The following is a 72,089-nucleotide window of genomic DNA, read 5'->3' as shown; positions in this document are numbered from 1 at the left end:
GTGCAGGTTCTCCAATTCAAAGGATGTCTGTTACAAAAAAATCTTACCTCTTTGTTCTTTCTTTTACACAAGTTTCCTTTCAAGTGGCTGGAGAGACCTTGATTTCTCTAAGTGCCAGAACCCTTTGTCAGGTTGGATCTCTGATCAGGCTCCTCGGTGGAGCTAAATCCCTTGCCAAGCTTTCCCACATTTAGCCAACAGCCCCTTTGAGTTGAGTCTTGAAAAACTGGCTTCTCCTCAGCAGCAGCTATCTCTTTGTCCAACAGAGCTCCATTTGAATGGGTAATCATCAAAGTTTAACGAGCCTCTTTTGTGAGCCTTATTCCAGGTGGAAGGATTTTTAGATTTTTTTTTTCTTGTGGGTTTTGGCTCAAAAATATGTAGGCAAGAAGGGAAAGCAAAGAGCTCCATACCCAAAGAGGAGTTTGCTGCTTAATACCTGCCTAAGCCTTTCCAGAAATACTGCACCAATAATTCAGACAAGGTGCAAGGAAAGACAGGGAGGACAGGTTAGCACCCTGCCCTCTGGTAGCTGCTTGGTGCTTCAACAGGACATGGAGAGAGACAGCAACAAACCATTGAACAAGAGTTTGAGAAAGTCCTTGGCTTGTTTGGAGCCTGAAAGTTTCCAGCTACAGCTTCACCTTTGCTCACTTCCCCTCCAGCCCAGCTCCCAGGTGTTGTGTTTGTGCCCGATTTCTGACCCTTCCAGGAGAAAAAGAGTCTTAATTATGAGTCCATGGCCAGAGAGAAGGAGTTTTTCAACTCCGTGTTTACCTACCTTGGAATAAGCTCAACCAACCCTCTCCCAGAGGTCCACAAATCTAAGAAAAAATGACATCAAACACTGCCTGCCTTTTTGGCTAGCCGGTGGCTCTGCTATGTCTGCTCTGATAATTAGAGGAGGGGAAGAAAAAAGGATAGTTACAGGAGAGGAAGCCACAGCACTTCCCATCCCTGGCTGCACAACTTCTCAACTGCTTCAGGGTTGACCTCTGCAGGTGGAGCCCAGGCAGCTTCTCCAGTTGAGCCTCTAGCAGGAGCATTGGGGAGGGCGTTGAAGATTCATAGCTGTGCTATCAATTGCCAGAAGATCAGATCAGCTTTTTGTTGTTGTTGTTTCTTTCTTTCTGGGTTAAGAAATGCTGCTAAATCAGCTAAAGTAAATCACTGACAGTGGCCGCAGAAGATTCAAAGCTGCGGGCATGTTAGTGCCCTGCTGTAAAACTCTGCCAGGCATGTAGAAGATGAGGTCATCACATGGGCAATTAAAATAAAAATTAATAAATAGACAAGGGATTGCATTATCAGTGTAAAATAGATGCTAATGGTCGCAGTGAGGTCACAGGGTCTTCTGAGGCCTATCAGAAGGGGTTACAAGAGTATATATGTCCTACCTTGGCCAAAGCCTGGTGATAGCTTTGGGCAGTAGGGGAAAGAGCCCACCTGGTATTTAGGTGCCCAACCGAACCCATTAGGAGCGAGGCACCTAAATGTTGCTAAGGGATCCGCAAACCACAAACCATGGGCTCAGCAGACCTTAGAAGAGGCAAGCTCTGGACTGACACATGGTATGGGGATAGGTTTCATCTGGACAGGTAACTTTCCTGCAGATTTTCTAAGGTTTCTCCATCTGCATCCCCTCTTGACTTCACCAGCCCCTAAAGTGGAGCCCACATTTTTCCACTGGGTTGAGCCTCCTGGATGGACCCACTGTCACCATGGGTCCCAGAGGAGTGGTGGAGAATCCAAGAAGGATTCAAGCTGAGGTAGATCTCAAGCAGTTGAGTCATTAGCAGGTGGTTTGTTGTTGGGGTTGCAGAAGGAGCAGGCTAGCCGTGTTACTGTCTTGCAGGACACCATGTATGGTACAGGACCCAAAGGGGTGTCTAGGCTTTAACTCTCAGCTCAGTGTCTTGAAGACTGGGCTGAATTCTTGGAAATCAGGCCTTACAAACAGGTACTATTTCCTTATTTTGTTTTTTGTGAGAATTGAGAAGAAAATAACAAAGACAGGTCCTCTTTCTGCAAATGGTTTGGGCTGGTTTACCAGCTGGGAAAGGATGTCTTCAGAGAGCTGAAGCAGCCTGTGGCTGTGGTTGAACAAACGCCTCCCAAAGTGTGTCTGGAGGAAAAAAAAGGAAAAAAAAAAGAGATAATCTGGTTGCATTTGCACAGCCTGTTTACATTTGTCTGGTGAAAATGCTCTGACAAATCAGTTTGCTAGAAGGAATGGTTGCAGAGGCTGACTCCTCCACCTACGAATTCTTTTGCCTGTGGCCTTCAGATGTTCAGTGTCCAGGTAATGAGGTCTGATGCTCAGGCTGTCCCTTGAGTAGGACCACAAGCCATTTTTGTGCTCCCGGTGAGGACACCTTGAGTGGGGTTGATGTCTGACAGTTGCCAAAAACTTAAGCATGAGTCAGAGATGCCTACACTGGCTTCCCACACATCCATTCACTGTGTCACCTCAGTGCAGCCAAACTTTTATTGCTCTTACTGCACTGCATTGTCTGGCCTTCCCAGCTAGTTTAGGAAACCCCATGAGATGAGACATAAACCAGGGTCTTCATCCAAGCCCGTCATACAGCCACACATACGGCTGCTAGGAGAGCTCCTCAGACCCAGGAATGCTGTCTTGATGCTCAGTATCTGACCTGAGATGCCAGCTTGACCCCGTAAGAGCTCTCTCCATGTCCTCCAGTTGAATGTAGGCTCATCTAAATGTAACAAACCCTGTCTGCAAGCCTTATGCCAGGCATTAGGGTGACCCTGTCCTTCCTTGATGGTTGGAGGCAGGAATCAGATAAAGAAAGTGGCCTCACAACCAAAACTTTTTCTCTGTGATACCAATACTGCAACACTCCACCACTGTTAGTGACACTGTGGGACAAATTACTATCTTACTCCCCTGAGGAACAGGGACCCTATAGATTAGAGTTACCATCTCACACCTCTCCCATGATCCGCAGATCACTCCCAGTCACGTTAGATCAATTTAATGGGACCTCCGTGCAGCTTTTGGAGGTGTCAGGAGGAAAAAGCTGGATGCTATTTTTAGCTGATTATCATCCAAACAAAGCCAACATGACAGGCTTCAGAATTAAATGCAGCATTAAAACCAGTTTGGCTGCTTTATTGCCACCACCTGAATGAATGAAGCACCTGGATGGAGAAGGCAGGTCCCAACAGACCGGAGTTAGACATTTGGCAGCGATATCGAGGGCATCTCTCAGCGGTGGAGTAGTTAACACTCACAGGCTTTTCCAGACAAAGCATTTTAATCGTTCCACACCAGTTAGCAACGCCTGCTTCGATGAATGCACCGATGTCTCTACTTTCTCTCAGCACTGCTATTTCCAGCTTTCAGGCAAACAGCACTTTGCATTTAGCTAATTACTCTGAGAGAGCAGCAGGGTTTCTGAGGCTGCAGATTTTGCACAGTTTCTATTAATATCCCCCAGGGCTTCCAGGTTTGTGTTTCCTTGGAATAACACTGATGTCTTTCTTTGCCAGGACCACTCAGGTCTTGTGCACTCACTCACTCCCAACTACTTAACATGGCAGCTAGCTCATAATTTCCCTTATCACATAACCCCCCTGATAAAGCTGCTTTGCAATAGCGGTGAAGACTGGTGCCTGGTTCCCTTAGATCTGCCCCCGGGTCCAGTCTCCACTGGAGCCTCGCAGCAGAAGAGGAGTAGATGCTTTGGGCTGGAGCCGTGCTGGGCTTGGTGCTGTCTCGCCCCTCCCTGTGACTCTTACCTTGCTGTCCCCGAGAGCCCACTGCCTTGAGCTAAACGTCACAGCTCTAGAGGGCATAAGGAGGGGCAGGTGCCTAAAACCAGCTTCTACAAACCCAGCAAGCTCAGGAGGGAGACACCGAAGGTGACTGACAGGAGATGCTGAGGAGAAGGATGCAGTGCCGGCATCTCTGGGACTCAGCATCTCACCCAGGGCTGCAGGGTCCCTGCCTGGCAGCCTCCCCCAGTGTGGGTACCCAGCCAGCCTTTCCAACGGGAAAGGTAGGAACAAGAAGAGCCTCCTTTTCCCCCAAGAATGGAGGGCTATGAGCACTGCCATAGGACAGCCCAAGATATAATGCTTCAGAAACCAAAGGCAGCTTTAAAACCCTCTATGCATTTGCAGCACCCTCCTCTTGCCTGCACGCAGCCTTGACTGGAGGTGAGGATTCAGACAGGGCACATGCGTTCTGGTTTAAGTAGCTCATCTGGCTTTGCCTTAAATTTACAGGGATTACAGTGAATCAAAGAGTGCACGGCTGGGGGTTTAAAAAGTTTTTTGTTCCTCTGAATTACATGAATCCTAAAAGATCTCTGGCATCAAAAGGACACATTAACCCCAGCAACTTTGTTATTGTCACAAGGGACTTGTTTTTACTCTCTGCTGCACGATCTAAAGCTTAAAGTCAACAGAGACAGGTCTGTTGACTCCACTGCACTTTATTAGCCTGATAGCAGTGTGACCATCCTCTTTAGAGTGATTATAGAAAACTTGAGATAGAGGAAGGAAAAAAAAAAGACAAGTGCAAGTAAGTACATGTAAAAATGTGCAAAAATGTACATTTGTCCATGAATTCTCCTCGTAGTCTTTGTGCTCTTGCAGTCACAATTTCTTTTTTTTTAAAGGAGTTTCCTTTCCCACTTCTTGGACAATTAACAGGTATAACTCGCTAGTGAGAGCTGTGGAAACAGAGTACTAGTTGCATTCGCAAAAAAGTACTTTCCTATCCTGCGCAAAGAGAGAAAGGAAAAAGAAATAGCTATAATCCCCTAATTACTTATAGCCATAGTCACTGGCTGTCCAGCATCTTCTTTAAACCAGTGGCAATCCTGAAACTCAGATTAAGACTTCGTTGTTCTTAAAAAAAAAAAAAATCCAACATTGTGTTAGTGTAAACTAAAGAGTTGCAGGCAATAAAAGGCTGTTTTGGGGATGGTTGGCGTGGAGGCTACACGCGACAGCTGGTGGGTGTCTGATGGGCTGCCCTTTCTAGCTACCATCTGGACTTTGCATAGGACATGCAAGAATAAGCTACTTATACCTTAATAAGGAAAAAGCCTGTAAAAATGGAATGGGGGGTGGTGGTTTGGCTACGAGATCACTTTGCAAATAAACAGGAATGTGAGGTCGGGCTTTCCTGCTCCGCTCAGGCTAAGACAGGGACCGCAGCTGGAGACTGAAAGCACCTAGAAGTTGCATGGATATTTAAACATGTTGTCCCTGATGTATTAGTGCATGTTAAATTAAAAAAAAAAAAAAATAATTTGGTTATTATTATTATCGTTTAGTCACAGCAGAGTCAGGAAGAGCAATGCACCAATGAGCCTGATTCTTCCACCCAGAGAAACCAAAAGGCAAAACTGTTGTTGCAGTCTGTGGGGAAAGGGATGGATGGGGCCAGGGTTGCAAACTGAGAAAGAAATAATGCAGGAGAGAAACACAGGACCAATACACACTCAACACAGGTGCGAGTGTGGTCTGCCATCGGCACACAGAGGTGTCCATTTACGCTTCCTTTGGCAGGAGGGCTGCATTTGAGTGGACCAGATTTACCCCCTCACTTCAGAAAGAGTAATTTCACTGGGCCTGGGTTTTCCCCACAGCCACTTGACACTGCACAAGTAATGTAAAGTTGGCATAAATAGGCATTAAACTCACTAAAATATCAGCTCCCCTACAGGAGGGATTCAAGTGGCCTTGAGGGCCCGTTGACTCCAACTCTTGTTTCACCTTGGCTTGAAGGTGACCAGGGTGAAGTTATCGCAGCAGCAACACTAAGAGCTGTCAGCCTAAAATAAAAAGTTTTGGCAGACCATCGTTGCCCAATGTGCCTGCAGATGTTTTGCATTGCTTCTCTGCCCCACCAGCCCCGGGGCTGTTGGACAATGTGGTCCTGCCATGCTGCCATTGGTGCCCAAACTGGTGGTGGGTTGGGTTCGACCCTAAACAGCTGAGCTTCAGGGGGAATTGCTTTTCTGCCAACAGGGATGGAAGCTGCCATGGCTGTTCCTGCCAAAGCTCATCTGTCATAGCTTTAATTTGCTCCTCTGGATCCTAGCTCTGCTCCCTTCTCCTCCTTGCAGCTGGCCAAAAGGAGGCAAAAATCATCGCCGTGCCACATTGGCGCAGCCTCTGCCTGCGGCAGCCCCTTCCCGCGGGAATCCCCGGCTGAGGAATTGCAGGTGGTTTCCACTCCTTGGACCATGGCCTCGCTGGGAGCCTGGAGGCACGCGATGCGTCTCCTTCCAGCTCCTTCAGACTGTCTCGTCCCCTGTTTGCTCAGGGGAGCGACTTCATGTGGGAGGCTATTTGCTGATCTTGAACTGATGCAACCATTTGTCTTCTCCATTTTTAGTGGTTTTGCCCCAAAAACCCTTCCCGACATTAGCATGCACATGCTACCCTGTTGCAATTAAGTCACAGCATCATTAAGATGTGGAGAAAACAACACCGGCAAACCTTTTCCTCCCTGCAGTAGCGCTTAAGCCATGTTTCAACCTGTGTCTCAAGCAACTTGCCTTCCTATTAGCATCTAATGTTACCCGTTATCTAAATGCACCAGGCCATAAACCCGCAGAGCGGCAAGCAGATAACCAGCAACATCAGATGCTACTTAGAAAGCATTTTGTTCCCGATTAAAGCCAAAACATGCACTAAGAGCTATTGAGGGAAAGTGCAGAGCATTTGATTTCCCTCTTTTGCTAACACACTCAGGGGAAGAGGTGACGAGTTTATGGAAATGGCTGCAATTTGCAGTCAAACGTGGTGCATACATGAATAGGAATTGGAAGCGAGGAGCCAAACAAGAAATGTACTGCACGGATTTCCTCCAGCAAAGCTGACGGAGCTTATACAAACCAATTAGCCCCTCTTTGAAGGGGAACCCTATCCCCATCACCATACTTTTTATTTCTTAAGAGAGAGGTGGTTGGTTTTTTAGTAATTCCTTATTTTTCCTTTCTCTTCAATTTTCCCGGGGAAAAATGTACCTGAAGATCCAAGGAGTTGTTTTTTCATGATCTTGCGTGGTTTTGCCATGAGGTAAATTTATGGGTGTCAAATAAGTTGCTCCTTATGCCAATGTCACAGAAATAGGAGTGTGTGGGAGGGCTGGTGGCTTCTGCTTAGTGGAGTTGCAAAGATTGTGCTAATTAGCAGTTGGAAAGACTCATATTTTCGAGGAGTGGGGTGGTCCAGGGAGGCAAGTCTAAGCTTGTCTAGATACTAGTAAAAGCTGTTCTCTGTGGACCAACTGCAAAGGGACATTTGGGCTCGGGAATCAAAGCATGCGGCTAAGATGGGCTTTTTGAGATATGTCCAAAAATTGTGTCTGGCTTAGGTTCAGGCATGGGCATCACCAAGTCCTGCCACAAGTGAACCGAGTTTGTATGGGCTCTGACAGCATCTTCAACTGCTACCTGAGCTCAGGACCATTAGGGGAAGTTGATGGAAACTGCTTTATCTTGTGCTACCTTAATAGCTCCAGGCTGCTTCCGATGCCAGTGGCCGGTGGCCACCTCTTCATGGATGTCTCAGGGCTGGGTTCTCCATCATTTTACCTCTTGTGGTTATTTAAGCTGGTCAAAAGTGAAAGCAAATCACAGCTGAATGTAGCAGTGACAGCAAGAGGCTGAGATGGACTTTGGGTGGTGGGAGGAAAGTTTTTCACCAGCCAATTGCTGTGTGCCTGTGCCAGTGGTCGGTTGAAATGAATACAGCATATGTCCTCTGTATGAGCTGGAGCTTCACCTGCAGCCTGAGCCACCCTGTCCTTTCTTATACCTCAAACTTAACCCAGGAGGAGCTGTTTTGCCCTGCTGTAGCCCCAACAACACCCAGTGGGAGTCTCTAACACAGGAACACGTTAGGAAACCTTCTCCTTTGCAAAGGTTGGAGATGCCAGAAGGAGATGCTTCTTCCCCTGCAGCAACGTGGCATTGCTCCCCGTGGTGGCCATATGTCCAGAGCTGGCATTGCCAGGCTGCAGCTGCTCCCTGCCTGCTTGCCAGCTAAACAAATCCATCTCAAGACCCTCAGCATCACCAACACTGGATAAGAATTTCTCTTTAGGGAGACCAGCTAATCCGGAGTCCACCAGCTCAAGCACGAGGGAAGCCTCCAGCCATCCACATTGTCTGACGTGCACCGGTTTTTATTTCCTAGAATTAACACTAGGTACTGCCTCATGTTGGAGGGAAAGATGGAGTCCAGCTGAAATGACAGCATCTGGAGGAATGCAGTGCGTCCTCCAGCACACACCCAGCTGCCAAAGCTATGGCAAAGGCCTTTTGCAAGACTACTAGCATGTTGATCGTAGCTCAGCTAGCTCTTCTGAGCTGGAATGGGTTAGGGACCGGACTCTGGAGCAAACCAGCAGCAGATTTGAGGTGAGAGGGTCCGGCCGGAGGGCGATGGGGGTGGAATGAGCAGGTTGGGAACATCTCCATCAGCACAACTGAATCCAGAAAGAGATGCATGTTGACAGCCTCAGTGTCTAGCTTTCAACAACTGATTTGGCAAATTTGGGCCTGTGCAAATAAGTAAGAGCAGATGTGTCAAATGGTTTTTATTTCCTAGAATTAGCACTAGATACAAGAATACCACAGGAAGTTGCCTGTATATCCCTGCTGCGGGATTCTCCCTGACCCTCTCATCCTTTCTCTTTACCATTCCCAGACCAGAGACTGCTTTTACTTGGGCTAGAATAAATTAGTTTGAATGGAGCCACAGAAGATATTAACTGGCACATATGAAAGCTGAGGAGGACTACCTCTTTTCACACCATTTGCTGTGTACACGCAGATAATGAGTTTGTCTGTTACTTGCTTTTAGTCTCTTGTCGCAAGTCCTTTCGACGCAAGGGGCTCACCCTATGACATAACATCTCTCCTGATTTCTGCTGTAACAGAAACGCTTTAGAGATGCCATTTATAGCTCTGTTCTCACAGAATGTGACAGTTTTAGCTATATTGGAAGACCGGCCTGACCCTGGCAGCCGCTAGCACTGTGATCAGAATAGTTATCAGACAAACCCTGCCTGGTATGCGATGTCTGGTTGCGATGCTGTAGCAATGGAGGAACATATCTGTTCTTGCAAAAATGCAATCCACACAGCACCGGCAGCAATAATCAGTAAAGCACAGCCCCGCAAAAACAGACAGGTGGAGTAGGATTCATCTCAAAGTCAGGCACACAAGTCTGAGCTAGCCATCCTGGACTCCCCTTACGGTCCATGGGGAAAAACAGGTTCTTTCAGAGACTGACTCATCTCATCCTAAAATAGGTCAGAGGAACCGCTCTCCAGCAGTGTCTGACTCGTCTCCACAGGCTATAAAGGAAACATGAGGGAGACTAGTTCAGATTATTATTAAGTTCAGCAACTTATTTTCACTTGTCTAACGTTCATTGGTATGAATCTCAGCCAGGCTGTACAAAGTTTTCCGGAGTCAGTGGGAGTCATGTCAAAGGGCTTTGGACCCAACAGTTCATGGTCTGAGTCAGATTCTGCATTTCCCAGAAAATCCCTGAATGTAAAGAGCTGGGCAGGGCTGAGCCAGAAGGAAAAATGTGCACCTTAGCCCTGTTTTCTGGGAAATAACAACAGACAGGCAGCGCATCCAAACAAGGGAATTCTGTCTTTTATTTAAAAAAATTGAGTGGTGCAAGACATTGTAGAGTTTGGTGTGGCATCTTTTTTCCAGTTGTCCTTCCAGTGAAAATGAGGTCACACTTCTCACTGTCAGAGTTCCTGGGACTCTCATCATGTTTCAGCCCAATGCGTTCTCCTTTGTCCAGATTTTCCCCTTGATCTAAAATATGATGAAGTCAATGAAAATCCACGATGCTCAGTAAGATGCGCCAGCACTTCGCAAGAATCCCTCGCTTGGAGAAGGGCACCAGATTTCTTGCTAACTCCTCCTTTCACCCTCTCTCAGCAGAAGCTGATGACAGGATTATTTTTTATCAAGATGCAGATACTACACATAACCAGCACAAAAGATCAGTGATTAGCCTTTGGATAAGCAGCCAAGATTGCTTTTTCCTGACCTTATCAATCTGGTATTTGAATTTCTAGGGAGCTTTAGTGAGTGGGTTTTCTCGGGAAGCTGAAATCCTTCTTTTTAAGCCTCATGCAAAGTTTCTGCTGACTTCACTGGAATTAGTTTCTCATTCAGGATAAAACCAGATATAGCTGTCCATCAGTTGCCTAAGATCAGGAAGGTCTTCAGGTTGCTAGGGACCTCCTTTTCCTTCCTTTGCCCCACATTTCGACACAGTCCATAAAATGAGAACGAGTTGTTTCCTGTGGAGTAAAACAGGGATGAAAATACCCAAATGCACGTCTACCTGCAAGCTACACGTCTGAGCTTCCACTGGAGACCCAGGGTACAATTCTACTGCTTAAAGGCAGACATCTGGTCCTGTCTGAGATGCCTGAGGGCATCTGAGATGTCTGCACGGGGCTGGCAGGTATGACAGAGGAGCTGCAGGAAACTCCTCTTGAAATCCCCACCATTGGGTAATCACACTCCAGAGCCCAAATAACCCATTTTATATTCAGACCCAGCAAATGATGAATCATTTAGGAATTCAAAGATGCAGTTTGACTGGGCATCTCCTGGTAGGTGCTGAGTACTTGGTGTTCCTGCAAAACTATAGATCTGTGCAAGGAGCAAGAGATCTTGCCCCCTTTCAGACTCTCCTTAAAAGAAATTTTCAAATTCAGCACTGAACTGCTCAGACAATGGTTGTTTATATCTGCAGGGAAAGAGGGGATTTTTCTTCCTCTCCCTGTGGCCCACTGGTACTGTTTCACTGACTGAGCAGGACACTTTTAAAAACAACATCTCCTGGGGGCTGAGAAGCCAGAAGCCCACAGCCTGCTTTGGGTCCACACTCCTCGGTCCCTCCTTGCAGTTCCTGTGGCCTTTTGAACATTAAAATCCCATCAAGTCCACATCTGTCAATCTTCAGGGGTTTGGAGGAAGTGCACAGGGCAGTTTGGAGAGGCAGGTCCATATAACGTGTTGCGTTCAAAGCAAAACCCATCCCTCTCTGTCCTTGTGATTGAACCAGTGCTGAAGGACTGAGCCAAGGGGCCATTGTAAGTAGGAGCAACGAAGCTCCTGAAAATTGCCCAGGTGGCTTTGCATTGCAGTGTGGACTTCAGAGGAAGACATTTTGGCACAGAGAACAACCCTCCACATGTTCAGCACTCTGCTTTCCACCTTCTGACCTGCAATGCTCCTAAAAGGATCCTTTCTGAGGCTGTTGCTGCTGCAAGCCTGCAGATCCTTTCTTTGGCAGAAGCAGATGCAGGAACTGGAGTTGGGACAAGCATTTTTAAAAACATTTGGTGATTTTCTCACCTACTTTAACCCCAACTCCAGGAAGCAACATGAGCACCACATTAATTCCAGCCAAGCTTTGCAACAAGACCCGATCTCCAAGTGCTTTGTAGAAGGCAGCAAAAGCATTGTGGGATCCCCAGGGAGGAAAACCCACCAGGTCTTCATGGAGTGCATTGATCCCAACCCCTGTTTGCAGGCAGAGGTTTAGCTGAGCAGTTGGCTCTCAAGTCTTCTTGGCTGAGAAGCACAGAAGCAGCCGCAGCAAGGCAGTAAAAGGAGTCCTGGCATGTCTTACAAAGGAGAATAGACTGAGTAAGCATGAAGAAGTCATGTTTTGGATATAGGAAACAGTCAGCCAGGGGAGGGGAGGGTTTGCTTTGTCAGTCAACAGGTCTTATCTGCACGTTCTCTGTTTTGCATTGGTGTGGAGGAGTCCTCGAAGGCTACGCTTCCCTGCAAGACCCTGCAGCCTGTCTCCTGTGCACAGGCATCTCAGTGGAAAGCAGCGAATTTATTTTTAGCTTCATGTAGCAATTAGGCAATATGGAGGGGGATGTTCTCAGGAAGCAAATTTTGGAGTTTCCTTGAAAAGATAAGACCTATCCCATTTCAGTAGGGGAAAATAGTTAGCAGAGAAAATTGCTGGGAGCTTTCTGTTACGTGTCTTGTTCTTGTGAAAGTTGCCTACTGACACCCTTGGATTTAAGCCAAGCGACTCTCTGAACAACAGGAACCTTCTTCCAAACTGCTTATCCGCCCCAGCCAGGTATGTTCCCTCCAATCCCTGGGGACACTGTAGGCAGGTATTTCATGGGCCTGGCTGTGATTCCCCCAGTTCCTCTCCATTGTCTGCCACCTGGGATTCACCACCCCACCGCTCCATCTGCTGATGGGATCCTGTGACCTCCTCGAGCAGCTTCAGACAAAGCCAGAGCCTGTGTCACAGCCGGGAAGTTTTGCATGAAGCAGATAAGTGCTCAGCAGACCCGTCCACTGGGTGACCTTGGGGAGGGAGCAGTAACACCAGGGAAGGGAGGAAGGCAATTGTCTTGCACTGGCACAGCTGCTTACCTAGGGAATATCTATTCAGAGTTAGGAGCAAACAGATGGTTTTCTCCCACTGGTCAATCCATTCTTACTTTTTCTTCTGACACTGCCAAAAAAGGTCAAAGCAAGAATGGTGATTCTGCTCTGCATCCCAAATGGACATACATTGTCCTCTCTGTCCTAGGTGGAGATGATGCAAAAGCACAACAGACCAAACTCAGGTTGCAAAAGGTAGATAACAAAGTTTCTTGACCTGTTGGCTTGAGTAAAAAGTGCAGCTTTCCCAGTCCAGCCTCAGGCCTGCTTGTGCGACCACCATGCACAGCTGTTCCCCTGCAAGGCTGCTGGCCATACACAAGGGGAAATAGGAGGCTTGTGACAGAGCCAGGGACTGAATCGTATTTCAGCAGCTTGGGCATATCCATGTGCTCTAAGCCAAGAGGCATGCAAACTGCTCAGCAATGAACACCTGTTCCAGCAGCCCACAGCCAAAACGAAACACACTCGGGCACGTCAGCCGCTGACCCAACCCACCATGGAGGTAACTGTAAGATTGTGTTAACACAGGGTCAAAGCTCTGCATCTTCCACTTGGGAAATAAATGTCGCTGCTTTGTCGTAGTATATACAGAGGCAAGAGACCATTATCCAGCAATTATGCTCTATCTTACTGACGTTATCTCTTAATTGCGTGATTGCAAGTGTTTCTACTTTGTAGGGTGGGTGCAAGGAGGAAGGTGAAGTGGGGTTGCCTGTCTGGGAGATAGGGAGTACGCAAGGGACCTACACCATTGCTAATTCTTAGGCTATAACAGTACAGTTGCAGTTTTGCACCAGACGAGTTTATATCTGTCTTGGCCCAGGAATGAACTTCAAATGGTGCAAGTGGTGCAGGCCTGCACTCCTGGACTTTACCATCAGCCCAAGCAAAACTCTCAAAATGCCAAGGACGCTCAGATATACCCTGAAAAACTGACTTTTTATGGAGAAGCACAGGAACAATCATTGAATACACAGATTTTTTCTATCTCCTTCCTTTTCTTTAGAATTTTGCACAAATCCATGGCCATCCAGTAACATCTGGTCCATCATTACATTGCACAACATGACCACTCGCAGCTTGACATTGCCTGCAGAAACAGAACTCAGAACCAGCCATCCTAAAAAGCATCTGACACTCCAGCAAAAGAATTGTCACTGGTGGCTGCCAGAACACGGCATATGACACATATTTGCCGTGCTGCTTCTTTCCAATGTACAGCAGCAATAAACATAAACATCTGCCTGTGTATTATGGCTGATTTTTAAAGACTGGGCCTGGATCTTGAAAGACAGTTTGGTGCATAAATCTAAGGAAATCAGTTAGGAATTAGGTTTCTAAGTACTTCAGCTGACGTGTGTGTCTGCCCCTTAATTCCAAGATCTGTGTTCTCTCTACTTGACTTTGCTGCCTCTCCAGTCCTCTAGACATTATATTTTGGACTTGGAGCCACAGTTCCCTGTTTAAGACATCATCACAGCCTCCAAAGGAATTAATTTTAATATTTCCAAGTATTGCAATTAGCTGGGTGCCTGAGAGCTATGTACAGGCTCAGAGGGAATGACTGGCCTTCGGTTCCCTGGTAGGACATGGCCTTATGCTTCTGACCTGACCAATAACTGGTGTGACCACACGCCTTCCTGTGTTTCACTGCAGCTTAAAACCTTTCTGAGACGATAAGCCTTTTTAGCTTGATTCAGTTTTTTTCTTCACGTTTGAAAAGTGATTATGCTCAGCATTTTTTCCACCATGATGCTATTGGAAATCTGGTCACTTCAGAGTCCCTGGGCACACATCAATGCCTCATCACAACCTGGAATGTTTTCAGCCAGGAATGATGAGATGCAACGGTTCCCATTGAAGGATATTCCTCACAGATAATTCCACTTTCCAAGGTCCCAGGCTTTGAAGATAAACTTGTTGCTTGTTTGGTTTCCTAGCAACTTCTGCTCCGCGGCAGAAATGCATTCCTGGGACCCTGCTCTCGACGATGCTCACAGCTGAGATGTGCGGTGCTCCGGTGAAAACAATTGCCTGAAAATACTGGAGTGGAGCCACCGCAAGAAAGCTAGGACTGGATCAAACCCTCTGATTAGATCCACCGGTCTCGCCTGGACTTTGTCATTAAACACAAATCTCATTTTAAGTTAAAACAACACATCTGGCCAGCTCTGAATGTGGATGTAGCTCAGGTTTGGTTGGTTGTCCAGGTTCTTGCTGGGGAGTTTGGCACTGATCCCACAACGCGGCTAAACTGATAATCCTGGGTCAAACACCCCAGCCTTCACTGGAGCTTTAATCCAGGCTGAGCTCAGATGAGAAACCCAAGGATCCAGCTTGCCATGAAACATGATGGAGCAAATCATCACCACTAGTGAGACTGCTCAGGTGTAAATCAAGAGAAAAGAGCAGATTTGGCCACCTGTAAGGCACGTGAGCCTTAGCCTTGGTATTTTTAACAAGTTGTTCAAAAGAACAAGGAGCAAAGCCACCTTAATCTGTGTCTTGCCTGGTTATAGATATGTATTTCATGATTTCTTCTGGTTATTAGAAGCTTACCCTCACTTCAACTTTTATTTAGGTGCTTCAGCTCCAATGTCCCAAGGCAACTCTGCAAGGTCAGATTCAGTTTCACAGAGCTGCATCCAAGGTGAGTGAAGGGCAGACCTAGAAGATATTGAATCTGATTCTGCTTTGTATCTTGCTTGTTCTACAGTTTTTGGAGGCATTGCTCATCAGGTGCCTGGTGCCATGGGAAAAGATCTCTCTTCCATTTGTGTCCTAGGTAAGAAAGTAAATGATGATCAGTTCTCCAGTTCAGTGGAATAATAGCAAAAAGAGCAACATGTTGATATCAAAGAAACTTCTAAAGGGACTCTGAAAGTCACAGGGTTTCAGTGTGTGAGGTGCTGTATCAAGAAACAGGAACAGGACAATCCTGTGCTAAAGCAATGGCCACCTAAGTAGCTGCAGCATGGAAGGAAGAAGCTTCTTGCTTTTCAGACAGGCAAGACATGGCTAAAATGGTTGACGATAACAAGAAGCAATGAGTTGTTGATCTTGGGGCTAAATAGGGGTCTTCTGAATCCCAGTATTGCATAAAGGCCTATTCTGAATTTGTCTAATAATTTAATCAGACCTGTCAATGTCATGTGAAGTTTTTTGTCCTATTTCGGTTAACTCAGGGCATTCTTTCCTGAGGATAATCTTTAGTGAATACAGCACTGCATTGTTACAGCACTGTATTATGGTTCAGGGAACAAACTGAACGTATTGTTAAGTCTGAATTATATCATATTACTGTCAAGGATATTCCTTCTAAAAGCTGACACCTTTTAATTACCTCTGTGAGATTCTGGGGAAAATGGTATCCTGGAAAAAAAAATGCTTGGCACCCACTTTGTTAGTTTTAGCTTGATGTTCATTTCTAGCCATTCATATAGGGCTGAGTCACAGAAAAGAAGCCTGTAAGAGAATCACGAACACGCTGTCTGGCTTGAGAAAATTGGGAGTCATTTAAAGTGTGCATTGCCTCATCTCATAGTTAGTGGCAGCAGCTATTAGAGACTCTGGAGAGTCTGAAACTAGAGAAGGCATTTTTCTACCTGAATAGTTCTGCAGATAGACTGAAGATGGGACAAAAACAAGCTTCAGGAGAGAAAGAGACCTTCCCAGGCAGTGCTAGAATCAGATGCGCCATCAGAATCGGATGCAATCATCCCTCACCTGCCCAGGGCATCTCTAAATCTCACTTGACAATCTTTTCCTTCTGTCTTTAGGCAACATTTTTCACCTCCACTGAGCTAGTTTGAAACCTTTAATTCCATTCTGCCTGTTCTTCCAAGAACATGGTGCGGCAAGTGGAAACTCATCTCCACACGGGAGAAGGTGGCGGTGAAGGGGGGGGGCATTGCATGAATATTAAAACATTTGCGGTGGTAAAGTGTTGGGTCATGAACAAAAACAGCACACCTCCGGCAAGCAGCGTAGTGCCAGAGCCGTGCTGGCATACACGGTGTTCCAGGAGGGCTGGCAGCAGTGCTTTGGGGGCACGCGTGCAATGCCATGAGGGTGGGCTTGCCAGGTTAGGGCTCTGGGCTTAGCAGGCGATGCTCTGGGATTGAGATGCTTTTGAGAAAGACGAACAAAAACCCTGAGTGGTGTAAACCTGCCAGTGCAGGAAGCTGGTTCTCCCCTTGCCGGTGAGGCTGGCATACACCCGGCGGCAGCATTACAATCCCTTTTAAACATTCATCCTCTCTGTGTGAGTGCTCCCATTTACACTTGTTTGGTAAGGGACGCTCTTCCTTCCTGGGCCAAACCACTTGCAGCTCAGCGTGGTGGAGGAAAGGTTTTGTTCTGTCGATGTCATTTGGCAGTGGAGACTGTAAAGCTTTGGTCCTGCTCTGGTTGCAAATGGTGACCCAGAACGCCCGTCCCCCTTGGCTGAAAATTGGAAAGGAAGAGGCCAGGTCTGAGCAAAGCACCCTGTTCCTGCTCTTCATGCTGATAAGGTACCAGAAAGATTGTGCAAGCCCTATCAGAAGTCGAGAATGTGCCTGAGGCTGTACGCTTGGTAAGCTCAGTGTAAAATGGATACTCTCTGATGAGTAGTACATGGGGTAGTTTAAGCGTCGAAGGTTTCTAAGGTGTTTTGGGCCATCAGAGCTTGAAGGGGGTGAAATGTAGATGTCTGAGGCATGGACCATCAATGTTGCATTAGTTTCAGGTGAGAATAGGAAGCAGAATATATCCAGGGAACAGGAACAGAGAAAAGTGACCCTGGCACTACTGTCATTTCATGGAAACTGGGTCTCTGCTTCCCACACTGATGTGCATTATAATGTCTTTGGCAAATACGCAGGAGCAGCTAGGAAAGGGGCTTGCTTCAATGTCTGAGACAGTGCATTTCACTAGGAATCCTGTTTTTTGAGACCTTGCAACTCTAACCCTGAATCTATTATCCTAAGCCTAGATAAATGAGCCTGTGATTTGTGTTATGAGAAAGCTGATGGGCTGTAGGGGAGCAAGATAAATCCGATGAAACTGGCAAACTTAAGATGCTGGGCTTCGGAGGAGTTACAGAGTGGAATGGGAAAGCCAGGGACGTGCTCAGCAAGCCCAAGCCAGGAGAGAGGCCACCGCTGCAGCAAAGCATCTGCTACACAGACCTCTTTGCCAGCTGCAAGATTTTGGGAAGGAGCTGCTGGTGACCCAGAAAAGCACATTTCCTGCTGCACGCAGGCAGCACCAGCATGCCTCCCTGTCCAGGTGTTCCTGCAGCATCATTGCACGTACCTGCTGAGGGGTATCTAAAGGGACAACCAGACCAGGGTGCCTCAGTTTCCCAACTGGAAGGATGGGATAACAGTGCTCATGACTTTTGCAAGGGGCTTGATCCCTGCTCACAGGCAGTGCCAGGTCAGAGCAGACAACAGCTCTCATTCCCTTGGTGGATTTGCCGTGTTATTTCACTTCCTGGCCCAATCTCTTATGCAGCATGTCTGGTTGAGAAGATACAATATCCCTGGAGAGTGCAGTGGCTGGGAATTTGGTTTTAGCTTCCCCTTGGCACAGCAGTCCTTTACTGATGGCTGTATTGGTCCTGCCTTACCATGGAGACGTGTTTCTCCTGAATGACGTTATCACAGATGAGGGTGAGAGCTGTCTGGTTTTTGAACACAAGGGGATGATTCAATCCTTTTGTGAGAGCTGATCAACTGCAGTAAATAAAGTTGCAGCTTGTGGGAGTAACAATTAAAGCCCATTATAACCTGTTTAACTAGTCAGGGACTGAAGTGCCTGGAAGAACTTGCTCTGTCCTTCCCAAGTGCTGTTTTGTTTTACCCATTTGCCTGATTTGGGAGAAAGATTGTATTCTGGAGGGGGTTAGCTTGCAATTCTTGCTCTCACGACCAGGGCAGTGGTTCCTAGTTCCTGAGGATGACTGATATCATAGGAAAAGAAAAAGTTTCCCAAGTGATCCTTCTGAATTATTTTGATTCACGGGACATGCAACACCTCATGTGTTCAGGACAAACAACACATCATAAATTAAATCAAACTGTGTTTCAGACTAATCTCTGAATGGACCAAAACTGCAACTCCAATGCTTTCAGTGGAGATACCTGGAAGAAGGACGAGTTGGTGTGACATCTCCACATGTGAACTTGCCTTGAGAGGCTCGGTGGAGGTAATAGCGTAGGTTTCTTGCTGGTTTGGAGAAGGGAAAACAGGGGCAGAGAGCCCATGTCTATGTGGAAAAGGCAGGGTCTGAGCTGCTGGGGCCTGTGAGTTGATGAGTCACGGGCGGGATTTATGAGTGCTGAGCCATGGAAACTGCCTGGGTGTCTGATTGCTCCCGCTGCAAGGCGGGAACACTCAAGAGCCACCTCAGCCTTTTTTTCTCCTTTTTTTTCTGGAAGAATACACACATGACAGGGCTTATCTCCACTCATTATCATTCTGCTTTCAAGAACTAGAAGGGAAGAAAACCCATGCCTTTTTTCTTCCCTCTCTGTCTTTTTAGGAGCCCTGCTCATGGCCACGTTTTTTGCATACCTTCCAGATACGATCAGAAAGGAATGGTAGCTTTTCCCAGGTCTTTAGTGGAGCTCAAGGCATTTGTTTATTTGGCTTGTGTGGCTTCTTTGTATATTGTAGTGTTTTTATTTGGGGCAGCGTTGGGACAGATGGTGTGTCAGGCATGGTCTGCAAAAGCCAAGGGGGCCCATTGGGCTCGTGGTTATGGCATGACCACAGCATACAAATAGGAGCTGGGGATTTCTGTGCCAAAGTACATGTCCGTGGGCTGCAGGGTTACTACACCCCATGGCTGCTTGTCTGGGATTTTGGGATGCCTAGAAATCTTGGCCAAATGGGCAAATTCCTCAGATGCCACAAGGACCAGAGCTTCGGGAGGAGAAAAGAGACATGTCATGGGGAACTTTTCTACCAAGGACAAAGCTGCCCCTGACGTCCTGGTTCAGGATGACCCAGGCCTTTTTTACAGCTGGGTCAGTGGGAAACAAACAGCCTTCAGCACATGTCCAAGATGATATTAGCCAATCCGTCCGTCCATGTCCCCCTGTCACCACACACACAGGTAGAGAAAGATAGACTTCACTTTGCTCTGCTCTCCAGCAAGCCAAGTCAAAAAGGGAAAGGTGTACTTAAATGTTACACCACTCTATTTGCAACAGTAAGACTGGCAATTATTTGCTCTCTGCTCCTGGGGAAGGGCCAGCAGTATTCAGGGAGAAAAATGTCATCAAACCAAAGCTGAAATACATGTGTTAGAGATATAATATCTATTAAAAAATGGGTGTTCTTGGCCTAGATGTCATTATTTATTTTGCTATGGGAGGTGTTCACCAGAGGTTTGGTTTGTGCAAGACTTCCCTTCCCTCTCTGTGGACTCAGTAACATCTGTAACCTACTCTGGATGGCAAAGCTCTTGTCCTCCCTCTTCTCCATCACATAAGATATCAGCCTGCAAGAAGGACAGGTTGCAGGACTGAAGCCGGGGAGTGGGTCTTGCAGCTGGCCCCTGGCCTCCCTAGCCAAGACAGAGCTGGCAGCCAACCAAAGAAGCATGGTAAGAAGATGGAGAGGGAGAGGTTTGTGTTGCTGTGCAGTGTGAGATGGGAGAGGTCTGGTATCGTAATGTTACTGGTGTGTGCCCAGCATCATGACTTATGATCAGTGTCCTACAGGCCAGACTACGCGTCCCCTTAGCTACCCATGGGGGAAACCATGGAGGAGGTGGTGGGGTCATCCTTGCTGTCAACACATTGATCCAGGAGCTCACCCACGCTAACCCAGGCCCTCCCCTCCATGGTTTTAGTTCTGAGCTCGCAAACCCTGAGGCCTCTGTGACTCCAACAAAGAAGATGCTCAGATTTTTACCAGCTTGGACCCAGCAGCCTCACGGCATGAGGGGTGAACCAGGGACATCCCTGCAGGGTTAGCTTACTCACAGAGCAAGGCTTCATTCAAGAGGCTTTGATTTTTGGTCGATTGCGCCATGTGAGTCCCCTGCTAAGTATTATGATGGAGCCAGCCTTAGGTTAAAAATAAATATCTTCAGTAATTAACAAACATGATTGGGAAACTTCTGAGCACCGTTCATTTCTCAGAGGCTTCAAAGCTTGAATTCCCAAATTGGGGCAGTTTTCTCCAACTTGCTTCTAGTTACACATCTACTTTGCTTCTCCTGGGGATTTGCTGCTGTTTGCGTTGCAGTGACGTGGAGGTATTTATGGTCTTAGACTTCTGTTTATCTGATCCACCCCTGCCCTCCACACTCCTGGTATGGTGCCAATCCTGAACCACTTCTCCTCCCTCTGCTTGTGCCCCTCTAGAGGAAGTAATATCCAAACACAACAAAAACCAGGTAGCTCTCCCAAAGAGCTTGTGGAGATGAATTTCTCACTTTCATCGGGCTGCAGCAGAGGCACTGTACTGATTTATTCTCTTTTGGACAGGGCTTTCAAGAATAAAAATCCTTCTGGTGTTTACTATGGTGGAATAAAGCATCGCTGTGACCATGTCGCCACCGTTAAGAAAATTTCAAGTGGGACTCTGGCTGTTCTCTGAACTGCAGCCAGTATCTGAGTTACTATCCCACAGAGGTTTGTTGTTGGAAAATAACGTAATTGACTTTGTCCCGTTTCCAATTTCACAGAGAAACGAGTTGTAAGAGTACGCAGAGTACAGGGGCTGGCTGCTCCTGGAGTTTATTGAAAATGATAAATGTAGTAATCAGTATGAGACCGTACAGTATGTTTCCTTGTACTTTCTTCCCCTCCTGCCTGCAGGATGGCTTCATCATGGGCTGGTGCTGCTGGTGCTGCCTGGTCCCACCGGGGAGCTGCGGCCGCTACAATGGAGGCACCGCTCCAACCGCACCGCTGCCCTGGAAAGCCACCGGCACCCTCCCCCCAGGATCCCAGCCTGGCTTTTAGCCCAAATAGCTGACCTTTCATTAAAGATTACCTATTTTTACTGCTCCTCAGGATGGGAAGAAGAAAAGACCGAGGCTTGCAGAGGCAGACCAAGCCACGGTGGTGTTTATAGGGGGGACAGGGAAATTACCTAGGGCAAGTTTAAAAAATTAATCTTTTTTATTAAATTAAGGTAGTGCCCAGTTAAGCCTGGACTTTATTCTGTTTGATCCGCTACTAACAAAGCAGCACAGACCCTGGGGCCCAAGGGCTACTGGATAATGCTACATCTGGGCCAGTAAATAAAAATGCCTGGGACCATTTCAGGGCTCTCAGACCACAAACACAGAAGGTCCTGTGTCCATTAACCCTCTTTAGTCTCTGAAACTTCACAGCCACATGCCAGCTTTGTATTGGGAACAGCCCCTGGCCTGTGCTAATCTGCAAATCAGCCTGGGGAACTGTTTGGGATGCGGCCGGCTGGCACAAGGCAGAAACGCTGGAGGCTGTGCTGGTGATGCTGCTGTCGGGTCCTGTCCCCAGGAACCAGGCACCAGGCTACTTGTAGAGACATCACCCCAGCAGATGAGCCAGGATCATATCCCATGCCTTGGTACCACGGGAAAATGAGGCATAGAGAGACAGGGTGACTTGACAGAGGTCCTAAAGAAAGTTTGTGTCAGAGCAAGGAAAAAAAAAGGTGCTTCATCACCCTTTGTCAATCAGGTGGAGGACAGGCTTTGAAAGTTGCCTTTATCTCCTCCAAGTGTTTTTTTTAGACCTCAGAGAGGCACTGGATGTGCTTCCAGCTCGTGGATGCTCATCTGGCCATTTGGGCAGCCTGAAGTTCACACCTCAGTAGCTGCTGGCACAGCACAGTGCGGAACCAAGCACTGAATCTCCCCTTTGCACCAACCCCACATCACAAGCATGTCCCTTTTCAGCGCAGTCTGTGGGCATTTGGGACTAACTTGGGAAGAAACACCATACTCAAGGCAACACCCAGGAGACTGTAACTTGATCACAACTTTCCTATGTCCTCCGACTGCCTCTTATCTCCATTTGCAAAGCAGAGTTTGTCATCTTGATGAAACACTGGAATGGGTTGCCCAGAGAGGCGGTACATGCCCCATCCTTGGAAACATTCAAGGCCAGGCTGGATGGGGCTCTGGGCAACCTGATCTAGCTGAAGATGTCCCTGCCCATTGCAGGGGGGATGGACTAGATGACCTTTAAAGGTCCCTTCCATCCTAAAGTGTTCTATGATTCTGTGATCTTGCCTTGTGTGTGCGACTGCAAAGAGTCAGATACGACAGTGATATGCATCATATATGCCATATCTAGATTAACAAGTAATTGCTACATCTAGATTAATGAGAGCGCGATAGGAGAGTATCAGGAGATCAAACAGACTGGTGCTGAGAGCTCAACATCTACACTATGTGCAGTTCACAGCGGTTACTCCAGGTTAGATTTATTCCAGTCACCTACACTGAAAATCCCCACCCTGCACACTGTCTGAGGCTGGCTGAAGGACCAGCTACTAATTTATTACTTTATGTTTCTATGAGAGGTTGTAGCAGACCTTCTGGTTTCGTTTCCACTCGAGAAAAAAAAAAAATCAAATTTGTGTGTACCAGAGCTGTTCTGCAAACTGGACTTCTATGGGGTGAGGGAGGCCAAGCCAGGGAGCTGCTGTGAAACAGCATTACTGCTCCGAACCAAAATGCTAAGGCAGAGGGAGCCAGAAACACCTCAGGCTTGATCCAAGGTTCAGCAGAAAGGTTCTCATTTACTGCAGCGCTCCTTGAGTCAAGCCCTTAGGGCTTGTCTGTACGCAAAAATTAATCTGGATTAAGATGAGGCAGGAACTTAAGGTAAAGTAACTCTTCTGGAATAACTTCACTTCGTAACAGACAAGCCTCCGGACGGTTTGGTTAGGAAGCATCGTGTTACATCATATTTATGATGATGAAATGCATTTTCAAGAGAATGTCCTTGCGGTATTGGGTCAGAATTATGCAGTGAACACTTAAAAACACATCCATTCCCTGCAGGAGGAGAAACAGATCTCCCTGCAGATTTGGACTGCTTTTGGGGGCTGATTTGCCAGAGCAGCTCGAGGGGTTTCACCATTCCTCTCTTTTCCTTCACACTGAGAAAGTGCATAAGATCCCTTGTGCCCAGCACACTAGTCCCCTGCCAGCAGGGTGTAATGGCTGGTGGAGCATCAGCCCAAAATGTTTACATGGTCATTACTCAAAACCTGTCCCGTACACACTAGCTCCAGTCCAGAAGCACTTCAGAGCATCAGTTCAGAGCTGTGTCCAAAAGAGTAAATCCTGCCTAAGCATGGCTCTGCATGGGTCCAAATGCTCTCCCACGGTGCACTTGAATTACACCCACCTGGAGTGCAGGTGAGCCCCCCTTTCCAATACCTGCACCTCTGCTTGCTCTGAGAGTCACACATTAAGCACAAAAAGGCCAAATGACCTTGTTAAGTTGGACATCATTGGGTAGAGTGATAAAAGCGTAAGGCCTGGAAGGACCACAAGACCTCCTTAACTCACTGCTCAGAGGACAGGACAGGAGGTGGAGATGTCTTGATGACTGTGAGGCTTCCTCCTCCACTGAAACCAGTGTGAATGGCAGCATTGCATTAAGGACTTTTTCTCCTACCTGAGTGCTTCTGCATGGCTTTATTTCCAGCCAGGTTTAAATGGCCTGTTAAATACTTCTGCCAATACACACCCTCTCCAAAAGAGTCTGTTTGCATTCAGGTCTAGTTAATTGTTCATAAGCAACAGCCCATAAGCATAAAAGTTTCCACATATTATTTTTTTAGCTCTCTTACTATTTATTCTGTGAGGTGATAACATTGCTTTCATCTCACTCTCTGTTTTTATCAGTCTTGCACAAGGACAAATGAGGAGGCGAAAAGGAACCTCCCTTCTCTCCCATGAAATGGAGTCTACTATCAACCAGCTGAAGCAGAGGAACAAGCCCTTCGTCATGCTATATATATATAGCTGGGTTGGCAGAGTACATTTTCCTTAACATGCCTAATCCCACAAGTATGTGGTGGCTTGCTCTGTAGAAACCTCAGCTTTTCAGGTGCTAGAAAATATGCACGTTCCATGTTACTTGATAGTTTGCTCACATCCCTATCTCCTGGAGGCAAGCAATTGCTGACCCTCTCAGCTTTCTTTAAAAACTACTTGTCTTTCTGCCTCTCCTGGGAAGACTGAAACCTACCCTGAATGTACTCCCCATGCAACACTGCAAGGAACAATAACGTACTCGTAATTTCTTGGTTTACATTTTTCTGCTGTAAATCCAGAAAATGAGACCTGAGTTATTCTTTTCTGTTTGCTTTAACAGATATTCAGTCCCAGCTTCTCTGCAGACTGGCTTATGTATGCTGAGCTTTCCCACAGCTTCCTCAGAAGTATGGGAAAAGCTGGTGAAGTTGGGTTTTGATAATGGAGCTTATCACAACCATGGTGTAAAAAGTTATCATTCCTTCCCTGGTGCAACCACCCTCAGAGGTAGAGGTACATCAGCTGGCCTACTAGGCAGCAATGGGAATTGAATGAGGGACCTCCAAGCAGGTGGGAAGGATTTTTCCCCATCCTAAAAGACTTTCTGAGGTTTTAAAAATGTGCTTATTCTGGGATGAAGTGGAAGAGCCAAATTACCACATTTTTGTAACCTATGTGAAAAGGCTCACACAACTGCACCCCACTTAGCAAAACAATTACCTGCCCTGTGCGAGACCAGCTTCAAGCCCTTAGTCTGTCATCATCTCCTGTGTCTCCAATGAGCAGGCTATAGGGTAATCTGCAGCCTTTCTCCTCCTTTTCTGCTGCAGTTGTTCCACTCTGTATAAACACTACTCATTGATGCAGCTTTTGGGAGACTCCCCACATCCCAGGGGAGTGCTCTAACCACAAAATTATTGTCACCCTTGCTCTCGTCCAGTGTGTATTTAATTATTCTTACAAAGTGAAGTAATTTCAACTGGAGAAAACAAGAGGCACCCAGGTCAGAGTACCCCATAATTATCTCAGTAGGGAGCATTCTCCTAGGACACGAGATTTCCCAATCAGACGCTGAAAACATTGGGCTGTAGGGGGTAGCTGGGAAAAGAAATGTTATTGTCTTCTCCTCCATTTTCTGAATGGTTCCTCAGATTCATGAGAGTCATGGAGTTTGAGATATATATGTATCTCTATGTGTATGTCTCTGGAAATGCTGAAATGAAGTGCTTCAGCATTTCCAAATTTTTTCATTTAATCCAAAAGCATTTGAGAATATGCATCATATTTGGCAAATAACTGTGGCCACCCTGAAACCACATTTTTAGCAAATAAATGATTCACTGAGTAAATTTAGCTCATCTTAAATGGCTATTTATATCACGGGAACACACCCTGTCACTGTTGGGGCTTCACCATGTTGAGTACTATCCAGAGCTTACAGCCAGACGTGCTCTACCACAAGCAGCCTGAGAGGGAAAAATAAAGCCCTGCCTATTTTACAGGCAGCTTTTTGCAACAGCAGAGATGTCAGCCTCACTGTCTCAGAAGAGCTGTGCCTTACCCTACAAATGTATCTCAGATACTTTACATCATTTTGGAACTGGGAAACAGAGCATCGCCTTGCCAATCTCCTCTCCGACACCAACACAGCAAAGTCATCCATTCCTTTTTTAGTTCCCTTTCCCAGAAAAAAGTCATCTCTGAGAAACCTTTGCCTTACACCAGCAATATCCTGCGAATGCCGAATGGGTTAATCCCCTTTAGCCAGCATCCCAGTAATGAAAGGTTTCACTCTTTGTCACCTAATGGTCTTGTGTCTAAAATACAAGCCTAGCTGCCTTCACTTGAAATGTTTTTAATCACTGTGGAATAAAAACCTAGCCTGGCTAGTGCCAACCAGAGATGTTTGTCTGCTCAGCAGATTTTATCAAAGCTTCCTTGATGTCTTTGCCTTTGTAATGCTAAGCACTTCACTGTTTGGCATATTTAAAGTAGGATGCGGTACATGTGAAGCATTTCACAGAGCGATGATGTATCGAGTGTGCTTTAGGAAGTAATGAAAGCAGCAGACTCATGATTTTTGAGCTTTTAATTACTTATTAAGTGGCATGACATAAAGGCTACGGGGGAGATTTTTTTTCGGCATCCAACTTATTGACTTTGAAGTCGGTGCCTAAATACCCTTTGTGCCTTTGAAACTTTCCGTCTGCTCACAGGGGAACGTGCTGCTGCTTTGGGCTTTGTTTCACGCTGACCACATTTGTTCAGACGAGAGAAGCAGAGGGATGGGAGTCTGCTCAGACACAGGTCTCTGCCTTCGACATGGTGGATAAAGATGAGGGACAGGCTAAATACGTGTCCTTTGACAAAGGGTATAGAGAGGGCCCTTAGCACAGAGCCTGGAGCAATGAGTTCTGACCTGGCCTTAAAAATGCCAGCACTACAGGGGGCAAATAACCATAGCAGCTCCCGGGGTGCTTTTAATGAGCTGAATCGCAGTCTGAGTCCAGCTCTCCATCACTCACAAGCCACTGCCACAGCTGGTTTTAGCAGATGTCCCCTCTGACAGAAAAGGCCCAGCAAAGCACAGTGGTTGGCCTCGCCACCATCTCCTTCAGGTCTGGCGTGACTGCTGTGACAAGAATGCCATCCAAAGCTTCAGGAGCAATAAAGTCAGGAAAGGCCAAAAAGAAGAAAAGACTCTCACATTCGGGTTTGGGTTTTGGGGGTAGTTTAGGGGTTTTTTTTAGTGTCTTCTGAAGGGAAAGGCTTTCCTCCCACATATTCTCATGATAAACCAGGAGACCATGGCCTCCTAGAAAGGTTTCTGTGTGATGGTGAGGATGGAGCCAGAGAAGAATTTCTCCATTATGGTGAAGATGAAGCCAGATCCTTCCCTCTCCACCGTCTGGACCAACACTCATTAAGTCACAGTTGGGATGTCCTTGTGAACAGAGATCTGTTTGCTCAGTCGGTAGCTGACGCAGCAGTGAGTGCGCTTCTTTTTTACAAGTCCTACTGATTCCAAGAAACCCTTGTGGATCACGAACCTGAGATGCCCACTCTGGCTCCAGAGGCTGCTAAATTGCTGGGGATCATGTCAAAGCTGGAGGTACATACGTGGGGAGAAACTCACCCTGCAGCTGCCCAAGGCACCCTCTCATCCTCTGGTCTCTAAAAAAGAGGTGTCATCCTGGCATCTTCAATCAGTATCAAATGCTCCTTTCAAATAAAAATAAAAGGGGGAGAAAAAAAGAAGAAAAAGAAGGGATGGCTGCCTGCTGAAAAATTACCCTCCCCACTGACGGAGAAATGAAACGCCAAATGTGCGATATGTGTATTTTTGTCCTCACTGAAGGAAAAACCAAAGCCACAGCTTCCCGTGTTCCATAAGTGACCAACATAAACATACAAGGACTCAAGTGCATTTCTACCCCCCTGGAAAAGTTTTCTTTAATTAGTACAGACACACTGCTCAGTCAAAGCAACATCAACGTCCAGGCACACAACTTGATTAACCCACTTCTTATAATCTTTGCCGCTTGTTCAGATCTTCCAGAAAAAAAAAGAGTGGGAAAGACTAAAATCCACTGTCTTTAGAACAGATTTTTTTTTCTTTCTATAATTTTTTTTTCCCTCAAAGAATGACTAATACCACTGTCCTGCTTTTTCAGTTTTCTGACTCTGCAAAACATTGTCATTTAACTGGATTTTTCTTAGTACTGGTAGGATCTGCACAGGGTCACCCAGCTAGGCAGCTGCAAGGGGATTTGATTCAGGAGTAGAATGACTCAAGCTGCTCCCCAGTATCACAATCAGGACATGAGAGAGGTGTGTCCTGGTATTTCTCTGATGCTTTATTAGGTCATATTATTTAGAAAATCTACTGCATAAAACAATAATTAGTTTTTAAAAAGTTCTGCAGTCTACACTGCTCATGACAGATTAATTTGCAGGCCTATTTTGGGTATAATTATTTTGCATGTATTACTGAAGGTCCAATAAAGAGCAGAGGTGGATTTGTTTAAAAAAAAATGAAGGCAAAGGGCTGAATATTAACATCTCCATTTTACTACTGGGAACAAAACATCAAAGAGACTAAGGGTCATGTAAAAAACCATACATTTAAGTTCAACATAGAAACCCTGAAGACTCCATTTAGCAGAAACTCAAGCCTGAAGGTGCTCTGAGCACCTCGCTTTTAGATTTGCAATATCACTGGGGCCCCGGACTTGCTCCTGGACGCAGTCAGCTGGAAGTGGCACGGTGCCTAGGTCATGCCGAGGTCACGCTGAGCTCCGTCAGCATCCAGAAATGAGCCATTCCTCTGACTAACACCCCAGAGGGATCCTACCCACTCAGTGCTCCGTGCACCCACACAGACAGCATCAGCCTGCCTGCGAAATGGGGCACTGAATACCCCTTTTTTCTTAAATCATCTCATGGCATAAAGCTGGAAATCCCAGGAGGTGGGAAGTGGGTATTTGATGTGCTCCACAGCCTGAGGACAACCTCAACTCTCCCCATCCCACAAATATCCCTTAACAGCAGGTCAGTAGGTTAGTCCAGGTTTGGGGCCACTGCTCACCCACCTTTTGAAATTGGGACGTTGCACACTAAAGAAGTCAAGTGCAATTAGGTGCAAGGGAGAAAAAAGGTGGCAGCTCCTTGACCCTTCCGCCAGAGCTACCTGCACTTCTGGGAGAGCTTCCTTTCTAACAGAGGTTTCAGGATCTCCCCTGTAGTATCAGTCTCTAAAGATTAGGTGCCACAATGCCTTGTGTTGAAATATGGAGGTTCCTTTATCAGACTGAGCTCTAAATAGCTTGTCTTGTAGTCCGAAGTTGGTGGTAAATTAGAGACACAACCGTGAGCTCTTAAACTCACAGCTAATGTGAGGGCATTCCTGCAAATTTGAGCCACGACTTTGTCCTCCCTCCCTCTGAGCCCTCATCCACTAACATCCCTTTTCCGTCACTGCATCACAGTATTGGCCTTTTCGGGGCCATTCTCTCTCCCCGGGACTTTCTTGATAGTACATATTTAGTGTTTGGTTTTTTTTTTCTTGAGGGAAAAGCAGTGAGAATTTCCCCCAAAAGGCCTGAAGGAGAAGCTGGCCTCGGCACACATCTGTGCCGTTTGCTGCTATGCCTGTCACGCTGCAGATCACAATGTGCAAGGTGAAAACCACACAGTGTGGTGACATGAGCTGACCTCCACTGGAAACCAGCAGGGGCGGTGGGAAACGTTGCAAGTGACTTTACAACATCCGCTTTTCACCTCTGCAAGGAGCAGTTCAAAACCACTCCAGGAAAGCCAGCAGAGGAGCTGAATTTTTATCTCATTCTCAAAATCTGAAGGCTTTGTGTTTCCTTTAATGCATGCACGTAATTCATGCTAACAGGATGTATCGTGAAACACTTAGCGCCCAAATTGTACTCTAGTCATGCCCAATTTTCATCCATGGTAGCTCACCTGGAGCCAGTCCAGATTGACATTGGTGTAGCTAAGAGCAGGATCTGATTCTCCATCTCTTCCAATGAAATAAGATCAGAGGGTTTAGACACTGATGGGCTATCTTCTTACTCAGCTCTATTACACCAATACAGAGGCTGAGGGGTCCTGTCTATAAAAGAATAGGATTTCTAAAAAAATTTAGTTTAATGTTGTTTTTAAAAACAGTAAATGGTTTAGTGGGTATCAACTGAGAGCAGCTTGCCTTCACTCCTTGGTCAGGCCAACTGCCACATGATAAATGAGTATAAAGGAGTGGGATTGCTTTGTGTTATCCATTACAGGAGCCTAGAGCTCATCATCAGCTTTCTCCGCTCCAATCACCTCCATTAAAACTGGTAAACCAGCAGTGTGCAGCCTACGCGTATGGAAGAGCGTGTGCAGGAGGGGAGATGAACCTGGCATCGCGTTCACTGTGTATTTAAAGAACTGCAGAGACTCCAGAGTAGTTCCCCATGTGGACACACACATATGTTCACACTCCCACTTATTTTAGTGTCTCTGAAATGAGAGTCTTTTTTTTTTTTCCTTTTTAGTTGGTTTCTCTTTGGAGGCATTTTAAATGGAACTGTAAGGAAGTGACTACGATTCCAGAGAAATGGACTGACATCCTGATGCTTCCTTTAGATGGCTGCATCCAGGCAGCATCACTCAAGCTAGTCACCCCCACTCGACTAGTTATTAAAGACCAGCCCACTGAGGTCTGGAGTGCAATTCGTCTCCTCCTACAACACATGCCTAAAATATAGCTTAGGAACTGCACCCCAAAGTGCCTCTTCCTCTCTGTTGACCGTAAGGGTGTCTTAGATGCCGACATATGTGTTTGTGCAGATGATTCATAACTCAAGTGCCCACATAGGCAGAGATAATTTGCAGATCTATAGGGTCTCTCAGCAGAGGCTAAGGTATGGGCTCTGCCTTCCCCCTGCCAAGGTGACTTGTATTGCTACCCAGCTTAGCTTAGGGTTTCTTCCCACCCCGTGCCCTACCGGAACAATCACTTCTATTCCTTGGTCCCAAAATATAGGGAAGTCTTACTAGTCCTCTTCAGGGGCTTTGTGTGCCCACCTTGCATTGCTGCAGTGTGACTTCCCATGCAGACAAGCTTTGCATGTGGTTCAGTATCTCCAAACTTTCACACATCTGCCTCTGAAGAGCCTTTGCTGGTTTTTCTTTGATAAAGACAAAAAAAGAAGGGTTCAGATGAGTCGGTTCACAGGATCTGGAAGTTCCCCTTAGTACATATGCACATGCAGCCCACGAATTCACAATTCACATGAGCAACACCCGGAGATAAGATTACACAATGTGGACAAGCATCTGTAATCCTCCACGCTGACCCACAAAGAGGGCATCTTTTATTATCCCATCTAGAGGCTTTTAGCTTCAATGGGCTGTGGTTTTTACATCTAGAGGTCTCTGCGCTGGTCGCCTTGACTCTAGCCAAGGTGAAGCCCTGATGGGGCAGAGGTAAGTCAGTCTTTTAAGGCTTTGCCCCTGAGAATGAGTGTCTGCAGCCGGGGGGACACTGTGCAGCTCAGTTTGCAGGAGCAGATATTTGCAGAAGGGTAATTCAATGGCATCTGAGAACTGTTAAATCATTATTTACATGGCAGCTTTTAAAAGGGGATTTCTGAATGCTCCATAGACATTAACTAAGCTTTCCTATCTGTGCAGGCTTAGCTGCGCGAGTCAAGTCAGCAGCTTCAGAGCAGGTGACGAGGCAGCAGCCAGGACAGGGACAAGCCTCCTGACTCCTACCCCGTGCTGCTAACCACAAAGCATCCCCTCCCCTTTGTCAGGAAGGCTAATCCTGTAATGTGACTCTTGAGCAATGTTTAGGAGCCGGAGCCTAAATAAAACTTCATTCCAAAATAGCGCGTATGAAAATGAAGATAAGGCTCAACAAGTTGTAACAGATGCCTGTTAATTAGTCACTGCAAGGCGCTTTCAAATGCGAGCCGTGTTTCGGTGCGTGAGCCATCCGCAAAGGCTGCTGTCCCCTCTCTTCTCCAGACATGATTAAGGAGAAGGGGCAAGCCTGGACACCCTTATTTCACTTAAACTCCCAGTTTAGCTGCAGCAGGGCAAGCCCTGCTTGCTTTCTGACACTGGACTCAGCCTGGCGTTAAAAAGGCAAGAATTTGTGCTGCACACAAATCCGGGCATCAGACAGTTCTGTGGGTGCAGGGTAACCTCAGGAAAAATCAGCCAGGACTAATGCGCTCTTATATAAGCCCAGACAACACATACAGGTATTATTTTATTACTTTTGTCTTGATACTTGCATATTATCTTCATTTATATCACATATTTCTGAACACAGTAGTAAACAGTTTCTCCCTCTTTCATAACCCTTAATGATACAGGTTATTTTTTTCCCAACTCTTTAAGATTACCATTTAAATTAACTATATAAATCAGGCCCTGGCCTCTATTACACGGGAAAACAATTGGGTTCTGTTTAACTTAGGAATCTGCAGTGTTTATAGATAGACAACCCCAAAGGTAAGTTACTAAACTAGTTTCTAGTTGCATTGATCTGTTGCCAGAATACATAAATTATTAACTGAGAAGTAACTCCGGAGAGTGTTGTGTATTTAAGTTCATATTTGGTAGGGCTGGGGATATGTGGCTTGGCCATAAGTAGACACTAGAAATATTAATCACTTTCAAGTAGAATTCTATATTTTAATTGCTGAGAGGAGACTTCTTTCTTTCAGTGTCTGACTAAGAAACCCTTCCCTTGCTTTGTTTAAGCCACTGCAGAGCAAGCCTACGGGAAAACTCCCACTGGTTTCCCTGAGGACTCTGGCATTAAGTCCATGGGAGTCTGACCAGTTATTTTGCCTGATCAGAGAGCCCAGATCCCTCTGCCACGTAAATCTCTCTCCTTTGAACTCCACCTACTCAGAATTTAGTGTGCTGTCACTGGAGCACGACATGGAGAGTGAGATAACAGCGTTTTCCTCCCTAAACGACACGAGGCACTCAAAATACTTGACAGTGCCAAGGTCCAGGTGAAGAACACTCTTTTCTGCTCTTTTGTGTTAACTGGGAGGTTGACCTGAGGTTAGCTGCCCTTCAAAGCGCCGAGGGTCACAGAAAAATTTAAATTAGTTTCCTGGCTGCGTTTTTGAGGACTGAGACGGTCCTTTCTTGAAAATTACGGGATGTCACCTGGGCACGGCGTGTGCATGCTGAGAAAACACATCTGTTCTTTATTTTCAAATTGTCTTTAATTTCCTAGGTGGGGTGTCAGGGTAGCACTTTGATCCTCTGTCTTGAGGTTAAATAGGACAATATACGGCATCCTGGCTGCTCCGATGGGCTAGCCCGACTGTAGAGGATGGGGTTGCAAGGAATGCAAGCTGTCTGCATGCCACTCAGTCCCTGGGTGGATTTAGCACTAATTCCACTTTGCCTCTCCCACCTTCTTGGAATAAATTTCTTCCCAGCTGAACTGCACTGCAGCCAGCAGCTCAGAGAGAAGGGAGGAGACACCCTGAGCAGGCTTGGTCCCAGCTGGGCAGATATCACTCCATACTTCACCTCATCCTGCAAGACCACAGCAATTTAACTTTGTCTCCACAGCACGAGATGTCAACCCACTTTTCACACAGCATGGAGAAGTCCAAGTGTGTTGAGTGTCACCAAAAGGAAATTGCCTTGCAGAAACGGCCAGGAGCCCACAGCCAGGGTGAGCAAGGCAGCAGCGAGTGCGGGAACCATGAGATGCCCCATTCCTCTGCTTGCAGCAGGTCCATCACAGAGCAGCTCAGGGGAAGAGTGGGAGAGCCATTTGCATGGGGAGCAAGTCAGATTTAAATAGCTACATCCAGCCATGTCTTGTCCAGGCGCCTACCTATGGCATACCTGCTGTGTGAGAAGGGTGTTCACCTTTTGTATAATCTTCACCCACGCCAGATGAAAAGTACCTTTTTGGCTGTAGAGGTGCCACGAATACTTTCGCAAAACCCTGTGGTTCCTTGCAATTTGGTGTAAGCTTTAAACTCATTAGGACTCTTTTTTTTTTCTACCTCAAAATCATGAGGGGCTAAACAATGAAAACCATTACTCTTATTTGCACAGTACCTAACGCTTCACCATCCTCATGTATATGGATCCTCACTGCATCTGGAGGTTGGTGCCGTCATTTAGCAATGTGGAGGGGGGGTGTGGATTTCAAGTGGATTTAAGCACTTAAATATCTTTAAGCAACACGGACATATAGATTTGCTGGCTATCCCATAGGAAGTCCACAGAAATGCAAGGAAGGGAGCCCAGTTATCTTAAGATGTGTGACAGCTACCAGGCAAGCTTTTCCTCACAAATGGCAAGATGATTGCCAAATCTTGCAGGGCTGAGTGCTGCAGGCATTGGTGTCGGATGCCCTGGCCATCCTCTGTCCTCCTCTCAGTGTCTTCTCCAGGGAGGCCCAGTCTTCTGAGGAGTAGCATGGGGTTGCTTTGAGAATAACAAGGGAAAGGTCCTGTATTAAGGAGCTGTGGTTGCTACCTGCCAGAAATGGAAATAAAACCAGATCTGGACATTTCAGAAATTCAAAAGTTCTGCTTCACAACTCTTGAAGGCCCACAAATTTAATTTAATCTGGACATTTTTATGTCATCCTTGAAACTGTAATGGTGTGGGTGACATCTGTACTGAAGTATTATACCAGGCTTTTGTGTTTTAGTTCTGTTCCTCAGCAGCGTTATCAGGGTAAAGTGGAAAGTTTTGTGGTTACGGTTTCGAGTATGTTGGTAGACACCCGCTTTGCCTCTGTGACCTTCTGCAAGTCACTTCATCCTTCTGCTGCAGTTGTCCCCCATAAAACAAGGGCAAAAAATACCTTCCCTGCCCCAGGAACAGCTTCTGAGGACAAATGCTGTTGGTATCTGAGAGGCTCAGATGCCACCAAGATGGGAAACCATCCAGCTGATAAGCTGCTGAGACCCCTTGGTTGCACCAAGATGGAGGGGCAGAGCTTGATGTAGCCATGAGGCTGCACCAGTCCCAGCTGGAGACAAAATTGAGACAGAAAACCTCAGTATTGTGACAATTTCTATATCGATCCTACTGTTTGTCTTCCTAAAGCGCAACAGCAGAAATGCAGTTAAATGCCATATCCGGAGAGCTTTTTCTTTAGCAAGAGAGCAGTGATCTTCAGAGATAAGGGGCAAGGCAAACACTGCACTCTTGTGAACTGCCTCTGTAGACAGCTATTCTTTGGCTCATAAGCTATTAATTACCAGATGTTAGAATTTATTTATTTTTCCTGAAAAGAATTCTGACAGCGTAAAGTCTTTAAAAAAAAGAAAAAAAAAAAAAAAAGACTGCTCGTTTAAAAATTCCTCTTCTCTCTCTGGTTCTTTAAATGCTGCTGGATTGCTGAGCTGTGAAATACGATGTCTTTTTAAGAGTTCCAAGATTTTTGCCCAGAAGGAAGAAAACACTGTTCAGGTTTGTCTCTTGAGGATTTAATGATCACATCGTAAATTTCTCCTGAGAAATGAAATAGCAGTCAGTGGGTAATACCCCATCTAATGCTGTTTTTCCCCCTCTTTTTTTCCTCAAAGGCCCAGCCTCTCTCTTCGAACCTCTTGGATTTTCTGTGTAACGGTAGGATGCAGACACACGGGTGATGTGCCCTTCACAAACCGATTTGACACACTCATATATTATTCCTGCTCCAGCTTAAATCTTCCTGCTTGATCTGAACCTCTCTGTGCCCTAAAAACAACTGTGTTCGGTGTCCTCAAAAGCCAAAGCAATTGAAATAAGGAAATGTCCCTATATAGCTGATGTGTGATAGTCCAAGCATCTGTGCTCCTGCATCCCAGCACATTTCAGAGGGCTTCAGCTTCTTACTGGAGGGACACAGATACCAGAATACAAATTATTTCCATTTTCTCCTTCCTCTCTGTGAGGCATGAGAAACCAGTCTGCGTCTCTGCTCAGAGAAGCCTACGTGCAAACCTGCAAAAGGACGAGACGAAGGGGCAAAAGGTTGTTATTTTTTAAAGATCAGCCACCAGTCGAGCTGCTCAGCCTCATTCCTGGACCCAGACAGAGCAATAACAATCCTTTTTTCAATCCTGTGTTTTTTTCCCAGAGGTGCATGTGGAACAGAAGGAAAGCCCATCTGTGGGGTAGAAGCACTCATGAGGCTATGGCCAAAACCAGTGTATATCAGTGGTGTCCTCCATGCTTTGTTCACCTAAACCCTTCTTTTAGGGAACATTCTTTGGGGTTAGACCTCCTAGTTCTGATACTGGCTTTTCTGGGAGACTGTGAACCATGTCTTTAACCATCCTGCACCCAATTTTCCTCATAAATACTACAAAACAAGGAGGAAGGATTTATTATTTGCAAGAACATAAGTACCCTTGAGCTGAGGTCTATCCCAACAAGTAAGGATTTATGCATTTTACTTTTTTCTAACCACCACTGGCATGTGACTCTCAGCCCTTTGGTGTCCCAGGCACCTTCGTTGAAAAAAAGCACAAGACTCCCTTGTTATCTGGTTCTGCCTTGCAGCCCAAATCAAATCCAGGGGAAGCTGAGCTGTGCCCTGCTTGACCTGACAGTGTTTTTAAGTCACATCTCACCCTGTTTGCTTGTCTTCCTGCTAGCCAGTGGTTATTTTCATGTGCGAACAGGCTGACCTGGCTACTCTCAGCAGCTGTACAAGAAAACACTGTGGAAATAGTGGAAATGGCATGAACACTTGAATCCCTGCACTGAGATGGATGCAATCCCCTCTATCCAGATCAACGGTGCTGGTGTGTGCTTTTTGGGCAGCAAAATGGCTGGATCCAAAGTAGACGGGGACCCATGCCCTCTCCTCACACCCACACGCCTGCTGCGCTTCAGTTTGCAAAGCAGCAGAGATGAGTGGTTTTGGTTATCTCTGGGCAGATCTCTTCTTTGTTCTCTGTGTTTCGTGCTGCCTTGTAAGTCACGAACACCGTGGGCTGTGGGCACGGGCAGCAGTGGCGGTGGCTCCCCATTCCAGCCTTCCCACCGCCCGATGGGGCTTAAGGCAGATCTTCCCAGGGTTTCCTTCAGCCCTCAGGGATCTGGTTTCCTTCTCTGACCCTGTGAGACAACGTGCCCGATCACACAACAAATCTTGTACAATACTCCTTTAGAAAACACACGGCATCAGTGCTGTATCCCTATTCTTACTCCTCTAAATAACCCATTTCTGCATATGGGTGCATGGACCTTGAAGAACCTGTTGAATGTGAACGTGAGACATGACCCATTGGACATCGTCTCCTGACTGCTGGCTCTGTCTACACCTTAACAGAGAAAAATAAAAGACACTTTACAATACAGTTGGAGATGGGCCCAAGCCACAAATTCAAATACGAATGAAGACAGAAGGTGTTTGGCTCCGGGGTTTTGGTTCTAGTCCTTAAATAAAGCAACTTAATTTACAGTGTGCTTGGCCCAGAGGAGCTTGTGAGAAAGAATGGAAATCCTCCACCAGAAGTTATAGGTTTCATATGGAAATCTGTGGATGAGATTCCTACAGCCTCTGCTATGAAGACTTTGGGCCAAATCATCAGCACAGAGCCTTGTCATTTAAATAACTGCTGCAATGTATTTTCACTTGCCATTGGCACACACTGCCTCAGTACACCTACATTACTGTTTTATAAATATACTTCATCCTAGCAGGATGCAATCCCAAAGGATAAATTAATAATAAGCCACATATACATACACGCAATGTTCAGAATTGCACAACAGTTTGAGAGATGAACAATCCATGTAAAATTGGGCAAAACTATTTTGTTTCAGGTCCTCCATCAATGGGCACATTCCCATTTTGCACTGCTAATTTTTGCTGGATTTACTATTGCATGGATGGGATGTGACTCACAGTAAAACAGGCAGACACTCCCCAACCTAGGAGCATCCCATTCAGTGCATTGAAAAGGCACCGAATTAGCTATTTCCTCAGAGGGATTTGAACAGTCTTTTTGCATGAAACGTGTTTCAGGGTGCAGGGTGTATTCCCTGTCTCATTCTTCTCGTTTCTTCATCTTCATGGCATGGGCATAACTCTTTTCATGATTCTGCCATGGTTTCTACAGGCAATAAGCATCATCACGTCTAAACAATAGCATTACCTTCTTCTTTTGTTTCCTCTGTAACCTACCAAAGCCAGGGGCTCTCCTTTTGGCAAAGCCCGTTCTCCTCCTTTCTGCTCCCAACCCACCTGAAGGGAAAGGAATTAAGATGGAGATGGTTGCACCAGCTGCAAGCCTGGCTCTTTGGCAAGAAGAAACAGGGCGGCTGCAAAGTTCCCACAAAGTGGAGGCTCCCTCCAGCCAGGGCTGATGACAGTTTCTGCTTGGCACCCACCAGATGCAAGGCCCTGGGGGTAGAAAGGTAGCAACAGCTGAAAGTAGCTTCAGCCAGGGCAAGAAAGAAGATTGGATGAGGCCTGGAGAGAGACCAGACTTTAGCCAGGGGCTTCAGAGATGGTGAGGGTCTTCCAGCAAAGAGTTTTTTAGGTATTGCCGGTAGAAAAACCCCGTGCTGCCATAGCCTCACACTGCGCACGTTTTCCTGAATGCATCTAAATAGCCTTCTTTCTGCAGGTGTCTCCAGTTGAGATGCTGGTAGCTGAAGCAACCTACTTCGGAACTACCTGAGGAGCAGGGACGTGAGATGTGGTCCCTTCAGTCTTCAAACCCAACTGACTACCTGGACTGCTCCTCCTTCTTCTGCTGTGCTAGCCTTTCTGCCTCCACACCGTGCTGCTGGCAGGATCTCTAAATGGTCCCCATGGTTGCACCAAGCAGCTTCAGCCCTGGTCTTAATCAATTTTAGGACATTCTCTTTCCACATATTGTCCTGGGGCAGAGCCATGAGCTTGACTCAAGATAGGCGTCAGGTTCCTTGCATGTCTCCAGCATTTGGGGATGAGTCTCCGTTGAACTTTTTGAACCTGCTCAATCCATGGTCAGAGAAGCCAGCCCGTGCTTGCTGGCAAGCAGTTTGTTTCAGAGCCCTGTTGTGTACATGCCTCCTGCCTGGATCTTCTGGCCAAGGGAAAACAGGAGACCAAGCTCACTTGTGCTTCTTGCACTTGGTCCCAAACAGAAATCAGTCTGAGAAATGGATGCACAGTGAGGTCTGTGCCTGGAACACCCCAAAATCACACACTGAATAATCAGAGCTCTCTTTACCACTGAGCAAAAAAAAAAAACCAATCACATATTGGCTAAACGCCAAGTCATGATGTTGGCAGCCTGTTGCTGCTGATGGCAAACGAGCCGGTTTCCTGGCTGGCAATAACTGGCTGCATTCACATCCAGAAAGCCAAACTTGCACCCATGAATCAGAGCAAAGGTGCAGGCAGCGCCCGGCAGGCTGAGAGCAGCAAAGCAGGGGACTGTGATCTCACTTACACCATGGCAAACACAAGTTATTTAAGTGGATTTCTTCAAAGTTTCTGCCAATACAACAAAAATCCTAATCTGGCCTCTAGTCATTGTTTGGTTCCGGGGCCATGGGAATATTTTCTGCTTGCTGCTGGTTGAACCATCCTTCCTGTGCCTCTAATTGGGATTTTCCCTCACAGCAGTGCTCAGGAGCGGGTGGTAGACATAAAAGAAAGAAAATAATCAGAGCCATTACCAAAAAGCCAGCTCTTTTCTGTGATTTTTATCGCGGGCAGACAGCTAACCCACATAGCTGGGTGCTGGTGTCTGCCCAGCCCGGGGAAGGGCTGATCTGGGTGAGGTGCCTACCTGTGCTAGCTGTCTAGGGGAGTACGGCAGCCAGGGCAAGATAGCACGGGCTGCAGCAGGGCCTGGCAAGTGGCACATTTCTCAGCCAATTCTGCAGCTCCCCATGCCAGCTGGATGAAGCCAGCCTTGGTACCCAGGGGATAGAGCTGTGGCGTCGAGGCTGCACGGTGGGGTGTGCTGCATGGTGCAGTGGGTAGCGTTAGTGGGAGGTGTGTGCTCCTTGCCCAGCATGCAAAACTGTGCTAATCCTGTTAGCACTCCTCTTCTGCAGTGTTTCGGTTCACGGCATGCCTGGCCCCAGCATCTCCATCCCTTGAGCCGTTCTTCCTATCACCAGTCATCCAGTGCTGTGCCTTCACAGTGCAAAGGCTGGAGCTTTAGTGCAGGTAAAACCTGCCCTGGGGGTTTTCCAACAGCATTCAGACCTGGACACGCTCAAATCACACCATGGCTGGCTGTCACTGATGCTGGGGGTTCCGAGCCCCTCTTCCTGCCCTCTCTGAGCTGGAGGGGTCAGGCTCAGACCCATGTGCTGAGTCCAGGAATAGAGCTGGTTGTGCTTCTCCTTGCTGCAGGCTGTTCCCTCAGGTCCTGGCACTCGGCGTCCCTGCTAGTGGCAAATCTCCTCTTTGCCTTTGGTGCCTGGCAAATCTGCCCTTGGGCCCTGCTTGAACGAGCAGCTCCAGAGCCACCTCCTCCAGAGTCTTTGTCATGATTATTTTGCTATCACAGCGCGTGTGTGCACTAGGGCAGGTTGGGTAGCTGTAGGGTTGTCCCCAAAGCCTGTTGAAATACCATGGTTTGCAACGGGACTGGGATACTCGACAGGGAAATGAGCTTCCATGACATTGGCCAACAAACCTAGAGCAAATTGCATCCCTTCGCGCTAGACATCTTCCACTTCAGGCTGAAGGAAATATCTGAGGACAAAACCAAAGATAGACACAGTGTGGTAATCAACTCTGCAACATGCTGCTCTGGAGAGGAACGTGAAATAACCTAGGAAGATCCCATGTGTAAGTCACCCCCATCAACGCCCCCCCATGCTCACTCTCCTTGCGTGGCATCACAGAGACGGGAACCAAGGGTCCTTCTGCAGCAGCAGCGTGACACAAGTTGCAGAGCAGGGGAGTGGTTGCAAAAGATAGTTTGAGAAGAATAAAAACCCAGTTGGAAATTTCACTACCAATATCTGTGACGCAGAGCCGAAGGCTCATGCCAGGCCATTGAGATTTGGCAAGAAAAAGTCCTGTCCGCTCCCTCACGAGAGCAGCGGGGACCTCAGCTGGTTTCGCTCCCAAGGCGTGACGCCAGTCATCTTGAACGATACCCAGTTTCCATGTGGCTTTGCTCATGTTTGCAGACTTTTGAGAATTGCATAATTTCCCCTTCCGTCGTTGTGCTGGAGAGGGTGGACACTAGCACTCTTCCCAGCCCCAGGGTCAGATTGCTCAGCCTTTGAAGATATTTCCTTGGAGTCCTTGATCCTGAATTTCTTGGCCTCTTTGAAGTTTCCCCTTGATGTTAGTGGGTATCTGGGTGACTCAGCTCCCTCCCTCTCTGAGCGAGATCAGATCTTGTTTGCCGACTTTGTCTTATGTCCCCCTGCTTAGATAACTGCCAGATGTGTGGTCTCGGGCCAGTGAGTCCAAGGGCTCTGAATTTCTGGGGAACTCTGCATGTACCAGCATCATCCTTTTCCTTCTTGTTGGTAGCACATTTCCCTGGCCCAGGGGTCTTTGAGGCATCCTTGCCTTCTGGAGGTGAAATCCTATAGCCCAGTTTCATAGGTCCCAGGATTCCCACCAGCCTCAAAACCAGGGCGTTTTACCCTCATTCTGCTGTGTGGGGCAGAAATGAGGTTGAAAGAGCCGAAACACCTCTCCCAGGTTCTTAAGAAAAGTCTCTTTGACCTTTTTTTTTTAATCCTTCAGGAATTTCTCCTCTGCTCACATCTTTTCTGGAGAACTTTTCCAGCTGGAGTTGTCTCCTGAGGGCTGTCGTGGTCACCTTCAGCAGCAGGAAGCAGCTTTGAATGCTTCACGGTGCCCGAGGCTTGCACAAGCCACACGTTGGTCTTTGATGTCCAACCTACAGCCGCAGTGAGCGTGCAGCCTTACAGCAGACCTCACTGCCATGCGGGGCCAGATTCAGACACAGAAATAGTAGGGAGGTTCCCTTATCTGAGAACCATTGATTTAGGCCTTTAATCTGGGAAGGAATTTGCTGCAGGTCACAGAAAGCCAGTGGATAAAACCAGGATCCGTGCTGTGTCCCAGCCTTGCAGCACTGGCCTCTCAGGCACGTTTTTCACCAACATAGATATTCGTGCACTTCTGGCCAAGGAAACCAGTCCCTCATCTTCCCCTCCTTACACCCACTGACCTCTGAAACCTGGAACCCTTTGGAAAGGGTGAGGATTTAAATGCTAAAAGCCAGAGGGCAGAAACCAGAGCCCATCCCTAGCTCCACTGGCACTGCCGTAATTAAGTGCCGTGGAGTGAGAAGGATGAGATGGGGAAACCCAAGATAAACAGGCTCATATTAGTGCTGGTATCCCGAGCCAGCGATGACTCTGCTCCTCTGTGAGAATAAACCCCCCGAGCCGGCGAGCTGGACTGCTTGTGGAGCTACAACAAAGGATTCAAACGTGTTTCCTCTTGGAACAGGATGAAGCGAACTATCCGCAACCCCATCCATCGGGCAGGTTTTCGGCCCCCCTCTCCCTCCTCCATCCAGAGCAGCTCTGCTTCTCATCCACATCCACCCTCCCCTTTGAAAGCAAAGCTTCCTGCTCCGGGCTATTTCTGACCTCCCCAGCCAGGCTGCCAAGCTCCCAGGGACGGGATGCTGGGGCAGGGCAGGAGGCTGCAGAGCCCAGGATACCTGGGGGCATGCTCCAGAGGCTGCAGCACTTTTCTCATTGAAACAAGGCAAGATGCTTCCCTGGTCAGTTGGGTCCAAGCAGATGATGCTTCACCCATCCCCCAAGAGTCAAACAAGAAATTGTCACTGTTTGGCCCCCGTTTTCAGACATTCTGGTATTTCTGCATGTGCATTTATTCCCTCCTATTCACACGGATGTATAACTAGGCAGCAGCTGTAATGTAATACCAGAGTCCTGTATATAACTCCGAAAACACCGCTGGAGCCGGCTTATTATCGTGAGACCAATCTGAGCAGGAAATATTATCATTACCAGGGGGCATTATTTTTTCCAATCACACTTCATATCAGTTGTCATCAAACCCTGTGTTTTATATAGTGTTACAATAGCCACAGTTGCCATGAATTGTCTCTGGATGGACTGTAAGTATTAAAAACAAAATAAGAAGCATATGTTGGAATGTCTGAAACTAGCAGACGAAACTCAAGGCTTTGACAACGTTACGGGTTTTTTGGAAGGAGCCAGATTTTAGCAATAACATTCCACTTTTGTTAGTCTACCCACCAGCATCTAACCTGCCCTATAACATCTCACTCGAGTTTACAATTTCCTTCACCTCCTGTTCCTCTCTAATGTAAACTCTGGCTTTTCTCGAACGTGTGGCTTGGAAGAGGAATAGCTGAGGCTCCAGCCTCTCAGGTGCCAAGTGGAAATCTTCCTTCACAGTGGACGGGCAAGAACAAATGTACGACCTAAGGAAAGTGCTTATCCGTAGCTCTTTTTTTTTCCCCTCTTGCTCGAGCTGTAGAAAAATGTCAAAGGCATGATGCACGCATTCCTTTGAAGCCATTCCATCGCCTGATGATCCATTTTGCTTACGAAAGGAATGTACGCTCAGTGCTGTGATTTTTGTTGGAGGCCTCAACAGCAATGTAATAACTGAGAGGAACACTGCCAGGTTTCCCCCCTTCCTTACGCATTCCAAAACTTCCATCCAGTGAGCAATAAATAGCAAAAAAATATTAATTACCCAAAGGAAGAATTCTCTCCTGAACAAATATTGGCTTTGTGATGAGAAGGAGCTTGTGAAATGTGTGTTTGCCTACCAAGCCCACTCAGTCTATTTCTGATTCCCAAAGAACATAATGACCTGTGTGCCAGATTTTATTTTGGCTTTTTTTTTTTTTTGTATGGCCAGCAAGAACTGTAACAAACATGCAGGAAGGAAAACACTCTATTGTTGCTCTTGATCTTTTGGTCGTTTTTGTTCTGTGCTTTTAACTGTGTTTCACTTCTGGAGCTGCACCAAAAAAAAAAAAAAGTGCTCGTCTTTTATAACCTATTCACCAATTATCCCAGCTTTTCCCTAACTCATTCACTGCTTAAAAATGTTCAGTAAATGAGCTTGGGAGAAATCAGTTTTCAGCTATTATATGCCACACATGCAAACACACAAGCACATGTATACTTATATATGTATTCACAGACACACAAGTAGGAGCTTGACCCTGGAGCCACATGGGTTAATGTATAAAAGCCTCCAATCCCTGATCCAAAGCAAAAATGAAGGCCTCCATCCTGTGCAAAGTGCTGTGCATAAAGGTCAGTCTTTGAAGAACTTGGTGTAAATAAAGGTGAATAACCAATATTTCGGGTCTGGTGGCAAACAAACACCTTCTGCCCTCATCCCTGCCACCCACCCTGCAGGAGCTCAGCTCCGAGCTCTGTGGCTGGAGATACCTCAAGCAGCAGCCGCAGTGAGCATGAGAGTGGCTGAACTGGACCAGAAAAAAGGGACAGTTAGCCTAGTGCCCGGCAGCAACCAAGCACAGATGCCACAGGAGGGATGTAAGAACTGGGACAGGAGGTGATACTTCCCTCAGGATCTCCCCCAGCCCCAGCCTTTTGCAGCTCAGGGACTTCCTGAGCTGGATGTGGGTTTTCTGTGTTCATAAATCTTTTCCACCAACTTCTTCAATCTCCTCTCGAACCTGCAAACTGAGAAATTTTCTGCAGACCAGGAGGGAAAGAGGGGAACTGGGAAAAGGGAATGTTTCTGTTCCCACTTTGGTCTGCTGGATGCAACCCCATTCCTCCAAACCCTCCTTCCCCCCCTGCTCAGGGGGAAGGGCAGCAGGGCACAAGGCATCAGCAAAACTGGTGTGTAGCCCACGTGTCCTGTGGGCAAACTGGGCACAGGTGGCTCCAGCCCCCTGCTCAGAATTGGGTGAAGTGTGCTGCAAGAGGGGGGCTGTGATCCCAGTGCTGCTCAGGGAAGCAAGATTTTGTGCCCAAACACCATAGCTGGCCCCTACGGACACAGACCTCAGATCCAAACACCGGAGGATGGGGTTGGTAGCCAGAGATGGGCACGCTGCTGACAGGTGGGAAAGATGCACCTACGCTCTTGGTCAGGGGCAGCTCCAGACCCACAGCCACTCACCCCACATGCACGCAAGCACCAAGATAGCACTGGGACAGCACCAAGACAACAGACCCCAGGCGTGGGAGAAGGGGCAATTCCCTCTGTGGCGCACAGCCTACACTTAGGGGTGGACACAGGCCACGTGTAGGTCACCACACTGCAAAACTCCCGTGGCATTTCCCCAGCCCGTTCCCACAACCTCCACAGACTCTCTCAGGCTTCCCTTCGTAACCTGCTCAAATCATTCGGTCTTATAGAAGCTGAAAAACCATCTCAGTATTTGCTCATTGCCTGGCTTGTTTGGGGGTTATTCTTTTGCGAAAACAAACAAACAAACAAACAAAAAACAACATTGAATGCAATGGGGGAGAGAGAGGCACTTGGAGGAGACCAGGAGGGAGTCCAGGTCTGTGCAGCCCCGGGGTATGGTAACCACAGTCGCAGGACACAGCACGCCAGCCCTCTCCTGCAGAAGAGCGTGGCAGTGACATTTTGAGCCTAAGAAAATGATGGCAGCCTTCCTGAAAGCAAAGCCTCGTTCAAAACACTCAGAGGAGACCACCCAGAGAAGATGTGCCTTGAGAGCCCCATGAGCAAAACTCTTACATCCTAAGCTATCCTTCATCTAAGTTGCCCAAGGCAGGACAAGATCCATTCATAGGCTGTGCCCTTCCCTGCTGCTGGGAGCCAGTTATATTGTAAAAGCAGTCAGCAGTTAGGAGCAGTTACATAGAATTATTTATCCACATAGAGATCTTTTCACAAACAGAATAGCAAAGCTTTTCATTCAACAATTTTTAGACAAGAGCTATTTGTTAACATGACATTTTTCAGCTGTACCAGTGCAAATATCCATCCATTTAGTTTTTCACACATAGAAAACTTTTTTCTTGCTGTTTCCAAAAAAGAGGGGGAGGATGAATGAAAACTGGACGTATTTTTGTTTTTGTTGTTGCTTGGGGTGTGTTTTACTGAAAAAGAAAAGGTCAAAATAAGGTGTTGCTATGAGTCTTTAATTTAGGGGAAAGGCCATTTTTAACCATCCAAAATTGCTTGATTCAATAAACGTTGCCTGGCTCTAGTGTCATGCTTTGCTAATCAGATTTCAGGAGGTGTTCAGCACAGTAGGTCGTGCTGCCATGTCTTATCAGCTAAACTAAATGTTGTGGTTACACCACGCAGCAACATCACAACAGGAATACTCATTCACAGCTGGCTCTTGTAGGTCCCTGAACGGTGCTGCTGGTTTTCTGCACATCCTTAAAACCAGTTCAGCTCCTATCAGGAGCAAAAAGACAGGGAGAGACTGGGAAGGAGATTGCAATGGTCAGTAGCATCCCTTGTGATGCTTTGGGGCAGAGATCCATCTGGCCTCAGGTCCCTGTCCTCACCTTGCCCACAGGGGTGACTGTCTAACGTGGGAAGGATGCCGTCCTCTCCACTTGTCATGTTTATTCTGCCCTTGGGCTACCAAGTTATGATTTCTGTTTGTTGCCTTTTTTTTTTTCCATGCCGGTCTACCCTTTCAACAAGATTCCTTTCTCCTTCACCAGTGGACATGAGAGTGGAGTACAAAGTGATTCAGCTGGAAAAATGGCCAAGAAATGAAACAAACAATCTATTAAATTGTTTTCTGCACAAAAATCCAAATTCTGGCTTAAATTTCTAGAGCTGGAATACCACCCTGGGGATTATGTGCAGTTATCTCCAACTGCTGGGTATTCATATTTTTTCCTGGTGTGTTTCCCTGACCATCATTTGAGTCTAATAGAAGATAAATTTCTTTTAGTTTGATGCTATTCCTGGGCCTTCCATGGTGTTGCCATGTAAAACTTTAGTTGCAATAAACCCCTTGAAATCTACTCTACATAAAGAAATAGACTGGTTTGATAAACAGCATTCATTACACCAAAGTAAGAATAGACTTGATTTCTATCATGCAAAATCAGATTTGGTGGCAGTATTCGAATAGTAAACAGCAGGTTTCATGGGAAATCCTGCTTGTTTGCAGCCGGTAGGATGCCTTTGAATATTTTGGGTGCGACTCATTTGACAAGAGCAGACAACTAAATCTGGGCGAGTCTCCCCAGTCTCCCTTTGCAGTCGATGGCAATCTCATCAAGGGAGACCAGGACTCACCTCCTGCACAAGCAGGCAGCTAAACCTGCCCTGATGCCCCCTGCTCTCGAGTCCTGACTATTGCAGGGTCCCAGCTGGTTAAGAGAGGTGCTGGGTTGTAAAGCGTGAGGAGTTGAATGTGGAGGTTTTTTGTGGTGGAGCAAATTTTGGTGTTACAGCATGCTGGGGGGCACGCTAGCAGCAGAAATGATAAACCCAGACCTTGCACCTCTGTGGGAACAAACCTCTTGGTTCTGTGACAAGTTTAACCCCAGCGCAGGTTTGTGTTCAACTTGAAGTCTCTGATGTAAAGTACTCATGAACACAAGGTGGTTTGTATTGTTCCCATCACTCAAAAGGTCACACCCTTAGCTAGCTTGGGCTGCGTGCAAGGCCTTGTCTCTGCAAGGAACACTTGGCCAAAATCTCACTATTCTCAGTCAAACCTTGAGCTGGCAGCCGTGTGTCTTTGGGGTAAGATATCCCCCTACCTGGTCCTTGTGGCCAGCAGGGTGGGGGATCGGAGGTGGTCTGGGAGTGATGCCATGTCTGCACATCTCCCTGCTCAGCACACCTCGGGTGCTGGTGGAAGGACAGACCTCCCAAAATGTCCACCAAAGGATTAATTCCTCTGCTCCTCAAGCTGCAAAGGGGGAAACCTCCTGCCCTGCCTGGGGGCAAATATCTCTTCTGGGCCAAGGGATTCCCATGAATGTCTCAGGGCTGGTGGGAAGTGTGAGGAGGAGTAGGTCTGGTTTAGCTGAAAGACAAATCCCCAATTCCAACTGGCACTCAGAGCTGTCAATACCTCGACCACACCTGGGCATTTCCAACAAAAAGTCCAATTTGCATCCCTGCACTGCTTTGAAATCCACCAAAATGTATGCATTATTTCCACCTCCTGCTCTTCTCGTGCCGTGATGACCTGTATTTGAGCTATACACAGACTTAAGACACGGCACGCAATTTCTCCTGGTAAGGCAGAGATGGCCTGTCTTATCCTTGTGCCTTGCATCCTCTAACACAATGTGGTGTCAGTTATGAATGAACCTGAAATTCATGTAGCATCAGACTTTCCAAAATCCAATCTTGACCCAGCCTCGCATTCTGAATAGATTAGCCGTTATTTCTGTTTAAGAAAAAAAAAACCCTGACCCAGTGAAAAATGTTAAAGGGAAATTGCAAATGTTATGCTTGTCTGAACAGGAGTCACTCTGGGAAACACACTACAGACACATTAATTTCTGAGAGATTCCCCCCCCCCCCATCCTGTGTACACTCAGATGAGGAATGCTGTGTTTTGGTTTATTCCCATCTTCTCATTCGCACACTGCTTATCAGAGATGTACTAGTTAAGGTGGAGGAAATTAAGGTGACCTCTACTGGTTCAGGTCTTTATGCAATTTGAGATGGTCATTAGTCACATATTTTGGCATGCTTTGAATTAGAGACTCAGACTTCCAGAGTATCTCAGACCTTTTATTTTATATTTCTTTCTCCTTTGTATGACCGAACACCCAGGAAGGTTGTTTTATTCATCTGACTCTTAAAACTGATTACTTTATACAATTTAAAACAAATCTGTAGGTCTTCTCTGGCTCTTTTGGCTAATACCGTGTGAAAAGTCCTTCCAGACTCGATGGAAAAAATGTTTCCCAGCTATTAATCAAGCCATTGATTTAGGAATTTTGCTCAGGGAAAAAGCTTAGCCCTCACGCAGGGAAAGGACCATAAATCTGCAAGAGGAAGAACTTCTGGGGCTCCGTTACTCATCCTCTTCCTGCCTGCATGAATAGGGAGACTTTTGCAGACCAGATGCAGGAGTCAACACTGCAAGAGCAGCAGGGAAATCCCCGCTTCCCTCTCGGCGTGGAGGAGACACGGTTTGAACATGTTTGGCTGGAGCCAAGGAGGAAAAGGCAGAGAACAAGGTAAAAATCACCCCTGGGCTCTGTACTTTGTGCTGACACATGCTCGCCATGGACAACAGCAAATGCTGCTGTTGGGACGCCCACGCTTGTTCTCATGCAAGGGTCTAAGTGCTGCACAATAAGATGCCACTAAACCTCCCTTTGCAATATGCCTGGACCCACACCACCTCCCTAACCCCCATGGCAAGGCTTCACAGACCACCTCCTCCTCCTCCTCCTCCACCTCATCCCACCATAGCCAGTGCTTTCACCAAGGCTGAGCTGCCCCCGGGGACAAAGACCCCAACAGAAAATACTTACTGACTGCAAAGGAGAGCAGCCAGGGGCTGGGAGAGGTACTGATTTTGTGCCTTTATAGCCAAAAAGGGCTGTGCACAGCTGATTTGAATAAGTTATCTCACTGTTAAACACATCTTCCTGTTAGGGAAAACATTGCTCAAGACTGAAAGGGTTAGTAATTGCTTTTTGAAGCTGACTTTTTGTGTGGGCCTACCCACTTTTTGCCTCTGTTTTAAATAGCAGAACTCCCACTGACTTACTAGAAATATTAAGAACTAATGACTCAATTCCTAAGAATAATTTCGGGTATCTCTATTTATAGGTACCAGCCCTAAGCTGAAAAGCATTGGCAACACCCAATCCTCTATTTTTCTATCATGCTTTGATATCACACCGGAATAGCCTGGAAATCAACACTTTCTACTGCTCCTTGTTTCTGGATATCTGCCCTTTCCAGTCCAGAGAGCTCGCAGCACTTCATTTCTCAGGAAGGGAGGACAGATGCAAACTTGTGCTTTGGTGGTGGATCAGAGACATTAGAGAGCACTTCTGAAGGGCAACCGGTGGGCTAGACATGTCGCTGATGGAAATGATGCGTGTAAAGGCAGTCCTGTTGTGGGGTTAAGGATGGAGGGGCAGGGGATGGAGATGCAAGGGTGGGAGAGACAAGGCATGGAAAGGCAGGGCATGGAGAGGTAGAGGTTGGAGAGGCAGGTCATGGAGAGGCAGCCTTGAAGCTATTTCAACTTATAGCAACCAAAGGACCTTCAAACTTCCCCAAACCTGAATAATCAGACCCACCTTGCTCACTTTTGACTGTGCTTTTCAAAGGTAATCCATGCTCTTTAGAGGACAGATACTAGCTGGGCATCAAAAAAATGAGGCTAGAAAGTCATTCTTGGGCATTTAGACCAAAGAAATCAGTAGTGTATATCTGAAAACAAATAATGAAAATAAACAGCTAAACAATTTTAAAACTCTGCAGAAAGTAGAGATATCTATTTGTTACAGGAATCTCCCAGGCCATTCGGTGCCCTCTTTTAGGACTATAGCATACCTGTTGCTTTAGAGCAAAACACCTGCTTGCTTATGTGTATTATTTAGAAGGGTGATCCCATCATGAAGGTGTTAGTGGGAGGGTGGGCTGCATTTTCTCTTCCACGGTGCTCAGCACGGCATCTCCACACTCACAGCCACCGCCAGCACACCAATATAAGGTTACAAAGCATGTCGATGCGGTGGTGGTGTCAATGACTTCAGTGCCAAGACATGTTTGCCTTTTCTTTGGAAATTCTCTGCTGAAAGCCCTCTTGCCCTTCCTCCATCTTGCCACGGGCTCGGTGGCGAGAGGCAGGATGCTGGCAAGGCCAGCTCGTGACTCATCCTCTGGGAAACTGAGCGTGGTGTGGCTTTCTGAGGAAAGAACTCATGAGCAAAGGCTTTTTGTCCTCTTTTTTTCTTTTTTCAAGGGGAATGGGGCCATGCAGGACAATGGCACATAAATGAAGATCACATCAGGTTGTCAGGGTGTCTGGGTGCACTGCAGGAGTCCCAGTGCTTCCCCCGTGCTCAGAAGCCGCAGAGCTTAATGGTGTGGTTAGGGGATATTGCTTTTACAGGTTCCAAAAGCCCATTTTGGGCAAAGAGAAATAATATCAAATAAAATGCCTCTCCTGACGGCTGTGGTTCACTGACACCACTTGTCTCTCAGAAGTTGTTGCCTCTCCTGAAACAGTGGGTTTGAACAATATTATTTTAATCAAATGTTCGACTGTTGCAGGATATTGTAAGGAGGCTGGGATATGCAAGGATCAAAACAGCTTTGAAATAACAGCATTTCCCTTTGCAAAACCAATGGTGTGTCTTTCCCTGTAGGGTTTTAATTTTCTTTTTTTTTTTTCACCAGTTATGCTTAATTACTGGTTCAGACAGCAAAACCAGTCCATCTCTGATTTTTAGGAGAGATGAAATAAGCCTTTCAGTAACAGCACCTCCCTGCCGCATCAGGTGCTGTGAACCTGTTGCTATTAGGAATTATTAGTCATGTAGAAGCTTTGCCAACAGCACTGACACACGTGCCTGGATAGGTTACTCTTTTCTTTGGAAATCCTCTGCTCAACGCCCTCTCTGATCTTCCTCCTGCCATCAGCTAGCCAACACGCTCCAGAGGCTGCTTACTAACCTCTTCTGCTCAAGGGGACATGAGTTAGCACCAACTTAGTACTTACACAAGCTCATTTTGGCTATCACTGGCGCAAGGAGGTGAGCCAACAGCCCCAGGATGGGGAGGGAAGCGGCCTCCAAGAGGGGTTACACTGGGTGTCACAGGGAAGGCTGGTGGGACCTGGCATCTCCTCACAGAACAGAGGGTCTTGGAGGGGACGTGAGCCTGCAGCCCTGTCCACTGTGAGCTGAGGACTTGCCAAGGAGCCTTTCCAGTGGCATCTCCCAAGGGAAGGCAGAAATAAAGCAGGAAGCCAAGAAAAAGTCAGCCCAGTTTTCTAATGGGTGAAGAAAGGCTGGAGTAAATCTTTCACCTACTCACATTATGTCCAATGAAGGGGTTAAAAATAAAAGGGAAGGAGTCAGGGCTGTGACAGGTCAGCATTGGTTAACGGGTCTGGGGAGAGGGAGTGTGACAGTGTCCCCCAAATAACTACCCAGCTTTTGCAGGAGAGGTCACCCCACTGGCAGAGCTGGCACAGAGATGGTTAAGGTTCATGCAGGTGTTTTCCTGTAACAGGCACTGTCAGGTACCTTTGCAGCCTTGATGACCATCTGGTTACTATAAAGAATGTTTTATGCAATCTCATCCTGTTTTTTGACTACTATAACAGAAGTATTGAGAGCCTGTAAGTTATGGCTTCATAAAAATAACAGCTTAATAATGAGAATGACTTTCTCCTTCCAGACCATGGCAAATTCAGGTGTATTTTCCCCCTCCATTAGGATTGTAAAATGAGACAAAAGAGACCAAGGCATCTACGGAAAAAAAAAAAAAAATGAAACAACCCCACAAACCTCTCAGGTCTCTGTTTTACAGCGGTGCATAAGCACAGCTCAAAGCTGGTTGCAGGGCAGGACTGAATCGCAGCCTCCATTTTGAAGAAGGAGAAACTGAGGCACTGAGCTGTGAAATATCTTGAACAGCATCATCCAGTCAGCGGTCAGAGCAGGAACTGCGTCCTCAGCTACGCCTCTCACTCCACTCTGCGCTGCTGTAATTAAACATACCAGCACAGCTACCGAAGAGTTGTCCCCCTTCATCGCAGCTATATTTAGGCTATGACTTGGCCTTTCAAACTCCTTTTGTATTTCCAGAAAGCAATAACCCTCTTCAGACCCAATTTCTCAGTGTTTTATAGGGTAGCAGGGCAGTGTGTAAATATATGACTTTCTCCTTTCAAGAAGTGCCTGCTAGATCTGGCCCAAAATTTTTTGTTTTCTTTTTCACAAAGGTATGGAAGGGGGAAGGCTTTCTGCTCTACATGTCTTTAGGACACTGGAATCTTGGATATGTAAAATCAACGGTTTTGAGGTTTTTCTTGGCCATTCCTCTCAAAAACATTCTCTGAATTTGTTCTTGCAAAAAAAAAGTTTTTCATGCAAGTATTTGAATGAAAGATTGCAATTCGGGTAGCTGAATTTTGGTGGGGAATTAGAGGAGTACACAGAACTTCCCAGTTAAAATTAAGCTCCATGTCCCTGCCCTGTTTAGTCCTATACCACCATCATCTCAGGATATCTGCAGACAGCCTGCAAAATCTTTAAAGCAAGCTTTTAAAGACAATGAAATTACTTATGGAAGGAAATCAGTAGATATCTGCTTTCTTAGAGGAAAGAGTTGACAGTATTATGGACATCAGTACTGTGCATGGAATGCTCTGCGACTCTGCAGGCGAAGACCGCAGACAAGCACAGGACAGAGAACATGCTCTACACCGGAGGAAGGATGGACACATTTAGTATGTTGGCCCGTGTCTTGGAAGACCCATTTTTGGTTTCAGCTGTTACAGACAACCTGCACAACCTGCAGAAAGTCAAACAGTCCCTCAGTTCCCGTAAAACGGAGGTGCCAGGAGGGTAACTGTGTGTGAGACGGTGGGGTTGTGGGGTACACTGGTAAGAGTCAGTAGGCTGGGAGGGAGTCATCTGCCCTGATTTTAGGTTTCTGTAGCACAAATGTCTCCATCTGAGTCAGCCAGCCTTTACAGGCAAAGATGACAGTAATCTCATCTGAAAACAGGGGGCTGGGGCAGGTGAACCGTCCTCTGGAGGTACCTGTTTCTCTGAAGTGACGGGCCAAGGTTGAGCCTTGGGGAAGGGAGACCCAGCAACCTCACTGACACAGGGATGCCGCCTCCCGTGGAGTGGGGACACCCAGGCATCTTGTGCTCCCCGGACCCTTCCTTTGCAAACTAATTAGCAAAAAGTAGTGGAGCCATCATGAAGAGACACCCGACCAAGACCCCGGGCAGGCTGGGGACCCAAGCCTGGCTGTGGGACCCTTATAGCAATTAATAATGTGCTTAAATAGCACATTAGAGATTAGCCCCCTGCGTGGGGGGCTCGACAGTCCCAGAGACAGAGAGGGCATAGCTGCTCCCATAGCTTGTCTGCCAGGGAAAACTCCCTCTCTTTTTTCTTTTTAGAGGCAAGCCAGCTCGTGATGTCTTGAGATAGGCTGGGGGAGCTGGGGAGCTGGAGACCATTGGCTGCATGGCTGGGAGGAGGCAGGGGTGGGATTATCTTTCTTATGCCTCCAATTTGACCTCTTTGCCAGCAGATTGTTCTGATTTTCCACATGGAGGAATCTAGGGACCCTCTCGAAAGTTCAAACTCCCGTCATCTTCCCTATCGGCAGCAGCAGAGCTCTGGGCTTCTGCAAAGCCCTGTCTCACAGGGAGCTGGACTGCAGAGCAGCCGTCTCAAACTCAGCTTGCTTCATGCACAAATTTGGGCATTTCGTGTTGCTTTTATACTGGACCATGTAGGGATTTTTTGATAGTCAAAAATTTTCATGGAAAACTAGGAATTTGGCGCTGCATTTTCTGCTGGTTTTACCACCTTGGCAAAAGACCTGGGGGAAATTGCTGAGATTATTTCAAGTCAAAGCATTTCCATTTTTCTTATTGCAACAGAATTTTATTTCAAAATCTGTGTGCAGTTAACAACCAAAAAGCTTACAAGTGAAAAACAAGAAACAGGGTTGTTTCTTTCAGGTTTTTGCTTAGCTCAGAAAAGCAAAACATTTCCATCTTTAGTCAACCTGAATTTTTATATTTTTTTTAACTTCCTTGGTTCAGCGAACAAACCTGAAAGATCAGCTCCTTGCACAGCTTTGTCTGACAGCCTTGTTGACTTCCTACATGCTGGTGCAAGAATCTGGACTTGGATTAACCAAGTATTGTCCATCAATGCAAGGCAATACAATACAGTAAAACACATGGGAATACCAAGTACTGTCCTTCTGCCCTTCCCAGCTCAAGAAAGCATTGAGGCATCTAAAACCAGAATTTCCCGGTCTGTGGCTGGAGCACAGAGGCTCTACAATCACATATCTTAATAACAGGTCTTACCCAGCACAGGAGTGCTCTATGGCATGCACGTTATTGCTCCATCTGCCCTGGTTGCAAACATTTCTTATTCTCTGTGACACATGCTATAAAATCGTACTGAGGTAACTATGTCTAGCTAGTAATTTCCATTCAGATGAGCTGAAGGAATTAACGAATTTGGAAGATCTCAGATCTTTGGAGATAGGGACAGGCGATGGCACGCTTTAAAATAATCACTCTCAACTGTGCACAAGCTTGAAACCACCCTACTAATCATAGGCAATCTAAGTGCTTATCGGGGCAGAGGGAGAGCTCAAGCACCATTCAAACTCTCTAATAATGGTAAATGATTCCACAAATGCACGTGTCCGGGACTCGGACTGCTTCCAAAGCTAAGTGCTTATGAAAACTTGAAGTGCTCCACTGGTTTTAAATCACTGTGCAGGGCTGACTGATTTAAACTACCGAAGCACTTTTCTTTTTCTTGCATTTTCTTCTCCCCCGCCCCTTTCCTTTTTTTTTTTTTTATGAACACTTCAATTTGGAAGCAAGTCAAACACTTTAGTTTAGTGGTTCAAGACCATATTGAACCGATTTAGAAATATGTCAAAAAAAGAAACAGTAAATTATGGTTTAAAACCCTTTTGTTTCAGAGCATTTAAGAAGCGAGGATCGCTGCTAGAGCTGGGATGTGTTAGCAAGGGCTGGAAGACAGCACTGGGTTGCAGGCATGGACGCTTATCTGTTTGATCACATACCTACTGCAGGACAGATCTGCCCATGTGCTGCTCCCTACCCTGTACCTTTGATGTGCTGACTTTTTTCTCTGATCCTTAGTGGACTTTTGCTGCAACTGGAAAGATTCCTCGGCTTGTAGGTGCAGTGCTAAAAGTGGCCTGAAGTGTAAATGTTGTGCATAGAAAGGGGAAAAGATGCAGCCCTGACCCAGGCTTTTTAAATAAGCAGTATTGCAGGCTTGGCAGTCTCCAAGACCGACAGCATCATAACCTGAAAGTGAAACTTTCTGGTGAATTCATACCTCTCAAAAGACGGGATAAAACTGAAGCAAACAGCATAAATAATGGAAAAGTGAATTAGACTTTAAAAATTCTGTCCTGTTTAATATTTCAGAATGATTATAACATGCTGAAAGGAACTTTTTTTTAATTACTTCTAGCCTGGCAATCTCCCATTAATGCACACACATCTCCATCAAAAATCATCAGCTAACGAGAGCTGCATTAGTGTGAGACAAGCGGCAAAGTATGTCCCTTTGGATGTTTATTCACACCGATGACCTGCACTGCCTCCCCGCACCTAGGGCTGTGCCGGGGAGGGAGGAGATGCCACGGCCCCCGGGAACAGGGTCCTGTCCCTGGCTGCAGCCACATTCTGGCTTGCATAAAATATTCAAAATAAAACTCCCTTGGAGAGAGTAAATCGAATGCTTGTCACCATTGCTGGGAAATGAGTGCAGCGGGAAGGAAATGGAGCTTATGGTCACAGACATGAGCTGAGGTTTCCCTCTCATGTAACGTGGCGAGGTTGAGGGACTGATACAGCCACAGCAAGTGGGGGAAATGAGGACATGGGAGCATGCCAGGCTTAGTGTTGAAGATGACAGCAGCAGAGCCCGCATGATGAGTCCTGCCTTCCTAAAATGATGGTAATCCTTGTTTAGTGACTCAGGCTACAGATGCTACAGGTGGAGAGAGGTGTCAGTTGCTGCTGGCCGTGACTTGCCGGTGAAGGCTGCAACACAGGCAGACCATCAGTGTTCCCATCACCGAGAGCCACGTCTTCCTTCTACTGGAGCAAGGATCTTCTGTGGTGAGAGTGAGGAAGCATTGCCTGGGTGATGCTTTCCATGAGACATGCGACCAAATGGCAGGTGGGTGAGCAGCAAAGCTCTGGAGATGTCAGGAAAGGAGGAGAGCAGATGGCAAGAGAAGAGTGGTAGGTGTCTTGATTGATGGCTAAGAGCTCTAGGTAGTTGAAAGAGAGTCCAGCTGAGTCACAAGCATCAGCAGGGCTAGAAGCAATGCGGCTGAGGCACGGACCGGGACAATGGAGGAGCTGAGAAGTGTACAGCTTGGGAGGAGCAGGAGAAAATGCACAAAGGGCTCTTTTGTAGCTGGGAGGCGAGCATGGCTCCGCTTGCGAGACTCAAACCTGTGGTCACAGGAGCCGGGCTGTGCTCTGAGGTTGCCGCCAGAGTAATTTAGCATTTTGTGGGCCATAATTTACAAGCAAATATAAATACTGGCCACCCACAGAATATACCCGACTCCCGTAGCAAAGCTGGGAGGTGGGGGAACATGGCCACCCCTCAGCCACTACCTTCACCGTGCCATCTGGCTTGCTGTTGCCAAGCCCATGATGGCCATCTGCCTTGTGGCTGCCTAGGAGAAAGTTAATTATATTTTTTTGTAGAGACACAACGGCAGCTGGAGATGCCAGCCAAGCATACGCGAATAAATCAGGCCCAAATTCCATTGCCAGAACTCAAAGAGAAGTTGTTTCTGGGTTAGCCGTGCTTCATCCCCATCACACCAGCAAGGACAAGGCTCTCCAAGCGTTTAGGAGCTGCTGCTGTTTCATGCTCACATTTTGCTGTGGTACCTTGGTGTGAGGAAAGCTCTCCTCTGTCGGAGGATGCACGGCAGTCTGCTCCAAACCCTGCCTGGACTTGCTGGGGAACAGGAGGAAACATCCCTTCACCTGATCTCCCAGTTCCCACATCCATCAAATGAGCACAACCATTCCCATTTCCTTTGCAAAATGCCTCAAGCAGGAAAAAACAGTGTAAGAACAAGGTACGAGAAAACCAGAGTTTTCTTTGGCCCCGTTAAAACTACTGTCAGAAAATGCAGCTGTGCAGAAGCATTTAATAAATTATTTTCTTTGCAAGACCTCAACTTTTTGTACCAACCAATAATCATTTGCCACCCTCTGCTAATCACAACTCACAGACACCCTCTCTACCACCACTGGCACATTAGCATGGTCCTGAGCCCAAACCAAGCATCTTTCCTTCGGGTGAAGGCTCCTGGGGGTACGAGGGCAATGCCGCACTCTTGCACTGAGGCTGTTTTGGGGTCCAGATTGGCATCCCCGCACTCTGCCATCCTATGCTGCATTGACATAACTCTGCATCTTTGCATTTTGCTCCATAGGTGAACCCTCAGGGATCAGACCTTTCCTCCCCTGTGATTTTCAGGACACCAAACATATTCCGGCAGACACTCAAGGGTCCTGATTTCACTTAGGTCTGGAGGAAGCTGTGCTGTCCTCACACAAAAGAAGCACCAGGGCATAGATTAAACTCTCTCAAGGGACAGGAGTTTTCCAAACTGCCTCGTAAAGGGAGCAGCGCTTGTGAGAAGAGAAAGCTCCTTTGTTTTGGATAGCAGCTGTAATCTCCACATCAAGCACATGTTGGAATTTGTAAGTGGCCATTTAGCCATATTCCGACAGCAGAACGAGCAACCTCGGGGCGGCAGCCAGGCCTATTTATAGAGAGGAGGTTTGAGGTAATATCCTTACCTTGGATGCACTGTCTCCACTTAAGAGCCCAGCTTATGAGAGAAAGTGATGCCAGACAGGCAGACGGCAAGGAAGGAAAAGAGTCACAGCTCACTCTGCCTGGCTTTGCATCAGAGCAAAGTAAGTTTTAGTACAACAATAGAAACCTCTGAAAACTCAGTTTCTTCCCAAGTCTAGCAAGAAAAGGAATGGCAGGAGATAAATAGCTGTAGAGATTCCTCAGGCCAAACAAGCATAAGCATATCGAGTTAATGTATCACTGTTGTCGCAGTACAAGAGCATTGGGAAATCGTGAGCTATCCAGGAGGTCGAGGCTTAGCCCACAGAGTTTGCTGACCTTTTTGTTGACATTACTGATGACAATCAATGGCTTAGGAGAGCTCTTGGACACTCATTGAGTGTTATCATGAATTGAGGCTGTCCCCCTGTATTGCGTCAAATATTGATGCTTCGAGTCTGCTAAGGCCAAGGTATTTGGTAAAACTCAAGCAGTGTCAGCTTAAGTGTCCTATATAGGTGGACTGGGATCCAAGTCCGGCTGAAATCAGAAGGGTTTGGAGCTGGTCTGGGACACCTGAGAAATGTGGATTTTTCCAAAATAAACAGGAGGCAGGAACGTATGGAAAGCATGAGAAGGGCAGAGGACACGAAGGTGATGGTGAGACCCCTGAAGTTAGCAGAGGTCTTTGAATGGTTGTACTCAGAATAACTCAGGGTGTTTTGGCCATGGCCTGTAGAGATGATAGTCCAAGGGTAAACTGTGGCTTGGAACAAGGCATGATGGGGTAAGATTCAGCTCACACCCAAAAAATCTAAATTTAGCCATTTCATTTAAATTTATTGTCTACACTACACGTAGGTCAGCTGTGAGTCTGAGCTCCCATTGCCACCTCGAGAGGGATCACACTGGCCTAATGTGGGTGGTTACCTTCAGGTATGTTGACAGATAAGGTTTTTATTCAAGAGCTGGGCTGAATAGCCCCTGGCTGGTGCCTTCACCAGAAGATCCCTTCCTCTTGCTGTAATGAAGAGGGAATATGTATGACTGCTCCTGGAGAGCCCAAGCCTAGAAGCAACAGCACTTTGAGTGGTTTTAACAGCAGCTGAAGGTTAGGGTTCAGAGCAGGGCTTTTCATCACCTCGGCTCACCCATCCTTCTCAGAGACAATCTCATACTGTTTTCTGGCCAGTACAGCTGGCTTCATAATATGTTTACCAAAATCTGCCTGGGACCAAGAATCACAAGACACATCTCAGGTACCATATGGCCCGGAGGAGATGCTCACGCATGCAACCTAAGAGCCCCACACTGGCCACCCCAGCACTGATTCTTCCAAAAGAAGGATGCTCCCTGACACCGAATGTTGATTTTGGTTTACCCTCAGGTGTGAGAAACCATGCCAATGAACCCTGAACCTTTAGATCATACCTGTAATTAACCTCGTCTTCTTCTGAAGTTCCTCCTCCATGGAGGAGTTAGAGGACAAGCATTTTATTTGTCAGGTAAGAAAAAGAGTATTTGCAGGAATCTCACTTCTAACATCGAAGCTGCTCTAAGAAGCTTCCTCGTAGGTCCCACTGGCACATGGGAGTGGGGGAAATACCCCTCTGAGATACCTCCGAGCTCTTCTCCTCTTCTCAGAGTTAAAGTTGCTACTGCTGTTGCTGCAGGGACAGCTGAAAAAATCCTGGTGTGGGAGGGAAGGAGAAGCTGGCAGGTATCCAGCATCAGCTTCTGCCGTGGGGGGAGAGCCCTGCTTTCCAACAGATGCTTGGCTTTTACAGCTCCCGGAGCCCTGTTCCCTTATCTTCCAAAGACATCTCTAGCTACTCCTTTACTGACTGAATTAAACAGGAGAAGGGGTTGAACTGGAAATATGTATATTTTATAATATGCACACAAAAACCAGCTGATTGAGAAGAAAATCCGTATGTATGCACATGTACAAATGTATGCATATTGCATGCATTTTGAGCTGCTTAAAATGGCCAGCTTGCTAAGGCTGATATCAGTTACAAGACAAAAAACTTGAAAGAAAGAATGTAAGTAAAAATGTGACTGATTATTACAAATTCGGTGGAGCATATTCTTCTCTTGGCACAAAACTCCACAGCTGAGATGCTGACCCAGGAGGAGGAATGAATATGCACTACGTATAGGGTAATGTCTGAGTGTCCACGCACAGAGTCAAATATGACATATTCAGAGGAAACAGAAAGCTGATTGTAATAAGTATAAATGAGAAGTCAGAAATTGTAGGATATTGATAAGACATGCAAAAGGACAGAGGGAAGAATTTTTCAGTAAATATCTCTGTATTAGTGAAAAAAAACAGTGATACAGTCTTATTGTGTGCTGAAAATTAAATACTTCTGCTCTGCTTGCTAATACTTGTGGTCATTCAGCAGCAAGTGAGTAAAGCTAAATGGATAACTTGAACCCCAGGATTTTCACCGAGCTGCCCAAGGCCTATTAGTATTGAATTTCATTATTTCCAGGGTGTCTGTGAGTTGGAATTGGAGACTGTACCAATCCTACCACAATAACAAACCACTGATAACTACATCAGTTCAAATTTACTAGATTAATAAAGACACTAATGTAGTCAATACCAATCAGCACCAGTTCACGGAAAGGAGATCTTGTCAAAGTAAACTTACCTTTTTGCTGTTGACAGGGACAACAGTGTTAATAGACTTGGCACTTTATAAAGGTATCAGTAGCACAGGGTATTTTAAGCTGATTAAATCCACTTGGCATACGTAAAATCTGTTAAGAACTGGACATTTGATAGATCTCAAACCCTAATTGCAACAGGAGACAGTTCACTGAGCTCCTGTGCTTCTAGTGGTACTTTGCAGAGCTCAGTTTTTGGCCTTACACTTTAACCTTTTTTACTAATATTCTGGACAGAAACACATTACTAGTGTTTGTAAATGATGGGGAAATCTGGGAACTGCCAAAGAAAGAAGAGGTCGGGGTGGCGGGAACCCTTGATTGCTTGCTATATTCATTGCGGGCAAACTATATTCAATAAATATTGTGCATTTATCCTTTGAGGAATGAAGACTTTCTGTGCACAATTACCGTATAGCATAGTGCCCCAGGAAGCAGAGATTTTGGAGGATATCTTCCAGGGTTTTAGAGGGATCCTGAAGGTAAAAAATCTGGCATAGATCTGACAGATGCAAGATTTGACTCAGTTGTACTCCTGCAGTCGAAGAAATACTAATAAATTGGGGAGAGTCACAGGACTGATAAAACAATTTGAATATATATGGGCTACACTGAAAAGCTTAAAGGGCCCTCAAGATGTTTAGAAAAGCAAGGAAATGGCTAAGGGGTGACTTGACTCTGGTAAGTCATCAAAAGATGACAGAAAGATACTCTGGTTACCTGATATGGGCATAATAGGATCAGACAGAAAAAATTTAAGCTGGACAAATTCATATTAGAAACAAGAAACATGTTTTTCAGCAATGAGAACTATCAATCAACTGCAGGAGCCACTTTCTAAGGTTTGTGTTTGATTTTCCATCCATGGATTTTTTTTCTTAAGCAGATCAGATATGTCTTTTTTCTAAAATATATATATTTGAATGATAAAAACAAGAATAATTTCCTCCAGGCCTTACAATTAATAAATCTAAATAAAATATAAATGTATTAGCTTTATATTTGCCCAGGATCCTGGAGATACCTAAAGGACCATGAAAAAACCTACTCTGCCTCCTAGACTTGGAACAGAAGGCCAGGATCAAAGCAATCAGCTGCTTGAAAATTCACAGCTAAATCAGTTTTTCTGCAGGTCAGTATTTATCTGCCAGATCATGGAGATTGTCTCCACTACGTTTTGTTATTTTGCCTTTCAGGTCCTGCTGGAATTAGCCAGATGCTATGGTGTGCCTGAATCCCCAGATGGGCTCATCCAAACAGAATATTTAAAAAGAACAGAGAAAATAAATCTGGAGTAATTCTGTTGTGTCGTCTAGTCTGGCTCTTCTGAATCATCAGTTAATGACATACTTAATCACATTAATGTTTTCTCTAGTCCTGATCAGACTTGCTTGTGTGCTTAACTTTATACTTTGTTAACCTACTATTTAATGTAAACCAGGTATACGTGAACTTCCCACTGAGCTCAGATAAATTTATCTACTAATGCGCTAATGGTTACTGTGTCACAAGTGAGAGTAGAACATGATAGCTAGATTTTTTTAATTAATTAGTTTGTCAAGCTTATTTTAAAAAGGAGAAACTTGAGCCTAAGTTTGCCTGTCAAGCAAAAAATACTATGGCTAGATAGATTTTCCAAAGCACGAAATTCAAGAGGAGTTAGGTTTCCCTTTGTGCCTTTGAAGAGCTCTCCTTCATGTCCAAGAGCTTCGTCTTGGCTAATATGCTCTAGGCACTTACCCACAGCCAATCCTGGGACATTTTCCTCTGTTTCCAGGAGGCACCGTGACCGAAGGACTCCTCTGCTGCCAAAAAGGCACGGGCCAGCCAGTCGTAATTGCAGCATCTCTGAGGTTCATCCTCCCTTTTTTCATGTATTTAAAGACTCAGTCACAAAAATGCCTTTGGCTGCACACTGAAAATCAGACCACAACATGATGGCTCTGACCTATTTCTGTGTCACGGCACACATGTCCGGTTGACAGCACTTTCTGAAGAGCCCTGGAGTTTTCCAGCCAGCTGGGCTCCGAGCAAGGACGGGGGATATTTGATGGTGGACATTGAGAGGGGCCTTTTCAGACTCTTCAGTCAGGCCCAAGCAAGCTTTGAATATGAGCTGCTGTGTTTTTGATTAGGTAAGCAAGGTCTGGGTGAGTTGCATGTGGTATCCGTGTAAAACATCTTATTTTCTCATTCTCAGCACTGATTCCAACAGAGCTGTTTTGCTTCGGAAGAAAAGGGAAATTCTTCATGTCACTAGACCCTCGCAGGATGCAAAGAAGGAGGGGGAAACCTCTTGTAATGCAAAACCAGATGTTTTTGTAGTAGATTTCAGGAAGAAAATTTAGATATTTAGATTTACTGGTAAGATGAACTTTATTAAGTGGGTGACTGATTGTGGGCAAATGATGTAAGCAAACTTATGTGAAAATGTTAAACCAAAGTCTGGAAGCATCTTATAAGAGACTTATACTTCATCTTTCTTAGTTTTAGGTTGTTCTTCTTCTACTGGGGAGGACTCTGATTTGCTTTGAAATCTCAATAAGCTTTGCCTTGTATATGTGTCTTAAAATCTTCTATTGTCCTTCTGAGAGGACATTTCCAACGTGAATGCTCCTTATACAGTGAGAGTTAACCTTCAAAACAACCTGTGCCTACAAGATGAATCCAGACACTCACCATCTAGTATGTCCTCCCTGATGTGCTTCCATTAATGTTTCTTCTCCCTTTTTCCTAGCATCCTTTCCCCTTATGGAAATTGAAGTGCAGAATCAAGCCTTGAAGTGCAGGAGTCACTTGTTGCCATCTTGCTTAAATTAAATCACCTTTCTTTCTTCAGAAAGCCCAGCCAGCTTCAATGGAGCCATGTGAGGACCAAGACATACCCACAAGCTGGGCCTTCCAGAGCATCCTTCAAATATTAAGGACTCAGGGGCACACTCCATGTCCTAAGGAGTTTCTAGCCAGGACAGAGAGAGAGCAAGAAGTGGGAAGAAGTACAGAAAAGGCTAATGCATTCAGTGAACACTGATGTATCATGCATATTTTATTATTCCCGCTTTGTAGGATTCTCACCAGATTTCCTGGAAAAAAAATATGCAGGACATGAATAACCTGGGCTTGTCAGACTGCTGCACATGTGCTATATGGATGGGCTGAGCACACAGAATGGATGTGCCTGGGGCAGGCTGAAATCCCAGACAAATGTCTGACGTCCCAAACTCACATAGCCATGATCTCAACGCAGAGACACAAGGGCTGGCTGAGGAAACCTGGGGAAATATTAACCTCCCCCATTTCTCTTTTTTTTTCTTACCTTGAGGTTTTATAGGGAACTAAGACAATGGTTTTGAAGATGGACAGTTAGTTAGGTGGGGAAGGGAGTTTGATGTGACTGGTCATAGCTCAAGGAAGGCTCTAGGTATTAGGAGTCATATCTGAACTGATGTTTGGCTAAATGTGATGGTTACCATTTAGCTGCCCATTTTCCTTTTAATATGGCTTTTTAATATTTAGCAGTCATCTTTGAGTCCAGTCAGAGGGCTTGGCAGCCCATGCTGGCTGTGGCTGCAGCAGCAAACCAAGCAGGGCCAGCTTGCCCCAGCCTTTTTTCTGGCCCTAAGGATGAGTACCAGGACACGGCTCATATCCATATGGTTACCCACAAGGCAGCTCATATCCATACAGTTATCTCCTTCCTACCCTCTTCCACAAACCCTACATAGTGGTCTTGCCTATAAGGTCACACACCCTGGCCCATGCAATGCCCTGAACCATGCCCAGATGGGAGCCTGATAGTTTTCAAGGGCCAAAAATCATGCCAGGGAATGAGCCAACTTCTTGATCACGGGAGAGTGTTTGATCCTGTGGCCAGGTGCTGGTTAGTTACTAGAACGTTCAGACCACCTACTACCAAGCCTAATTCAAGTGTTGCCACCACCTCCCTCTATGGGGTCTACAAGGAAGCAGGAACCAGTCTGCCAGCCTGGGGTAGCAGACAGCCGCTTTGATCTCTGCAGCAAAGGTGCCCCAGGGACGATATGTGTAGGCAGCCTGAATGTGACCCGAGTTCCTCTATCGCCAATCTCTCCCAATAAGTCATGTCTGGGATAGGCAATTCTTAGTGCCTTGTTTATACCTGATGGAGATCACATGGGAAGGTGAGCAAAGCCATCCTACATGTCTCTCCAGCTCCCTGCTACCCTTGTGTTGCACCAGGTGGGTTCAGTCCCGCTCTGTTCCCCTTTGCAGTTTAATCTGGGGTTGCGTATCAGTGACTTTTCCCTGCCAAGATGATGGAAATATTCTGCTTTGAGACTTAGCCTATTATTTCTTCATTATCTTTTCTAGTGAGAATATTTATTAATATGCCACCGCTGCCTGTATTGTATTTTGGAGTAGGGAGACGGATATTGTGTTTTAATTTTCAGTTAGACATCAAGAATCAGCATGAAAAGCTTCAAACTTTTCATCTTTGATGTCAGAGGAGCACGGAGGAGTGTTTTTCAGAGCCAGGCTAGCTTGGGAATATATGGAGCTATTCCCAAGCCAAGCAACTTTCAGATATTAAAGAGAATTTCTTTACCAGATCTTAAACTATGTTTTCCATCTGACCTCTAAGTCTAAAGAAAACTGCACCTTTTATTTTTAGTTTTTGAATTTCAGCTTCTTAAGGACTCTGCTCAGTAGGACGTGCAATGTAGAAATAGCTTGCACAGCTTCCAATATGCCAGTGTTATATGCTATGTTTTAGGGGCTTTATTTAATGACAAAATAGGGGTTCAATCTGCAGCTGTAGTCACATTTACGATGCTCATTTGCACCCTGCTACAGCAGCAGAGTGTGGTTGCTGATCTGTTAACGTGGTACTGGCAATTTGGATGATTTCTAGGCTTTTATTGCTTTTTTTGTGCTTCCCAAGATCTTGGAAACTTTATGTTTTATTGATGATTTTTTTGCCTTTCTGGTTGTAGAGGAAAGCTCACTAACCTAGCAGGGAGTGATCCGCAGACTCAAAAGCCAGAAGGCAAGAAGAGAACTTAAAAGTTGATTGTTCTTGCAAGCCTTGTGATTCTTAAGTCAATCTTTTCTTTTCGGGGGGCTCACAAGGCTGAGATCTGACACAGCCACAGGTGGATTTTGCTTTCAGTGAAGAAGATAGAAGGCATAAACTGAGTACCTGCAAAGGGATGATCTACTCCCAGCTCTCCCAGCCACACTGCGAAGGAGAGGGACAGGATAACTCTCAGTTCTGGCTCATTATGGACTTGATGGTATCTCCCTTGTAAGTTACTAAACCCATTTTGTTCATTTTGCAACACATCAATTTTATGGCTGAGGTTGAAGTATTTACTTGTCCTTGGGGTTTGCAGTTGTTGAGATACAGGATGGAAAAGCTTACATGTAAAATGTGACCGAACTCTGCTATCCATTCAATGGAGAGTCAATAGTTCAGGAGTTAATTCATGAGAAAAAGGGAGTAAAAACACACCAAGGTCAGGATCTCATGACCCACGGTCTGTCTATAACTCTATCTGAAAGACCTTGTAATAGATACATATGTGGCTTGGAAAATGCATAGTATTGTGGTTAAGCGAGGCATTTCACAAGTTTTGTAACATCACACTACTGGCAAACTTTCTCGGGTGCATATCATATTCAGATCAGAGTTTTCTGTGGGATGGAAAACGTTAGGGTGATGAAGGTTTTAAATCTCATGACACACAAATTGATATGCCAACAAAATATTTACAAGCTGGTCAGCGTCCCGTAAACTCCCTCCAAAGATTTTTCTCTTCAGGCACCAAAGGAGCTGTGCTGATTTACACCAGAGCTCTGGTCCTCTCCCTACCACCTCCCGGCAGCCAGGAGATGCCAGGCCCAGGTAGTGTCCCCCTGTTACCCACGTGCTGTTCCTCCTCACAGCGCCGTGGGATTTGCGTAGTGTCAGCACTGACAGCCAATTTCCTGGCTTTCCCTCAGTTCATCGCTGGTGTGATGCGGATAAGGTTCAGGTTTCCAGCTCTGCAAATCTCAGGGTGCGGGAGGCCCACCTTGAAGTACGATTTCAAGGCATCCTCCTTTCTGCTTTGCCTTTAAAATACCAAACTGCTCAGTCCCAGGGGGAAGGCTGCAGAAAGCCACTGCCTCTCTAGTGAAACATGGACCTGGTGAAGCACGAGAGCAAAGTGAAGCTCGTCAGGGCTCATGGGCTGTGGGCTCTCCATCTGTCCAGCTGGCCCTGGTGACCAGAGCATGGGATCCCATGCACCAACGTTGCTCCAGGCCATCACATGAGAGCTGGAAGGGGCTTCACATTATCTAGGAACTGGAGCACCTTTGCAGGCTTGCAGCTTTGCAGTGTGGACAGCGGGTTTGATCTTTAAAGGCTGCCGTGATGGTGTCCAAGGGGTTGGTGGCATGATCGCACTTGGCCAGATGCTGTCTCTAACTGCACTGAAGCCATTCCCCTAAGTGGATCTAGGAGATGACCTGGCTTGAAAAAAAAAAGGGGAGGAGAAAAGAGATAGGATTTCCTAAATCTGGACAAGGTCCCTGAATGAGATAGCAGCACAGGCTGGCATGGCAGGGGGAGGTGGCAGGGATCAGGGAGAGCCACCACAGAGGGACGAGAAGGAGAGCTGCTCTCAGCCACTGCTGCCTCAAGCACTTGTCTCACGATTCCTGAGGCTGCTGCCAGCTTCTTGTGTGAACTGGGGTAAAATCACTGACTTTCTGTTCCTCATCCGCAAAATGAGACTCTTTATACTTCCCTTCAGACCTGTCCTCTTTGTTTACAGCGTGGGATGGTTGTGACGGAGCGTGTCTCTTGTTGCGTGCAAGTCCACAGCTCTGAGCACTGCAAGCTTCCTTCAGGACCCGGAGGTGTTGCTGGACTATTAATTCAGAGGCATATTTGCACCCCAACCCTCAAGGTAGCCTTGCTCTTTCACTTGCAGGTTTTTCTTGCAGCAATTTGAAAAATAAGGGGCAGGAGGAGGGAGGGAGAAAGCATTAATGGAACAAATGCTCCAAACACAGTTCCAAAAACATTTCCATCTTCCGGCAGAATAGCAGCTGCGGCATGTCCAACGCTGTGTTCGGCGTAATGGTCACCAGCTGTGAGGAACCGCTATTTTATTGACCAGAGCATTTCCTCGGGGCTGCAATAGATACCGAACACCTCCAGCTCCAAGTTTCGCAGGTGCCCGGAGCTGGCTGTGCCTTCAACCGACGGCTTTGCCAAGGAACTCCTGAGGCTGAATTTTCCCCACACCATCCCTCTCCCCGCACTGCCCTCCAGCCTCCGAACAGCAGCAATCTCACTTGGGATGGGGGAACCAGTGCTCAGCTCCCCTTGCCCAATGCTCCTTATAGCCCAATGCACACCAGTCCTAAAGCCATGGTAATTAAAGGACATTTAAAGAGGCAATACCAAAGATAAATCATGTAGCAAGAATTACTGAAAAATAATAAAAACTATGACTTTTATTTCAGGAACATCTTTTGAGGAGGGGGGCTGGATATAATCCTTTTGAGTGCTCTATTATAAGCCGTGAGTTATAAATAAATCCATATTTTAACATCTGGGATTCATAACATCTTGCTGACAGTCAAATCTCATAAAAGATGTGGTGAGTTCTACAGATGTGGGAAACCTCATTCAATGAGCTGCATAACAAAGGAAATCTAGTTCTTTTTCATTATTTATTGTTAACTCTCTGTCTCTCTGGTGACGGGTAAAAGTGGCTGGTTACAGCGAGCCTGGCTCCAGAGAGGGAGCAGAGCTGCAGGGTCACCCGTGCTTAAATGCACCCTTGCTCAGAAACTCACAGCAGCATCATTGCCTTAAAACCAGGGGTGAAACGAGTACTCTGTACATCCTGGGCTGCCTGCAGAGTATAGGATTTCAGTCCCTCCCTGATGCTCAAGGCTGGATATTCATGCAATAACAAGCAGTCCCTGCCGGGTAAAGCTTACAAATAGCGGAGGACAAGAAGGAAAGCACTCCCCAGGGCATCAAGAAGACAGGACGCTAAAGGATGTGCCTAGGATTTGCATGAATGTCCCTTTAATCCCAGCACAGCATTTTAGCAAGGTGAAACAGGGGGAAGGAAAGGGAAGAGAAAGGGCAGGACAGCCCGTCCCTCCATCTCACAAACCCTCATGAGCCACCACGACTCCTCAGCAAGGAGGCTACTGCCTCAATCGAGGCTACTGCCGTGGCTAACATTTTACGATTAGCTGTTTTACTTTCCCAAAGAAAGGAGAGGAAAGTATTGAAGTATTTTCTAGCAAAACTTAATAACAGCAACCATACTACCACAAACTAGACCCGACACTTGTCCTGTCACAGGCGTTACAGCAAACTGGAATCTCCTTTCTACTGGGTAAACCCAAGGAAAGTAAACAGTTTATTATGGTTGCATTTAATTTGGGCTTATACAAAGTTGGAGCACTGAAGCCTGTGTTTAATGCGCTTGTGGTGGTTGGGATATTTTTTCCTCGCCAAATAGCTTACCATTGATTTTCCTCTTAACAAGTGCTCTTGTTCTGATGGTCTGTCTCACACTCCGTGTTCAGACTAAGAGGTTGTAATCTTCCCATCGGTGATATCTGAATCCTCTAGCTGTGGGCATGGTTATGTTTTCACTAAAAGAGGATTATGACCTACTAATCAATAAAGATGAAGTGGGCTAGAACAGCCGTGACAAAGACGTGGTTATTTTGCACAGCCCTGGAGAAACAGGAAGGTGCGACAGGCATGAAAGAAAACAGCATCTCAACAGCGTTGTTCTCAACCATGAGGTTTCTGCATCTGACAGAAACGAGTGGTGTAAAAACAGGTCATGTAAAGAGCTGCAGTCAATCCTTGAATGATCAGTCTGCTATTTTGTCAGGACCCATGCAGTACGGGTGCTGAGCCGGATGAGAGGAGACCAAAATGCTCCCCTGCTCTTCTCGGAGCCAAATCTCAAAGCACTTTATGGTGGAGGACAGAATTGTCTGTATTTGACAGAGGGAGAAACTGAGGCACGCAAAGGCAGTGGGATTTGTTTGTGAGCCTGCAGGAAATGGGAACCAGGGCTGGAAAACAGAAAATAGGCTTCACGAGTTTAGTGAGTCCAGCCCAGCTGGCTGCGTTGCGTGACTTACACTAAGAGGCTGGCAGGACTCTAGAGCTGAGCTAAAGCACTGGAACTATGAATTTCCAAGCTTTCAAATATTTGGATAGCCTATAAATATAATTTTAAGCTCCTAATCCCTCCCTGTCAAATGGTGTAATTTTTTTTTCTTCTTTTTGGTTTCGACCTTCCTTCTTTTTTGGTTTTGCTAAAGCAGCCTCAGCTCTGACATCATCTGAGAATTTCATTTAACAAAATGTTTTGAATCATTTGTGCTGGTTCTGGTGACTCTGCCAATGGAAACATCCCCTGCAGCAAGTGCGATTTTAAACCTTGAATGTGCATTTTTTTTTTTCCCCTCCTGTAGTTACATTCAGAGCAAATCTCTGACTCCTTGCCAGCTGTCCCAGAGGAAAGGGTTGCTCTGGGATGCCAGGAGAACATGGACTGTACAACCAGGGAGAGCCCATAGGGAGACAGGGCAGTTTCCTCGCATGTCCCTGTTCCCTATCAGTCCCAGCCGGGTGGGTAAGAGGAGAAGGAGGACGGGTTAAGGGAACGTTCGCTGTGTGCCTGGGGCTTTGAACGTGGCGCGTTGGCTGCATGCCCACAGCGATGGTGAAATTCACCAACTGGTAAAAGGAGAGGACACTGCTGGGAATGAAAGCTGTGACCAAACCACACTCTATACCTACCAATATTTTTTTATTATTATTATATGACAGTGTTTGCACCTCCTGCTACCCAACACTGCTCCAGAAATTGATGTCCTTGTATTAGGTTCCCCTTCACCCTCTTTTTAATGGTTGCATGAAAGTAGGAACATCATGGCCTGAAGCCGAACAAGGCAGAGATGCAAGGATCCTAGCCCTTGAAGTCACATTTAATACTCAGCAGCCTTCAGATATCAAAAACAAGCAAACAAACAAGGTGGCCCTCAGATATCCCTGATGCACTGCTGCCTGGTGTCCTCCTTGTCATGACGTGCAAGCACATGGATAAGAGTAGTCGGTGCTTGAGGTTGCCTTTAGGAAGCAGGAATGTCCTTTGCAAATCCTTGACCTTCAACGATGTGTCTCTGACCTACCAAACCCAAAAGACACGCATTAAGAGCCTCTTCATAAGGATCAAGACTGGGGGAATGAAGTTATAGGTTATTTCCAAACAAAATAGTCCCTGAGCTCCCCTGCACACCAGAACCACCCCATGAAACCACATGGAGACGCCTCCCTTCCAACAGCAAAAGAGACTCCAAAAGGGGAGGTGTGTGAGATTTTATGGCACTATTTTGGCTCTGTTGATACTATTTGAAGCAAACGCAAACACACTGAGGCTTATAATAAGAGGGTGTAATAGATAGTAAGTGCAAATGACTCATTCACTGAGATTTTCCAGGATTAGACGGCAGCAGAAGGGCAACGGCTGTGTAAAACAGACTTTAAAAAATAATCTTCTAATAAGATTTTAATAAACCTGTTAGTAAATTATAATGCTTGACTTCAAGAACTATTTCTCCCCTGCAGTGTTTTTCTGTGGCGTTAAAGCTGTGATGCTCTCCAACGTGCGTGATACAACCTTGACCGCACCGTGGGCAGAGCCAGGCAGGGAATAGATTCCTCATGTCAATAGATGAAAATCAGACCTGTGGGAGAAGTTGAGTCCTAAAAAGCTGTTTCAGGCCTCCTGCAATGTTAACTTTTTGAATTCAACTCAATCTCCTTTTTTATACTATTCTTGTTGTCTTTTTTCTTTCTGTTGTCTTGAGTGGATGATTAATTTTGAAATGAAAATAAATGGTGTTTTTTGAAA

Source organism: Platalea leucorodia, assembly GCF_965183815.1.
Source record: "Platalea leucorodia genome assembly, chromosome: 1".
Classification (NCBI taxonomy): domain Eukaryota; kingdom Metazoa; phylum Chordata; class Aves; order Pelecaniformes; family Threskiornithidae; genus Platalea; species Platalea leucorodia.
This window is presented reverse-complemented; position numbering follows the sequence as displayed.